The following is a 60,948-nucleotide window of genomic DNA, read 5'->3' on the forward strand; positions in this document are numbered from 1 at the left end:
CCGGATTCTACAGGCTTGTTACATATTATATTGTTTTGGAGTCTGTAACAAGTTTATCCTAGAGGATTTTGTGTGTATTTAGTAGGGGTATACTTTGGTATGCTCGACTGAATAAAGGGTTGGGCGTAGAGTAGGCCGAAAAAGAAAAATCTGTGTTTATCGTAGCGGTCTCAAAAGTAAAAGAAGGGTCGTGACACTAAGGTCAAATATAAGTTTGCAAAACATATATTCATCATATACTCGAAGACACTCCTTGTTTCGTTGTGGGGGTGCTAGGTATATCAGGTTGCCTTTTACACAGAAAAAATTCTTTAGCCTCGGTCTGATACTAAGAAGTGTATTAAAGGTATAAGTTTAACTCACTGCGCAGTTGTGTCGCAAATATGGTATGAGTTCTATATTCATATACATTGTTACTGCCTTTTCCTGGAAACAATCATTAAAAGGGATGTTAATTTAGAATTATGCAAAATGAAAGTAATCAATAAAAGTTCGTTATTGTATGAAGAAATGAAGTTTTTTAGTTTACAGATTACGGTACAGGGAGTATTGCAATATATAATTTATTGTACAAGTCTCGTGCATGCCTTTATATCTGCCCGTGCACATGCGCATGCGCGAGCTTCTAGATTTACGTAATGAAGCCAATTAATGACTAAATGGATAGTTACTAAAACTGATGAACAATTTCCTTTTTAAGAACTTTTGTAAATTAACATCTATGCTCCAAAAATAACGGTCTTGCTTCATATTTATTCATACAAGACGATCTAATCCCATATCTTAAGAGTAACCAGTAATTAGTATATATTGTTGTTTATGTAATTAGAATGCCTGGGAATTTTATACGTGTTGATTTGATCTTCATTTCCGGCTCAAAACAAACAAACAATAAAAGCATATCAAAACTTTGATAGAACCTGGTGCGAGTGTCAAAATATATCCGGTGCCCAAATTTCTATACAACTACTCAAGAAAGATAGAATCCGGATTCCGCTGAACCGACAAGCGAGGACTTTATTTCCACTTTTTTTTATCGCAAAGAGTATATACAGAAGCAAGAAATTAAACTATACCTACTTCGATACCTTCTTTAAAAAGATAAACGTAATTATCAGGATGTAAATAGCTGATAGTAAGAAAATATTAAGGTTTCGTTTGCATGTTATTTGCTGTCAGAATTATGATCGCTGTTTTATTTTCATTCGTTTACATGAATAAAAAGATATGGGGCTTTCATTTTTGTGTTTGTTTGTCGATAGTTGATGGAGGTATTCTTTAGGTATAAAATCGAAAACATAATTACAGCACTTGTTATTATTTTCACCTATTTACATTTCGGCATTCCACTTTTTAATGTAAACACGACGGATAGAATCCGCATCGGTGCCGGATAGAACCGGCAAATGAAAAATGTATACGGAAAGAATCCGCTTTGCATCATCACCGTGAGTATGCAAGTGTAGTGAATCCGCCTCGACCCAGCGGAGCTGAAGCAGTAAAGAAGTACCGTTAAAAAGATAGATCTGTAAAAAGCTTCCATGCAGCAATGTCTCTCCTATGGTTTTTTTTGGTGAGAGTAATGTAATGTCGAGGGTAACTGGCTTTCTTTGTGAGGTCTATGAGACGACTTAAAAACTTCGGCCAGGACGAACCACCTGACAACAAAAGTTGAGGTAACCGAGTAAAGACTGAAGCTGTTTCAGAGTTATGGTACGTTTTACCGAGAACAGAAGGTATCGACGTTTAATAAGCTTGTCCTGCGGAAGTCTAGCTTCCATGTTGATAGTATCTAATTCGAGTCCCATAAATGTGATAACTGTTCGAGCAGATTCAGTTTTTTCGGGTGTGGTAGGCACCCCGACGTATGCACAGAAACGTAAAAAATATCCAAGTTCGTTTGACATTGAGCGGAATTAGGTGGACCTAGAATGAGAAAATCATCAAGAATATGAGCCATACAATCGATGCCCAAGTGTTTTTCAGAAATTAACTGAAGTGCAGTGCTAAATCGCGGGAGCTGAAGAGCAGCCCTTGGGCAAGGAAGTATCAAAATTGAATTTGTCTTGAAACTTGAAACCGAGCATATCATGGTCTTCAGGGTGTACTGGAATGATGCAAAAAACAGAGTCAATGTCTGTTTTACTGAGCAAAGAATCCCGGCCTAACATAACTACTTTTTGTACAGCATCATCGAAGGTTACATAAGAGACTGAAGCCAGGTATTTGTCAATAAAGGAATTTACTGAGTTACCTTCGGAATAACTTAAGTGATGAATCAACCTAAACTGGTTTGGTTCTTTCTTTGGAACTAAGCCTATAGGACTAATATGCAATTGGGGAAAGGGTTTAATGGTAAAAGGACCTTTGATGCGACCAGCATTTATCTCCTTCTGAAGCTTACGAGCAACCATAGAATGCTGTATGTTGTCCTCTGCAAAACCCACACAGGTGGGGCTGGGAACATTTGGGATTATGGCATCCAGTGCGCTTGTTGGGATTCCAATATGTGTTCTCGAGGAATTTTCTGACTTTGAATGAAGTCGACTTTCCAGGACGAAAGGGGCGAAATGTCTGTGTTTGTGCAGATACTGTGTTGAAAGAGGTACACACCATTAACCTAAATTCTGTGTGTAACATGTCCCATAGCAAAGGTGCAGATGCTCGGGCCATACAAAACTGGTTGTCGTAAAAAGCAAATGAAAGACCTGGGCGCCGCAAAAATGCATGTAAATATTCAATTTAAGGTACTATGATAAACCCCGTTGTCCCTGTTCGAATATATTGCCCACATTCAATGTGATATTTCACAATTTTATAGCTTTTCCTAAAAACTCAAACAACATTAAAAATAAACACAAACATGTCTCTGACTTCTGTTTTTTGTGTTTATACACTACAATTCCTCTGTAAATTATTAATCTGAGGGAAAGCAGCATCCCCTATATCTCACGTGTATGGTTTCACTCTGGCGTGAATTCTTAAATGCCTTTGATAAGAACCAATTCTGTGAAAAATCAGCATTACATATCTCACAGTTGAATGGCTTGTCTCCTGTGTGTATTCGTATATGCCGCTGTAATGCATCTTTCCGAGTGAAAGCAGCATTACATATGTCACACTCGTATGGCTTCTCTCCTGTGTGTATTCGTATTTGCCGCTGTAATGCACCTTTCCGAGAGAAGGCAGCATTACATATGTCACACTTAAATGGCTTCTCTCCTGTGTGTATTCGTTTATGTCTCTGTAATTCACCTTTCCGAGAGAAAGCAGATCTATATTGACACACACGTATGGCTTCTCTCCTGTGTGTATTCTTATATGTTGCTGTAAAGGGCAATTCTGAGCGAAAGCAGCATCACATATCTCACACTTGTATGGCTTCTACCTTGTGTGTGTAGTTTTATGACTCTGTAAATAACTTTTCCGAGAGAAAGCAACATCACATATTTCACACTTGTATGGCTTAACTCCTGTGTGTATTCTTTGATGACTCTGTAAATGACCTTTCCGAGAGAAAGAAGCAACACATACCTCACACTTGTATGGCTTCTCTCCTGTGTGTCTTCTTTTATGATTATGTAAATGACCTTTCCGAGGGAAAGCAGCATTACATGTCTCATATTTGTATGGTCTGTCTCCTGTGAGTATTCTTATGTGAATTTTTAAATTAGATTTCCAAGAAAACGTAGCCCCACAAATCTTACATGTGTATGGCTTCTCTCCTGTGTGCATATCCATGTTAATCTGAAAGAAACAATAAATGTTTGAATCATTAATAACAATATCGTTCAAATAAGTCAATTCTTCGAGTCACAAGTAGTCTCATTCCCTTATTATTGATTATATTGTTTATAACTTTTTATAAACATCATAAACTCATTTGGTAGTTTGCTTTTTGGATGGAATTTCATTATGGACGGCAGTTCAATATTGCAACACATGATATGCTTTTCACAACTCCAATGGAACGGCTTGCTCAACAATATGGTAAAGACCTCGGGCACATAATGACTCATTCTGTATATTAATATGACTCTAAAGTTGATGTCAACTCTAAATTGAAATGGACCGAAACAAAAAACTCAGAGAATTATCCCCTGCAATAAACAAAGTATGCCAGCAGGGGATTATCATGGCAATTCTTCCTTCTAACTAGACCACTTTTCTTTAAAGAGAAAATATGCGTTAACATAAGTAAATAAAAGTCAGTTTATTGAATGATTTAGCCATACTTTATTCTTTTCTGTGTACAGGTTTGATTTAAAATGTATCAATGCTTAATCTATATGAAAATAGGAAAAATATCATTAATGATTTTATGACTTTTATGACAAAGAAACTATGGTTGTCTTAATGTCTTCTTTCAGGCTGAAGATGACATTGAGTCATTGCAGGAGGTAATTGCAAGTACTGAGGAATCCTCCACATCACATGAGTTCAAAGAGTTTAAGCAAACTATAACATAACGTATATCCAATATAACCGTCTATAAAAATGTTATATTTTCAATTCTTGAAGGTTGCTTCTGATTGCCTTTTCTGGTTTTTATAGCAGTGGTCATGCTAATGTCATAGCCCTAGTTGTTGATTTCTCTGGCATGTAAAACTTTGAACTCTGCTGTTTGTTTATTGACTTGAAACTGGGAACACATGAAGCATTCACAATATTGGGATATGTAGAGAAGTGGTCATTTTGACATCATTTAGTTAAATATATCTGTAAAAGGTTGTGTTTGCTTCCAGAAACCTAATGATGAGCTGAAGGAAGCATTTGGTCGATTCAAAGAGGAACACTAAATGAGAGAAGTAAGTTCTGATTACTTTCAGATCCTTTGAAATTGGTTAAGTAAATGTAATTGATTGTGATGAGATGAGTATACTGTAATCAATTTAAGTTCAGACAAATGAAATTAAGAGGTGTAGTACAGGTTATGTTAAGATACTTAAGTATATGCTATAACTAATTCTTGAAAGAAGCAAAAAATGTTCAGGACTATTTGCTGCAATATGGCTTGACCCCTACATGAGTCCCATACTGTCACAGCTTAAAGTGTGTTTAATGCGTAAAGGAACATAATTTTCCCAATCACATTGACATAACCCTAGGACGAATTTTAAAGTTTTATTAACTGGATTTCTTTTTAAAAGTTTCATTCCAACATGACAATAACATTATGCTCTACCTTAAATACACATTCTTGTCAAATGAATAAATGTTATGACATAATCCTGATAATGCACGCCCAATAATGAAGGTCCATTGTAAATTCATGTATCTCTTCATATTGAATTCAACAGATAATATACGGCGTTTTCGCTAAAACGATTTAAAAATTATAACTCTATTATACCTGACCAGAGAGTGATTGCCCTTTGTTACCTTTTTATAGTTTGTCATTACTGTATCTAGGGGTATTCGACGCTCATGTGACAGCTTTGTTTAAGTATGTAGACTTGTAAAGTGATTCTTCACGAAAACTGTTAAAAAAGGCCAGAAGAGCTTATGCGATGGTAATGTGTACGTAGTATGTGCGTCCGTGCGTCTGTAAACAATTTATGTTAACACGATACAGCCTTCGGTTTTGATTGTATCTTGATGAAACCTGTACAGTATCTACATATCCATTAGAGCTCGGTTCCTTTCGAAAACCAGCCAGATCCGCCGATGCATGCCTAGATTATTGGCATTGATAGTATAAAAATCCTGTAAAGAATTTCTCGTTAACACGATACAGCCTTCAGTTTTGATTGTATATCGATGAAACTTGTACATAATCTTCATATCCATAAGAGCTCGGTTCCTTTCGAAAACCAGCCAGATCCGCTCATGCATGCCTAAATTATGGGCATTGATAGTATAAAACAAGAGCTGTCACAGTATGTGACGAATGCCCCCGAATGTGACATTGACCTATGAACAAGGTCAGTACATGAAAAGTTAAAGATCAAACAAATACATATGGCAAGTTATTTTAAATTGCCCCTGAACATAAAAAATACCACCCATACTATACAACTTACATTCTTATGTCCTTATATTCAGCATGCCATTGTGAATAAACACATAGTGTATCTTTCACCTTAGATGTAGGGACATGGGTCTTGCACCCGACACGTCTTCTTGGTATGTCGAACACATGTGGAAAGTAATTTTAAAATATGTCCATACAAGAAAAAGTTACAGCCCGGACATAACAACCAATAATCTGTATCCTTATATGGAGCACTCCATTGTGAATAAACACCTAAGTGTGACCTTGACCTTAGAGGTAGGGACACGGTTCTTGCACGCGACACGTTGTCTTGGTATGTCGAACACATGTGGCAAGTTATTTTAAATTCTGTCCATACAATGGAAAGTGACAGCCTGAACACGACAACCTATACTCTATGTCCTTATATGCAGCATGCCATTGTGAATAAACACTAAGTGTGACTTTGACCTAAGAGGTAGGAACACGGGTCTTGCACGTGACACGTCGTCTTGGTATGCTATACAAGGAAAAGTTACAGCCCGGACACGACAACCTATAATATATGTCCTTATATGCAGCATGCCATTGTGAATAAACACCTAAGTGTGACCTTGACCTTAGAGGTAGGGACACGGGTCTTGCACGAGACACGTCTTCTTGGTATGCCGAACACATGTGGCAAGTTATTTTAAAATCTGTCTATACAAGGGAAAGTTACAGCCCGAACACAACAACCTATACTCCATGTCCTTATATGCAGCATTCCATTGTGAATAAACACTTAATTGTGACCTTGACCTTAGAGGTAGGGACACGGTTATTGCATGCGAAACATCGTCTTGGTATGCCGAACAGATGTGGCAAGTTATTTTCAAATCTGTCCATAATATTCTGAGTTATTGAGTCAGACGGACGGACGGACAGACGGACGGACGGACGGTGCGATTTTAATATGCCCACCTTCGAAGGGAAAAAAAAATCAGTTTGTCAGTAACCAATTGCTCGTGAACACGATACAGCCTTCAGTTTTGATTATATCTCGATGCAACTTAAACATTATCTTCATATCCATAAGAGCTCAGTTCCTTTCGAAAACCAGCCAGATCCGCTCATGCATGCCTAGATTATGGGCCTTGATAGTATAACAAACCATGTAAACAATTGCTCGTTAACACGATACAGCCTTCATTTTTGATTTTTCCGATTAAATTTGTACAGTATCTACATATCCATAAGAGCTCGGTTCCTTTCGAAAACCAGCCAGATCCGCCCATGCATGACAAGATTATTGGCCTTGATAGTATATAAAAATCAGTGTGTCAGTAAACAATTGCTCGTTAACACGATACAGCCTCCAGTTTTAATTGTATCTCGATGAAACTTGTACAGTATATACATATCCATAAGAGCTCGGTTCCTTTCGAAAACAAGCCAGATCCGCCCATGCATGCCTAGATTATGGGCCTTGATATTAAAAAGAAAATCAGTATGTTAGTTCAGTACAATTGCTCGTTAACACGATACAGCCTTCAGTTTTGATTCTGTGAGAGTGCAGCTATAAAAATGAACTTTAAATTGTTGGGAATCATAAGTTAAATCTCATAACATGAACCTTTTTTTTCTTCAGAGTATTACATTAGGTATTTGACGGACAAACACAAGTGTGGAGTGGGAAAGGCTTCACTGAAGAAGAATTGAGAGGCACAGACATACATCATTAGATTTGTATTATTGTATGGAGTATATACAATGTACATATATATATGGTTCTTTCTTCACATAGTGCCTATCTGTATAAAATGTTGTTTTTCTTTTGGTTGGCAAGTAAACAGAATATAGAAATTATATCTATTGATTTTATTTATTTATTTGCTCATCTGATTTTATTTTTTTAAATGACGAGCTATTGTCGTCGTTGGTTAAGTTTTGCGTTTTGGTCACTTACATGGAATCTATCAAAGCTATCAATCAGAAACTTTTGTGACTTGTTCATCTAATATCTTTCTTCACATTGTACCCTAAAGATGCTGAGTCTTACCTTTTTTGGAGAAAAAACATAAATGTTGATGGATTTCGGTTGATTTTGAGAATTGGACATAGCTTCTTTAATTTTTGTTTGATTAATTTCATTTTTTTCATAGAAAATAAATGGATAATGCTTTCAATATATCAAACAGGTTTTTGAGTCACATATTTGGAAGGGTATGGGGAGGATGGGAATATTTTAGTATTTTTGGATTTGTAATTATTAGCAAGTCTATTTTCTTAAGTTTTGTGCTTGGGTCACTAACATGCAAACTATCAAAGCTATCACTTTCAAACTTTGGAATACCTGTTCACTATCAAATGTACAATATGATATAAATAAATCGTAAAAGCATAAAATCAGATGAGCGTTCAGCACCCACAAGCGGTGCTCTTGTTTAATTCTGCAGGTAACTGTATAAAACTCGAATAAAACTGGTTAAGTCTTTGGTAAGGTTAAAATTGCCCAAAATGTTTATGGATTGGTCAATATTTTTCAGATAATTATTATTTACCAATGGAATTATTAGATTTGCACAGTAGCCTAAAGAAACCCAGTGGACAACTTATCCAAGTTTTATACAATTAGCTGCTGCAGTCTTAAAAGTAAAGATAATGAACTTGATATTTGTTTGAATGCAATGCTGCAGAATATAGATATTTTGCTTCAATAAGATCATCAACCTTTAGTTGCAAAAGTTTATTTTATTGATGCACTTATGACATATATACTGTAAATTAATGAAATAAGGCAAAGTTATAGTAATTGTTTAAATTGAGCTATTCTTAATTTATTGTTATGACATATGACTGAGCTGTTTTAAAACAAAACTATGTCATTAGATTTATGTGTTATTGAGAACATATGATGTTTTTGTGTAATACATATTTAGGTACCCTTGTATCTGTTTAGTTATAATCATGCTAAAGATAATTCTTTGCCCTTTGAATATGACCACTGTTGGAGCAGATCATGTTATAGTTTTACAAAAGACATATCGACTGTCCGGCGGGCGGCCTCCAGTTTATAGTCTCATCAATTATCAAGAGGCTATTGTCTAATCTTCACCAAATTTGGTCAGAATGTGTCAGCGCATAAACTGCTATTTCGCTTCAGTTGCTCAAGAGAAAACAACCTTTAGTTATAGAAATTACCTTATATTGGTCTTACATGACAATTTGTTTTAGAAACCTCTCATGTGTGTATTCGTATATGTTCCTGTAATACACTTAAAATTCTGGGAGAAAGCAGCATCACATATCCAACACTTATACGGCTTTTCGCCTGTGTGTATACTTATATGTCTTTGTAAGTGCCATTTCAGACCGAAAGCAGCATCACATATTTCGCACTTGTATGGCTTCTTTCCTGTGTGTATTCGTAACTCCTGTGTGTATTTGTATATGTTTCTGTAAGCGATTTTTGTGTGAAAAAGCAGCATCACATATATCGCGTAAGGCTTCTCTCCTGTGTGTATTCGTAACTCCTGTGTGCATTCGTATATGTTTCTGTAAGAGATTCTTGTGTGAAAAAGCAGCATCACATATATCGATCTTGTTAGGCTTCTCTCCTGTGTGTATTCGTAACTCCTGTGTGTATTCGTATATGTTTCTGTAAGCGATTTTTGTGTGAAAAAGCAGCATCACATATATCGCACTTGTAGGGCTTCTCTCCTGTGTGTATTCGTAACTCCTGTGTGTATTCGTATATGTTTCTGTAAGCGATTTTTGTGTGAAAAAGCAGCATCACATATATCGCAATTGTAAGGCTTCTCTCCTGTGTATATTCGTAACTCCTGTGTGTATTCGTATATGTTTCTGTAAGCGATTTTTGTGTGAAAAAAACAGCATCACATATATCTCACTTGTAGGGCTTCTCTCCTGTGTGTATTCGTAACTCCTGTGTGTATTCGTATATGTGTCTGTAAGCGATTTTTGTGTGAAAAAGCAGCATCACATATATCACACTTGTAGGGCTTCTCTCCTGTGTGTATTCGTTTATGACTCTGTAAACTACCTTTCTGAGAGAAAGCAGCATCACATATGTCACACTTGTATGGCTTCTCTCCTGTGTGTATTCGTTTATGAATCTGTAAATAACCTTTCCGAGCGAAATCAGCATCACATACATCGCACTTGTAGGGCTTCTCGCCTGTGTGTATTCGTTTATGACCCTGTAAACTACCTTTCTGAGAGAAAGCAGCATCACATATCTCACACTTGTATGGCTTCTCTCCTGTGTGTATTCTTATATGTTTCTGTAAAATACTCTTCTGAGGGAAAGCAGCACTGCATATATCACATTTGTATGGCATGTCTCCTTTGTGTATTCGTTTATGACTCTGAAAATGACTTTTCTGTGAAAAAGCAGTATCACATATCTCACACTTGTATGGCTTCTCGCCTGTGTGTATACGTATATGTCTTTGTAAGTGCCATTTCAGACCGAAAGCAGCATCACATATATCGCACTTGTAGAGCTTCTCTCTTGTGTGTATTCGTTTATGAATCTGTGAATTACCTTTCTCAGAAAAAGCAGCATCACATATTTCGCACTTGTATGGCTTCTCTCCTGTGTGTATTCGTATATGTCTCTGTAAGTTATTTTTGCATGAAAAAGCAGCATCACATATATCGCACTTGTAGGGCTTCTCTCCTGTGTGTATTCGTTTATGACTCTGTAAACTAAATTTCCGAGAGAAAGCAGCATCACATATTTCGCACTTGTATGGCTTCTCTCCTGTGTGTATTCGTATATGTCTCTGTAAGTAATTTTTGCATGAAAAAGCAGCATCACATATATCGCACTTGTAGGGCTTCTCTCCTGTGTGTATTCGTTTATGACTCTGTAAATAACGTTTCTGTGAAAAAGCAGCATCACATATCTTGCACATGTATGGCTTCTCTCCTGTGTGTATACGTATATGTATCAGTAAGTGACATTTCACACCGAAAGCAGCATCACATAGTTCACACTTGTATGGCTTCTCTCCTGTGTGTATTCGTTTATGACATTTTAAATGACCTTTCTGAGAAAAAGAAGCATCACATATTTCACACTTGTATGGCTTCTTCTCTCCTGTGTGTAATCGTATGTGCCCCTGTAAAACACTTTTCCGAGAGAAAACAGCATCATATATTTCACACTTGTATGGCTTCTCGTCTGTGTGTAATCGTATGTGCCCCTGTAAATCACCTTTCCGAGAGAAAGCGGAATCACATGTCTCACACTTGTATTGCTTCTCTCCTGTGTGTATTCGTATATGCCTTTGTAAATCACCATTATGAGAGAAAGCAGCACTACATATCTCACACGTGTATGGCATCTCTCCTGTGTGTATGTTTATGTGACGTTTTAAATTTTCTTTCAAAAACAACTAAGTACCACGAACCTTACATGTGTATGGTCTTCTCTTTATGTATATCCATGTGAATCTAAACGAAACAATAAATGTTTGTATCAAGAATGACAATATCGTTCAAATAGGTCAATTCTTCCAATCACAAGTATTAATATTCCCAATATTTTATGTTATTTTGTTAATAGCTGTTTAATACACATCATAAAATTCATATGCTAGGTTGCCCCTTGGACGGATTTTCCTTATTGACGGCAGTTTGTTATTGCAATACATGATATTCTTTCACAATTGCAATGGAACGGCTTGCTCGATAATATTGTATGCACCTCGGACATTACCAACTGTACTTTCTATTCATACTACATGAATAACATGAGCATAATATTATTCAGATATAATGTTCATATTTAAACTCAATGGCATTCTACTTCCGTTTATATACCTGGTCCTGTAAAACATTACACGAGAGTCCCGTTTATGTATTTTATATGGGGGAACCGGAGAACTCGGAGAAAAACTACTTGTCTGGCTTGGTGACAACACTCGAATAGAACATGCACCCAGTCCGAAAAGCAAGGAAGTGATAAAATCACTGTGCTAATGGGTAATCGATGTTAATAGTCAATAGAGTCTATTGATTTTCTTTCAGTCAAAGTTATATATGGCTTCACTAAGGCTAATTATGTCTGGTATTGTCTAAATTAAGAAGCCCTGGTCGTATGTATAGATATGAGCGAGTATTCGAAAAATGTTATCAACGTGGCTTTTTAGTCACGAAGAGTACAAAATGAAGGGTGCAAAGTCGCAGTCAATTATTTTAGTCCTGGAATAAAATTTATTCAAGATTTTCTGACAGATGAAATATTTTAAAATAAGATCAAATTGTCTTTGGTGCAAGAAGATATTTGGTATTGGAAGTCATAATAGCAACTATATATATATATATATATATATATATATATATATATATATATATATATATATATATATATATTGATTTATTGATTCATTTGGTGTTTGATGGTAAACAGAGATTGATTTAAGGATCTTTATTTAGGATATTTGTTGTAATACCAATACCTTGTTTATATATCGAAAAGGCACCCGGCGATATGAATACCATTTGGCAGGAGAATAGTTCGTAATATCCAATTAAAATTGTGTTGTATCGGGAAGGCAATATTTTACATAAGAAGGATATACAGTTAAAATTAGCATATTGGAAACAAATTATAATAATATGAACATCGAAATCATAAACGGAATATGATGTTTCACTTAATTGCAAAAAGGGGAGTCTTATAATATGGCAATCACAAATGGATATGACATGAATATCACAATCACTTAATTGCAAAAATAGGGGAGCCTAATAATATGGCCATCACAAATGGATATGACATGAATAGCAAAACGAATGCACACACAACTGATATTGCAAGAATCACTTACCGTGTAAAATAAATATATCCTTAATAAAAACACATCTTTCCTTTGTTGCAACAATCGTTATGACTAAATATATCATTATAAAATGGATTTTAAAACTACCGAGACAAGTCCGGTAGTAATTGTAAAACTCTGGATACGCTATATTTAAGGAAGTCATTATCTTTTCGCATCAATCACATGTTAGATTTTAATCTCAATTAACTAATTTCGATAATTATCAAATAAATGTCTCTATTTCGTGATAAATATGACATGTCCGTTATCTGATGGGGATTTCCGGACAGTTCTTATCTGTTCAATAATACTTTCATAATTATTTTTTGTTACACAGTTTTTCATTAACTAAGTAAGTAAATAGATTACTATAGTGATTTGAGTTTAGAATGGCACATAACGTAACAACAATGACAAAAACACTAGTCCCCTGTCCAGTGGATGCCCCTCATTTCTACCATTTTATAAACAAACATAATACCGAAAAGGTTTATGGAAAGTTAATGTTATAACTTAAAAGTCTGAAAATGACACTCTTATTCAAAATCAAAACATACATATGTGTAACAAATATATGTCTTGAGTGATAAACCTTTAACCTCTTCCAAAATAATTCATATATGTTTTAAAATATTTATTACTGCTAGCAAGATCGAATCAGTGTTTTTAATAGCTGAATATTTAAAAAAATATTTGTTAATTTAACAGGTTGACTCTGATCTACTATCGTTTCATAAGACATAAATACCATTTTTTCCTGCACATTTCTTCCAAATAAAACTTGGTAGCCTTTTTTAGATAAATAACTTCGAATAGCCTTTTAATATGAAGAAACGACCCACTCCGCCAGTGTACGGTAACAGAAAACGATTTTATGAATGCCTGAAACAGGCAACACATTTTAGCTGTGTGTTGGGTAATTACCGTAGCGATTACTTCCCCTGTATACCAGCATTTATGTCTCAAAGTTGTATTTGATTCTCAAATGTTTAGGCTTAATACCAGAGTTTGATGAGAGGAATTATATTCTGGTGTTAAACCTAAAAGAAATATGTATACAAATATTTAAGACAACTACACATGTAGAGTCTTTTGGAATGAAAATAGATATCGTGTCAGGTTAAAGGCTAATTATATGTCTTCTGGTCGTTTACTCACTTCTGACATCATTTATCATATCCTTTTATACTAAAATTGCAAATTCTGGTGTGTAACCTGCTAATAATGTCTTCTGGTATTTCAAGCAAAATAAAATACTTTTTTTTCGGCCTGAAAATATGCTGATATCTGCAAAATATATAACGCGACTTAACCATATTTGGTCTTCCTTATTTAGAGATATCATAGTAGACTTATGCATGTTGACACAAATATTAGAAATGTCTGATGCAATTTAATCAATTTTCACTTGAGACGGTCCTTGATTTTGCTGACATGGATTTAGTCAATTTTATGAATATTTTGTAAATTAAGATTGCTTATGAAGTCTCCGCCTTTTTACCTTCCCATAATTTTATGATTCGTACATCATTGGTTTGTGTACATTCCTTCTCGGACGAAATCATGATGGTTTATGTTACTGTTTAAGAATTTAAATAATCAACAACACTTGCGCCTTTCCATGTAAACTGTCGATTTTATCATAATTTGTTCCGCCGTTGAAACATGAAAGTTCATTTACTATCTTGGAAGAACTATCGACTACCATAGTTGTTTGCGTTTCATCGCAGCCAGAAAGTATACCGATATGACAAATCGGTCGGTTTCCATATAACACATTGTGTGAATATGTCGTTCTCATGTTCTTCGTACACTTGCCGTAGTTTTTGTAATTCTAGAAAGGATAAACATAATCTGGTGTATTTTAGTGCATGAGTTGAACTCATCGAATAAACAAACGAAATATTACTCGTAAAATATATATATTTAATCCGACAGGTACCTGTATATCAAAAAAGAGTCATCGCGTTTATATAAGTTGACAGTAAAATACACATAGTATCGCACTAACAACCGTTGTTGTTTGTAGAGTATTCGATGAGATAATGAGTGTTATTTTTACATTTTTATGTTTATTGTTTTATTATAACTACATATGTATCTATAGATTGTTCGAGAAAATAAATAATTTCAGACAAACACAGAAGTATTTAGTTGCATAAAAAGTAAGGAAAGTACAACTTGAAATAAACGCTAAAGAGTGCTTTGTTTGTTTAGCGACATTTATGCTGTTTTAAGTTATTATGATCAATCATTTCACCCCCCCTACATCTAACACTTGTTTTTAATCAAGTTGTTTTCTATAACAACCCTGACAAAACCTGCACAAAAAACCGCACATACCTGGAATAAACAATTGGTCAACCTCTAAGTGAGATGATGTCCGATATATGTATCGTATCACATACAGACTGGTGTATATCATGCCTATTTTGAATAGGCTGATAATTAAAGGGGAGGTGAGAACATCCCAAATTAGTTATAATTTAATAAATGCTCAGTGTCAAGTTTTCACACTTGTCATGTTTTCTTAATTAGATATCGACATATCTTTGTTTTATCATTTGATATGACAATACAACTAATATTGTGACGAAAATATGAGTGAAATGTGAAAACGAAATGCAAGTGACACCAAAAGTATTAGTCTTACATAAAACATAATCTTCCTCATCTTTATCATTGTCAAATGCATTCCTTATAACTGGGAATGAACGTATATTATATATCCTGGTAAAATCACCTAGCTAATTTAAGTCATGATACAGCTTTGTGGTAAAAACACAAACGATGAAGTGTCATGTTCTTTTTTGCCTGATTACATTTTTGTTCCTGACTGCATATATAAAATGGGAGCAGATGAATATATTCTTCTTTCCTTATTCACTTTACTATATGTTCATGCATAGAACTATTCACCAAATTGTTTATATCTATCCAAAAGACGAAAACCGCTTATTCGAAAAAAAGAATAATTAATTAAGCACTAACTTATCGTCAATGCTTTATGAGTGTTATCGAAGCAGTTTTACGACGAACGAGGTATACAATCGAATAGGTCCCATGTGACATTGACAAAAGAAGCAGATATAGAGGATATTTGTTTATTTAAGTGTTTGATCGTACTTAATTGCACATGTGGCGTAAGCAAACATATTTTCACGAAGTAAAATACACCTAACATAGATTCACATCATTGATTAATGTTTATAAATTTGTGCACTAAAAGACAAGCGAATGATAAACTATCCACTATTTCCCACCAGTGATAGAAAATTTACATCTACGTCATTAGCTATAATTAAAACCGAGGGGCGTCCCACGGGTAGCGGCGTAAATAACACTATTTTCAAAAAAGGAGGTAATTTTGAAAACTAAACAAAATAGAAATTAATATAGCATAACACACAACAGAAAAGTTCTTTATTTCAGTGTTAGATCGTATTAAATAATGCTCGTGATTATAAAAAATGTGTATATTCCCTCTTGAAAATATATTTATCTACGCCATACGTGCAGTAAAATACGATCGGAAACTTAAATAAACATATATCCTCTCTATCTGTTTGTTTTGTTAATGTCACATTTAGGACCTTTTCGATTGTATACCTTGTCATATACCTTTTCCATTTAACATACCAACCATAGCATACCGTGTAAGGCAATGATCCATCCGTACACTTCTAACAATGTTGCATTTCTACGATGTACAAAATCGCTCAATCTTGGGCAAAGGACAGACATTTAATTTAAAACAGCTCATAATTCAAATTCAGTCGAAAACGGCGATTTATTGTTAGCAAAGGTTCACCAAAAGCATTTCTGGCTAAATCAAAATGAAAATGTCGAAGATCTGCAAACGGAAAAAATAACACACTGCATAAATACAACATACCGAAACTATAAGCCTGAAGTTCTTTGTTGAAATTGGACTTGCTTTAACCATCATTAAATGTTTACAAGCTCTGGTTATCAATAATATATAAAAACATGATACCACCTTTAATGCTACATACAAAACTGTGTAAGGAATGGTGAATATATGATATAGACCTCTATGCAGTGCACAAAACTCACATGTGCTCAAATGAGAAGTGTCACTATGATACATCCGTAAATGCTGCCGACAAAACTCTGTGAGGAGCGGTAAAACTTGAATACAATCGTTTATGCTGTACAAAAATTCATTTGAGGAGCGGAAACCATCGACCAGTTTTGAGTTATTGTTGAGGTCAATAAAGACTGTTATGTCTTATAAATAATTGATCCTGTTTAAATTCCTTAAGAAAAATGGCAGTGTCGCACAGATTTTTTTATAAAGGTCGCAATGAGAAGATTGAGTGACAAAGAACCTAGTCATATTAAACGAGACAAAAATGTAAAATCTGAAACGCATGGACAAACTGTGAATTGCTATAAAGAAGACAAAAATCAAAATAGTAACGAATCAGATTTTTTAAGAACTTTAATTCCATATTCGGAACAGTTATCGATTTATCAGGTAGGAAAGTAATGGTAATATTTATTCTTTCAGAAATCCATCTAGCTGCCCAGCCACCGTCTAATCAGTTCATACCCGTGCGTACCGCCGTAGCTTCGTATGCTTTCGTTACAATGGTCCGTGAATAAAACGATCATTATTGCCTGAGGTATTTCAATGGAATCTATATTATATTTCATCACCTTGGCATTTATCTACACAAATGAGTGCAAATCAATCTTCGATGGCACCACTCGATCGATTTTATAAGATACACTATACAAACAATTAATGAATATTTTGCAAATGAGCGTATGCCAAACTGAATAATATTATATCGAGCCACACCGAACGGTGATGCTAGGTACAACATATATGTAATTGTAGGAGCAATAGTTTTTGAGACTAGATATTTAAACTGTAATGTAATTTAAACGTGCATGTGCATTTCGCAGAGCGTTCTTTATGAATTTAAACGAAACATATATACTTTGCTCAGCAAAGTTAACTTTTTTATTTCGTTCTGTTACAATTGAATTAGTTGATAACAGAGTTATTCCCCTTATTGTAAGAGTCTTACATCATTTACTTCAAAAACGACTGACCAAAGAATCAATGCAATTGATTTTTCAAGAATTATAACATAATTAAGACGAAAATATTTTTCATATTCATAAGAGAAGCAAGAAAAGTTCAACTCCATCAACTTTATGGATTAATTTTGGCAAGCATCGTTAAACAGAAATTGTCTCAATATCGATATTTGGCTCATTCCCTCAAACAAAATAATGTTCATAAATAGCTGATGTCCTGAAGAAACCGTAAAACAGTGTATTCAAACATTTATCATTAAACTAGCTATATGCAATATGCCCTACACTTTTCTGTTTTAAGAGGACCTTTAATAAAGACATTTCAGCAAATAGGCATGTAAATCTCCGATTTAAGTTACTATGATAAACACTATTTTTCTTTGTTTGAATATATGGCTCATCTTCTTCCTTAACAAGCAAACAACATTAAATATTCACACAAACATGTCTCTGACTTCTGCCTTTTGTGTTTTTACGTTCAAATTCCTCTGTAAATTATTAATCTGAGGGAGAGCAGCATGTCTCTCATTGTATGACATCCCTCTGGTGTGAATTCTTATATGCCTTTGAAAAAATCATTTTGCGAAAAAATCAGCATCATATATCACACAGTTTCATGTCTTCATGGCTCTCCTGTGTGCATTCGTATATGTTGCTGTAATACACTTTTCCAAGAGAAAGCAGCATTACATACCTCACACTTGTATGGCTTCTCTCCTGTGTGTATTCTTATATGTATCTTTAAATATCTATTCTTAGCGAAAGCAGCATCACATATCCCACACGTGTATGGCTTTTTTCCTGTGTGTATTCTTATATGACTCGTTAAATAACTATTCTTAGCGAAAGCAGCATCACATATCCCACACGTGTATTGCTTTTCTCCTGTTGTATTCTTGTATGACTCTTTACATCACCTCTCCGAGAGAAAGAAGCATCACATATCCCACACTTGTAAGCCTTAACTCCTTTGTGTATTCGTATATGTCTCTGTAAACCACTAGTCTGAGCAAAAGCAGAATCACATATCTCACACTTGCATGGCTTTTCTCCTGTGTGCATTCTTTTGTGCTTCTTTAAATGATATTTCTTAGAGAAAACAGCATTAAATGTCTTACACTTGTAAGGCATCTCTCCTGTGTGTAATTTTATGTGACGTTTAAAATAAAATCAAGACAATGTTGCCACATAGACCTTACATGTGCATGGCTTCTCTCCTGTGTGCATATCCGTGTGAATCTAAAAAAAAACAATAAACAATAAATGTTTGTATCATGAATGACAAAACCGTTAAAATAAGTCAATTCTTCGAATCACAAGTAGTCTTATTTTCTTATTATTGATTATACTGTTATTTATGAACATCAAATAACTACTTTGGTAGTTTGCTTTTTGAACGGACTTTCATTATGGACGGCAGTTCAATATTGCAATACATGATATGCTTTTCACAACTGCAATGAAACGGCTTGCCCAACAGTATGGTAAGGACCTCGGGCACATAATAACTGATTCTGTATATTACTATGACTCTAAAGTTGATGTCAACTCTAAATTGAAATGGACCGAAACAATAAACTCAGAAAATTAACCCCTGCAATAAACAAAGTATGCCAGCAGGGGATTATCATGACAATCCTTCCTTCTAACTAGACCACTCTTGTCTATTTTGATATTAAACTAGTATATGCTTTCAAATTCAAATACTAATAATTTAACATACTATTGCCATGCCTTGATAATATGCTGTGTTTAAAAATAACAATACCATATACACACCGAAGATCATCAGCTATTTTCCTCGTTGTAATCTGGTCGTTAATAATTCTGCGAAGTATAAAGTGCATTGAATGAAGGGTATAGAAGTGTTTTTATTAAAATCCCAACTTGCCCTTAAACTTTAACCTGCCCTTAAACTTTAACCTAAGTCAATCAGGGACCATAACTTGTATAAAGGATAATATGGAGTTATGGAACCTCATTTTGTGATGGTCCTGAACAACTGTGTGAAGCATTAAGTTAATTGGACGAATGGTATAGAAGTTATTAAAAAATATCCCAACCTGCCGTCAAATTTTAACCGAAGTTCCATAATCAATCAGGGGCCATACTTCGTATAAAGGCTATTAGGGAGTTATCTAACCTCATAATGTGATGGCCCTGAACAACTGGGTGAAGTATTAAGTCAATTGAATGAAGGGTATTGGACTAATAAGTGAAAATCCCAACTTGCCCTAAAATTTTAACCGGACGCCGACGCCGTAGAATAGCCCTTCCTATTCTTCGAATAGTCGAGCTAAAAATCTGCATGTCAAAAGAAATGAAGTTTTTTAAAAAAAAAGGTCAATCAAGGACCATAATTTATATTAGGGGTTAAAAAATGTCACCTTAATACATATGTTACTATAGATAGAAACGCATTTGTACCAGGAGATCGCGATTATATGAATGACTCAGCGATTATCTGTTTTGCGGTCCGGGCCGATTTTCGATTAATATTTTGCTGCCCGTAGAACGTTCGCACGTGAATTAAATTTTCGCCTTAAAATCATTTTTTGAACACATTTATTATTAAAATACGCCAACGCGAATGTATTTTAGGAAGATATATAGTGTTTGATGGCCAGTGTGAACCGTTAGTGCGGCGTTATTTTATTTTTCGTTAACATTTAAATACAAAACAAATGAAGCTGCAAAATGAATTTACTTGAAAAACAGCAAATGCTCATATATGTTGACATCCATAATACGAGGTATAGGTTTATTTAAGAACAAACAGTCGTTCTCCTTGCTAAGTGTTCATGTTTTATGTTTAATGAATTCAATTCAGTTATTCGGGACATGAACAGACAGCTGTCAGTGATTCGTACAGAAAAATTCCGAAAGACCTCTTTTTGAATTTTTCAATGTGACCAATTGAAACTAGAATGGGAACATAAAATGACAAAAACTGTTGTTTGCCTGTTTGGCCATCTCTCAAAAAATTATTAATAAAAGTAAATTCAATTTAAGAGTGAGTTAACCCCTCGTAGTCAAGCCAGGCCGAAATAGACAATGCACTACTGCATTGCAGGTAAACTTTAAACTAGCAAAAAATTAAACAAACATATAAATAAAAGAAAATTGGCCCACGTGCTCATTATGAGTCACTCGGACCAATTATCACTTTACGGCCCGGCGACGCCGTGCATTAACCTCTAATTATTGTATGGTGGTCGTCATTTATAATGCGAAGAGTTTAATTATTTGAATGAATGGTATAGATTTTCCTAATTATAATCCTAACTTGCCTTTAAACTTAGCCAAAGTCCTGAGTCAATCAGTGGCCATAGCTTGTATTAATGATACTTTCAAAGTATATAGCCTCATTGTGTGATGGTCCTGAATAAATGTGTGTTAAGTATTTTGTCAATTGAATTAAGGTTAAAGAAGATACTAATTAATAAATATCCTAACGGTAACCTGCCCTAAAACTTAATCCAAGTCCGTAAGTCAATCTGGGGCCATAAATTGTTTAAAGTACCTTAAGATAATATGGAGTAATATAACCTTATTATGTGATAATGACCCTGAACAACTGTGTAAAATATTGAGTTTACAATTGAATAAGGGGTATAAGGCTGAAATGAAAATCTCAAGTTAACCGAAAGCTTAACCGGCCGCCGGCGCCTACACCGATGCCGACACTGATGCGCTTGGGGCATGTAGTATAGGCCTCTTTATTCATTCATATTGTTACGTTTTCCCTTCATCAATACGGGTTCGACCCGGCCTGTCACTTAGTACCTTGACGTTGAACAATACATAAATAAAGTTAAGCTAAAAATGATTCATTTGAATAGATGTTAAGACATCACATAGTCTACAAATACTGAAATGGGTCACTCTTATGTTAACCTACATAAATACAGTATTACTGATATTTGTCTGACAAGATTTAAACATACATTCAACATCTACAATGTTCCGGGTGAAATAAAGAGTTAAAACCCCAACTAGAATAACACAAGATGGATATATATCAAAAATATTTTTTTACATAAAGTGTCAAATGCATGAATCTATATAATTCGCGCAATTTACAACGAAAGGTTTACAAGAAAAACTAAACATATTTATAAGAGAACAGTAGTTACAGTTTGAATTTCATTTGAAATACAATATTATATATAACACAAGTAAAACCAGAAAACACATATATTTCAATATACATGTAGATATCACTAGATGTAAATTTGTTTGGGCTAATTCAAACAGCAGCACATGTTGAGCAATGGTAAAGCATATAACGCTCAAGGGTCAATTAAAACTGCTAAAACATTATTATATATTTTCAGGATTCAGTGAATTGCCGCATCACATGTGTCTCTTATATACATAAATAAATGTGTTGGCGTTTCAGAGAGACCTCTGATATGACGTCGTAGTTTACTTAGGAGAAATGATCACAACATCTTTTACACTGAAATATAATATCTACTGTTTGTATTCTAAATGTTTCCGTAAACACACTTTCTCTGAGGAAGCAACATAACACAGGTCACAAATGTATGAGACATCTTTAATGTATATGTTTCTGTAAAATACCTTTTTAAGACGAACAGGCATCACAGATTCAAACATGCATGGCTTCCCTTCTGTATGCGTTATCGTGTGTAATTTTATCAGTTGCATGAGTGCTATCAGCAAGGCATGTATATCCAAACTTTCTTCGGACATGTATGCATTAGCATTAGCATTTCAGAGAACATTTAGTCCCTAAGACCTTACATGCTAAGCATCAAATAATCTGTATCGCATTTGTTCGTACTTGTACGGCTTCTTGTGTGTAATATCATATGTGTTTGTAACTGATTTTTTTGAGAAAATTCCTCATCACATATCCCACACGTATATGGCTTCTCTGTTGTGTGTGTAACCATGTGTTTTTGTAAATCACCTTTCTGTGTGAAAGTAGCATCACATAACTCACACTTGTATGGCTTTTCGCCCGTGTGTTTTCTTATATGTACCTGTAACCCACCGTTCTGGGAGAAAGCAGCATCACATAACACACACCTGTATGGCTTCTCTCCAGTGTGTATTCTTAAATGTGTCTGTAACCCACCTTTCTGTGAGAAAGCAGCCTCACAAAACTCACATTTGAATGGCTTCTCTCCAGTGTGTATTCTTAAATGTGACTGTAACCCATTTCTCTGGGTGAAAGCAGCATCACATATCTCACACTTGTATGGCTTCTCCCCTTTGTGTATTCTAATATGTTCAAGTAAAGTACTTCGATGAGAGAAAGCAGTTTCACATCTTCCACATTCGTATGGTTTCTCTCCTGTGTGTTTTCTTATATGTGTTTGTAATTCCCCTTTCTGACAGAAAGCAGCATCACATAACTCACACTTGTATGGCTTCTCTCCTGTGTGTTTTCTTAAATGTGACTGTAACCCACTCGTCTGGGTGAAAGCAGCATCACATATCTCACACTTGTATGGCTTCTCTCCTTTATGTATTCTTATATGCTGTTGTAAAGTACTTCGATGAGAGAAAGCAGCTTCACAAAACCCACATTGGTAAGGCTTCTCTCCTGTGTGTTCTCTTATATGTCTTTGTAATTCCCCTTTCTGACAAAAAGCAGCATCACAAAACACACACTTGAATGGCTTTTCTCCTGTGTGGATTCTGATATGTGCTTTTAAATTCCACTTCCGTGCAAAAGTAGCATCACATATCTTGCACTTGTAGGGTTTCTGTTTTGTGTGTGTTACCATATGGGTAAGTAAATTACTTTTTTGTGAAAAAACAGCATCACAAATCTCACACGTGTAAGTCTCCTCTTCTGTATGTCTTATCAGGTGATGCGTTATTTCTGATTTCGGAGACAAATCAACACCACAGTCTTCCCACGTGAATGTTTTTTATTTTGTGTATGAATCCATGTGTATCTGAAAATATAAGAAAGACATGTAAGTAGTACACTAAAAATGGTCTGGATAACAAATTGAAATGATAATGTGTTGGAAGAGAATGCTTGTATCTTAAGTAGCATGCATACGACAGGGGTTGACACTAACATTTTTGGACTACTGTCCACAATTTGGTGTTGCCTTATAGCTTGTTAGTCAGACACCTTAGTTAACATCAAATGTTTATATCAATTCAATTTGTTATTTAACTCTTTTAAACATTAAAGGACATGCCCGCCTCTTTTTTCCATTCCAAGGGCAATAGTCAGATTTTTTTTATCAATCCTAATGAACACAAATATATACAATAAACTCAATATGGCGGACATGCCAGAAATATAACACAATGCTCATAATATGTTGGATTATAAATTAAAGCAATGTGCAAACAAACAAGATTTCTAGGAATAATTGGATTTAACGCTGTTTTGGGGACTGGATAGAACCCACAAATTATGGTGGCATATTGCTGTCATTTATAAGTAAAATGTATAGTATTAAAGGGCGACCAATCCAAAAACATACGACTGGTCATTAAACTCGACCGCGATATTATTCCCATACAAATTATGCCCACATTTGTTGATTATTTGAAAGTGGATTCAGAATATTAGAGCGGACAAGACCAATTTTAGGTTAGTTCTATAATTAAAGGGCGGCAATTCTTAAACAAAACTTCACCAAAATGGCTGGTTATCGGTATTGTCAAAGCTCGTTTATCCACGCATACTAACTAAATTTGGTGATGACTGAACATAAACTTCAAAAGCTTTTGGTCAAGACCGATTAAAGGTAATTTCTTTAAATCAAGGGCGATAACGCTCGAAACAAGAGCTGTCACAGAGATAGCGTTCTCAACTATTCCGCCGCTTTTCAGTGTATCGATTGAAAAGTTTTGGCAAAACATGCATGGATCACTGTTAGATTAGAATTCAATGCAATACATGATGTGCTGAAATATTAACATGATAAAATGTGGTTACATGCAAAATTGTAACCAAAATTCTTAAGTGTAATAATAAAGGGCCATTATTTGCAAAATACAGTTATCTAACTTAGGTATTTAATTAGGTTGGGTGGTTGAATACCATTGTATAAAGTCTAAATGCAATACATCAAGTAGTTGCTGAGATATAATCCTATGTGTGCTAACATGCAAGACCTTAACCAGAATTTCTAAGTTGCATAATAAAGGGGCAAAAATATATAAGATGAAAGATTATAAGTATCTTCCATGGCCGAGAGTGTAAGATAGGTTCATTCCGACCCGAGTGTAGGGTGTTTTTCGGAAACGAGGTTTACCGAGTTTCCGCAAAACACCCTGCGCGAGGGTCGGGATGAACCTATCTTACACGAGCAGCTATGGTAGATACTTTTTCTCCCACCTTAGTTAAACAAAATTAAGTAAAAATGTATTTTTTTGCTGGAACTCTTTTGTGCTTAGTGAAAATAATTGCGTACGGATATGTGATAATTCGTGGTTGTCATGGATATTCGCACAGTGATTCAGAGTATGTAAATGGTCAGATCGGTCTTTAAATAGTCCTAAGGAAAGTGAAGCATTATTTCTGGAATGGTGCGTGAAAAAAGTTTTATGGTTACATTCGAAGCGAGAAATAATAAACTAACGTTCTAAATATTGCCACAAGACAAGGTCTCCAAGATGCTACAGACGACAGTCTTCAACAAGGGAGGTAATTACAATGTGGTGACCATAAACAAGGAGTTCCATACGGGCATTTTATCTTCGCCCGTGGGCAAGATAAGAATATCTAGCATGGTTAAATTATTGGATCTACTTATCTCAGGTGGGAGAAAGAGTTCTCTTACTTGATTAAATAAGAAGGTTAAATGGTTGGGAGCCTGTGTGTAAAGTTTCAATGCAATACATTATGTATTCGCTGAGGTAACCGTATTGACTTAAAAGTGGTTACATGCAAAACCTTAACCAAAATTTCGAAGTCGAATAATAAAGGACAATTATTTGCATTAAATGCAAACAAGAGTTATCTAACTTGGTTAATAAGGTAGGTTGGATGGTCGAGTACCATTGTATAAAGTTTCAATGCAATACCTCAAGTAGTTGCTGAGATATTAACCTATGTGTGCTTAGACGCAAAACCTTAACCAGAATTTTTAAGTCGAATAATAAAGGGCAATTATTTTGCATCAAAAGCAAACTAGAGTTATCTAACTTGATTAATTTAGTAGGATGGGTGGTTTAGTACCATTGTATCAAGTCTCAATGCAATACCTCAAGTAGTTGCCGAGATATTAACCTATGTGTGCTTGCAAGCAAAACCTTAACCAGAATTTCTATGTCAAATAATAAAGGCTTATTTTTTGCATTAAATGCAAACTAGAGTTATCTAACTTGGATAATTAAGTAGATTGGATGGTTGAGTACCATTGTATAAAGTCTCAATGCAATACCGCAAGTAGTTGCTGAGATATTTACCTTGCTTGCACGCAAAACCTTAACGAAGGGGTGACACCGACGCCGACTCCGACGCTTGGATGAGTAGTATAGCTCTTCTTATTCTTCAAATAGTCGAGCTAGAAATTTAATCTGGTATCGCCCATGTACGAGACATATGTTTAAGGGAACATTTAATAACTCTCCTGACTGAGAACATCGATATGAGCTGTTGAGCAGCGACATTGACCACTATATTATGCTTATACACATTCTGACCAAATCTGGTAAAGATTGAAAAAAAGCTCATTCAATTAGTGTAAGTGAGCGGACAAAATCCTTGCTGAGTAAACTATAATATGTACCCTTTTTAAACCAGCTCATAATTATTACTCACATTCCATTGCATGTTTAACAAATGAATATGAATGTCCAGTTTTCTCTTTGCTAAAATCTTAATGCATGTTAATTACTGACAATATGGGGTCATGAGACTTTTTCTGTCAATTTTAGAGAGAAGATCTTAGTCAAATTAGGGATATTTAGTATTATGAAAATAACCAATAAGGAATAAAATTTCAGAGAAACAATTGTTTTAAGATTTAAAGAATAAACTACTTGCGCATAATTGTTAAGAAAAACATGCTTATTTTTATATTTAAAGTTTTGGAATACAAGGAAAAGCTGATTTTTTCACTAAGAAGATATTTCAAATTAAATTTGTTAAAGCTGCACTCTCACAGAAGTCCCATTTTCGCAACATTTTTATATTTCGTCTTAGAGCAAATTTTGCATAACAAGAGCTATCAGAGAAGGTGATTAATACCCCCGAACGCCACCCAAATATGCGATTGCAGTCAACTATTTAGAAAGACAACCTATAAATGACAACTTTATTTTATAGACTATCATCATTGTAATTTGCTAAAATAGTCTAATGAGTCATGTACACTGAACTCCTTCTCATTGTGCTGTACCATTATATAAAGTTTAATTACATTCCATCCGGTAGTTTTCAAATTATGCTCCGGACAAGAAAAAAATAACAAAGGGCAATAACTCTGTAATTGGCTGAAATAGAATTGTGGTTCCTGTACACTGCACTTCCACTCATTATGATCTATCACTGTATGAAGATTTATTAAATTTCACCCAATAGTTTTCAAGTTATGCTCAGGACAAGAAAAAGTAACAAAGGGCAGTAACTCTGTAATTGGCTGGAATAGAATTGCGGTTCCTGTACACTGCACTTCCTCTCATTATGATATATCACTGTATGATATTTCACTCATGAAGATTTCAAACAGTTAAAAAAACTCAAAAGTTGAAATATTCACTGTTTTGAACACAATTTCAACAAAGTCATTTCTGAAAATAATGTTGTTAGATTTGCATGTCTTGTTTTCTGAAAAACAGTAATTTATTTTAATGTAATATCCTTTCTTGGAATATGTGTTCACTCGGTGAAAAATATTATCTTTTCTATAAACGTGAAAACAAGTTATATAATTTAAATGTAGTAATGTTTTGATAACATAATAGTAATATAAAAAATCATAGTTTACTAGGCAATAAAAAGGTTTGCCATTTAAGGTACTCTGCATTCATGATTGATGCTCTTATTCATACATTTAGCATTTTTCTGTGTCTAAAGGAACTTATCTATTGTGTTTCCTTAGACAAATTATTTAAGTATTTGATAATGACATCTAGAATTTTATCATTAGGCATGCTTTTAGGTGATTTAGTAGTGAAACGTTTTTTTCACTGTTTCGTAAACACAGAAATTAATTAGTTTCGTATCAAAACAATGGGTAATTAAGGTTAATTGGATAAATTATTTAAGTCTATCTTGAACTATAGCTAATGGTGCTCACTCAATAAATATATTGTGATCTTACACTGCAACACAAACATTTGTCCTTGATGTCATTGGCTAAATTTGCCTTCTAATTCTAGTTAATGACCGTGATCTGGAATAATCCACAGAACAGACAGAAGGGAGTGGAGGTAAGTTTTAAAAGTTTTAAATAACTTTCAGTTAAGTTTTGAAGTGTTTTTAGCTTGACTATTCGAAGAACAAGGAGAGCTATACCACTTGCACTGGGGTCGGTGTCGGCGTCAGTGTCTGCGACCGGTTACAGTTTTAGGGCAAGATGGGAGTTATACTTATAAGTCCAATACCCATCGTTTAATTCATTTAATACTTCACACAGATGTTCGGGGCCATCACATAATGAGGTCAGATAACTCAGCATTATCCTTTATACAAATTATGGCCCCTGATTGACTAAGGAATTTAGGTTAAAGTTTTAGGGCAGGTTGGGATATTTATTAATAAATTTTATACTCTTTATTTAATTCACTAAATACTTCACACAGTTGTTCAGGGCTATCACACTGAGGTTAGATAACTCAGTATTATCCTTTATACAAAGCATGTCCTTTGATTGACTAAGGAACAACGGTTAAAGTTTTAGGTCAGGTTGTGATATCTATTAATTACTTCTATACTCTTCATTTAAATCACTTAATACTTCACACAGTTGTTCAGGGCCGTCACACAATGAGGTTAGATAACTCAGTTTTATCCTTCATACAAATAATGGCCCCTGATTGACTAAGGAACTAAGTTTAAGGTTTCGGGCAGGTTGGGATAGTTATTAATAACTTCTATACTCTTCATTTAATTCACTTAATACTTTAAACAGTTGTTCAGGGCCATCACCCAATGAGGTTAGATAACTCCATATAATCATTAATACAAGTTATGGCCTCTGATTGACTGAGAAACATAGGTGAAAGATTAATGGTTTAAGTTTTAGGGCAAATTGGGATTTTAATAAAGAAACAAGTTTAATACCCTTCATTCATTGACTAAATAATTTGCACAGATTATTGGTGACCATATTAAAACAAGGTAACACAACTCCATTTTGACACTTAGTACAAATAATGGACCTTGATTTATTTTTCAATCTTTCTTTTCATTTCTTTGGACAGGCACAATTTTATATTCTTTAACCAAACCTAGTTATTAAAATGACTTGCGTCATTTTTCTGACTTGCGTCAGTGTTCAGGTGGGCTGGTGCAGGGAGGGCAGCATCAAAGTCACCTTATGTTTTGAATAATTTTAGCTAGGTTTTACATTCAGTGACCAAAGTTGGTATATAGTAAAAGATTAGGGAGACCTTTCATGGGATTGCGTTTGAGGCCCCTTGGCCCCCAAGGTCAAAGTTACTATTGAATGAAAAATGGTTGCTGTAGAATGACTTGGTATATATGAAACGTGTATTGAGACCTTTCATGATATTTTTGTATTGAGCGCAAGAGTTATGGTCAAGGTCACGGTTGCTAAAAACAAATAGACAGATGGTTAGTACTGAATAACGTTAGTAAGGTTGACATAGTGTGACTAAACTTGGTATATAGGAAAGGTTTATGAAGGCCTTTCATGGGATTGCCATTTTTAGCTCCCTAGGGTCAAGGTAACTGATACTAAAATATATTATGGCTTGTTACTGAATAACTTTAGTTATGGTTGACATACTGTGAGCAAGCTTGATATGTAGGAAGAGTTTATGGAGGAAAATTAATCCATGGAATTGTGTTACGGGCCTCTAGGATCATGGTGACTCATAGAATTAGAATTAGTTGAAATTTAAACTGAATCCCTTCTGCCAATCATTAAAAACCAGTTTTGTCACATGGCGGTTCTTGTTTACTTTTTGTTTTATTGCTTTTTGACAGGAACATACAACATCAGTATATGTTTTAAAATGAGATTTGTACTTAAATATTTAATGCACCAGTAAATTGTAACCATGCCCCCCTCCAGGTCCGGGCAATAGCGGGGCCTTTGACTTTCGCTCCAGCCAACCCCGGGTAAAATCACCGCCCTGCGGGGACGAACTGATGGTTAAATCCCCGCCAAATCTCCCCGCACCCCAGGCAGCCTAAGTAAGGCTTATTTCCAGCTATGTTTTACGCAAAGACAAAACCACCGCATTCACCCGGCACTGCGGAGCCACCTAAAAGGTAAAAACACGGCCCATTTCTGTGGCTATCCACGGTATACCCTCGGATCTGGGGAGGGCAGTGGTTACAATTGACTGGTGCATAAAGTCTTGATTATTTTTTCATAAATTTACATTCGTTGTGACTTCGAACTTAAGATTCTTACTTCTTTTTTGTGTAGACTTTAAAGAGAAAATATGCTTTAACATAAGTAAATAAAAGTCAGTTTATTGAATGATTTAGCCATAATTTATTCTTTTCTGTGTACAGGTTTGATTTAAAATGTATCAATGCTTAATCTATAGGAAAATAGGAAAACATATCATTAATGATTTTATGACTTTTATGACAAAGAAACTATGGTTGTCTTAATGTCTTCTTTCAGGCTGAAGATGACATTGAGTCATTGCAGGAGGTTATTGCAAGTACTGAGGAATCCTCCACATCCCATGAGTTAAAAGAGTTTAAGCAAACTATAACATAACGTATATCCAATATAACCGTCTATAAAAATGTTATAATTTCAATTCTTGAAGGTTGCTTCTGATTGCCTTTTCTGGTTTTTATAGCAGAGGTCATGCTAACGTCATAGCCCTAGTTGTTGATTTCTCTAGCATGTCAAACTTTGAACTCTGCTGTTTGTTTATTGACTTGAAACTGGGAACACATGAAGCATTCACAATATTGGGATATGTAGAGAAGTGGTCATTTTGACATCATTTAGTTAAATATATCTGTAAAAGGTTGTGTTTGCTTCCAGAAACCTAATGATGAGCTGAAGGAAGCCTTTGGTCGATTCAAAGAGGAACACTAAATGAGAAAAGTAAATTCTAATTACTTTCAGATCCTTTGAAATTGGTTAAGTAAATGTATTTGATTGTGATGAGATGAGTATGCTGTAATCAACTTAAGTTCAGACAAATGAAATTAAGAGGTGTAGTACAGGTTATGTTAAGATACTTAAGTATATGCTATAACTAATTCTTGAAAGAAGCAAAAAAGGTTCAGGACTTTGATGATGATAGTTTAAAAAGTAATGTATTTTAATATGTAACTTGTTTGTTATCATATTGCAGGACTTCAGTGATGGGGTGGAGGTGTCGGTAAAATGGGAGGAAGACAGGCAGACCATTTGGTATGATGCTGTCATCATAAAGAAAGGTATTGTGTTGTGCTTTTTCATTTAGTTCAAAAACACTATCAGATCTAAATAGAAAATAATTTTCACACAAGAACTTGGGGCTAAGTAGAAATATCCCAAACACAGTACACATGTTGTTGGGTTTAGAGTTCATAAAGATCTTCTGGCATAAATTTGCTGCAATATGGCTTGACCCCTACATGAGTCCCATACCGTCACAGCTTAAAGTGTGTTTAATGCGAAAAGGAACATAATTTTCCGAATCAAATTGACATAACCCTAGGACGAATTTTAAAATTTTATTAAATGTATTTCTTTTTAAAAGTTTCATTCCAACATGCCAATAACATTATGCTCTACCTTAAATACACATTCATATGGTTGTCAAGAAACATGTCAAATGAATAAATGTTATGACATAATCCTAATAATGCACGCCCAAAGATGAAGGTCCATTGTAAATCCATGTATCTCTTCATATTGAATTCAACAGATAATATACGGCGTTTTTGCTAACATGATTAAAAAAAATATAACTCTATTTTAGCTGACTACAGAGTGATTAACCTTTGTTTCCTTTTATAGTTTGTCATTACTGTATCCAGGGGTATTCGGCACTCATGTGACAGCTTTGTTTAAGTATATAAACTTGTAAAGTGATTCTTCACCAAAATTGTTAAAAATAATGACAATTGGGTCAAAGCTGGCAGCACCCCTGGGACTCCTGATTTTCAGCTCTAGTGGCCAAAGGCCAGAAGAGCTTATGCGATGGTAATGTGTACGTAGTATGTGCGTCCGTGCGTCTTTAAACAATTCATGTTAACACGAAACAGCCTTCAGTTTTGATTGTATCTTGATGAAACCTGTACATTATATTCATATCCATAAGAGCTCCTTTCGAAAACCAGCCAGATCCGCTCATGCATGCCTAAATTATGGGCATTGATAGTATAAAACAAGAGCTGTCACAGTATGTGACGAATGCTCCCGAATGTGACATTGACCTATGAACAAGGTCAGTACTTGAAAAGTTAAAGATCAAACAAATACATATGGCAAGTTATTTTGAATTGCCTCTGAACATAAAAAATACCACCCATACTATACAACCTACATTCTTATGTCCTTATATTCAGCATTCCATTGTGAATAAACACAAAGTGTACCTTTCACCTTACAGGTAGGGACATGGGTCTTGCATGTGACACATCTTCTTAGTATTTCGAACACATGTGGCAAGCATTTTAAAATCTGTCCATACAAGAAAAGGTTACAGCCCGGACATAACAACCAATACTCTGTATCCTTATATGCAGCACTCCATTGTGAATAAACACCTAAGTGTGACCTTGACCTTAGAGATAGGGACACGGTTCTTGCACGCGACACGTTGACATGGTATGTCGAACACATGTGGCAAGTTATTTTAAATTCTGTCAATACAAGGGAAAGTTACAGCCTGGACACGAAAACCTATACTCTATGTCCTTATATGCAGCATTCCATTGTGAATAAACACTAAGTGTGAGCTTGACCTTAGAGGTAGGGACACGGGTCATGCACCCGACACATTGCTTGGTAATTCAAACACATGTGGCAAGTTATTTTAAAATATGTCCATACAAGGGAAAGTTACTGCCCGGACACGATAATCTATACTCTATGTCATTATATGCAGCATTCCATTGTGAATAAACACCTAAATGTGACCTTGACCCTAGAGGTAGGGACACGGGTCATGCACGCGACACGTCGTCTTGGTATGCTGAACACATGTGGCAAGTTATTTTAAAATCTGTCCATACCAGGAAAAGTTACAGCCCGGACACGACAACCTATACTCTATGTCCTTATATGCTGCATGCCATTGTGAATACACACCTAAGAGTGACCTTGACCTTAGAGGTAGGGACAGGGTTCTTGCACGCGACACGTTTTCTTGGTATGCCGAACACATGTGACAAGTTATTTTAAAATCTGTCCATAATATTCTGAGTTATTGAGTCGGACGGACGGACGGACAGACGCACGGACGTTGCGATTTTAATATGCCCACCTCCGGGGGCATAAAAATCAGTTTGTCAGTAAACAATTGCTCGTTAACACGATACAGCCTTCAGTTTTGATTGTATCTCGATGCAACTTGTACAGTATCTACATTTCCATAAGAGCTCGGTTCCTTTTGAAATCCAGCCAGATCCGCCCATGCATACCTAGATAATAAGCCTTGATAGTATAAAAAAAAGTTTGTCGGTAAACAATTGCTCGTTAACACGATACAGCCTTCAGTTTTGATTTTTCCGATTAAATTTGTACAGTATCTACATATCCATAAGAGCTCGGTTCCTTTCGAAAACCAGCCAGATCCGCCCATGCATGACAAGATTATTGGCCTTGATAGTATAAATAAATCAGTGTGTCAGTAAACAATTGCTCATTAACACGATACAGCCTTCAGTTTTGATTGTATCTCGATGCAACTTGTACAGTATCTACATATCCATAAGAGCTCGGTTCCTTTTGAAATCCAGCCAGATCCGCCCATGCATGCCTAGATTATGGGCCTTGATATTAAAAAGAAAATCAGTATGTTAGTAAACAATTGCTCGTTAACACGATACAGCCTTCAGTTTTGATTCTGTGAGAGTGCAGCTATTAAAATAAACTTTAAATTGTGGGGAATCATAAGTTAAAGCTCATAACATGAACCTTTTTTTCTTCAGAATTTACATTAGGTAATTGACGGACAAACACAAGTGTGGAGTGGGAAAGGCTTCACTGAAGAAGAATTGAGAGGCACAGACAGACATCATTAGATTTGTATTATTGTATGGAGTATATACAATGTACAAATATATGGTTCTTTCTTCACATAGTGCCTATCTGTATAAAATGTTTTTCATTTGGTTGGCAAGTAAACAGAATATAGAAATTATATCTGTTGATATTATATATTTATTTGCTCATCTGATTTAAAAAAAATTACGAGCTATTGTCGTCGTTGGTTAAGTTTTGTGTTTTGGTCACTTACATGAAATCTATCAAAGCTATCAATTCGAAACTTTTGCGACTTGTTCACCTAATATCTTTCTTCACAATATACCCTAAAGATGCTGAGTTTTACCTTTTTTGGAGAAAAATACATAAATTTTGATGGATTTCGGTAGATTTTGAGAATTGGACATAGCTTCTTTATTTTTTGTTTGATTAATTTCATTTTTTCCCTAGATAATAAATGGATAATGCTTTCAATATATCAAACAGGTTTTTGAGTCATATATTTGGAAGGGTATGGGGAGGATGGGGATATTTTAGTATTTTTGCATTTGTAATTATTAGCAAGTCTATTTTCTTAAGTTTTGTGCTTGGGTCACTAACATGCAAACTATCAAAGCTATCACTTTCAAACTTTGGAATACCTGTTCACTATCAAATGTACAATATGATATAAATAAATCGTAAAAGCATAAAATCAGATGAGCGTTCAGCACCCACAGGCGGTGCTCTTGTTTTATTCTGCAGCTAAATGTATAAAACTGGAATAAAACTGGTTAAGTCTTTGGTATGGTTAAAATTGCCCAAAATGTTTATGGATTGGTCAATACTTTTCAGATAATTATTATTTACCAATGGAATTATTAGATTTGCACAGTAGCCTAAAGAAACCCAGTGGACAACTTATCCAAGTTTTATACTATTAGCTGCTGCAGTCTTATAAATAAAGATAATGAATTTGATATTTGTTTTAATGTAATGCTGCACAATTTATAAGATATTTTGCTTCAATAAGATCATCAACCTTTAGTTGCAAAACGCAAACTAATGTTTTTGTATAAAATTTTAAGTTTGCCTCAACATTGTATAACGAAAGAGATTTTCATCAGGAAATATTGTATGTATTTGGAAGACAATTACTCTGTTAAACTTGGTTTTATCCCGGACATATGCAGAATACTCACAAAGCACAATTTGCAATTTTTACTTAATGAGTACCTTACCTTGTCATTTCAATTACCACTCAAAACAACATGGAAAAGGATTGTTAATAACTCAGTCAAATTACTAGAACTCAACCGCTGGGAAAATCGCACCGCAAATGACTGTGACTTTATATTGTTTCGAATCCTCCACCCTGTAGTCTCGCCTTCTATAATATACTCTGTTTCAAGAAAAAGTTTATTCAGGGAGACTCTTAGATTAATAGCAAAACTATGGTGCAGATCAGCTGTGCTTGCGACAAGAACCTGCATTAAATGTGACAGGATATACCAGGAAGAACTGACACATGTTCTGTGTGAATGTAATGCTACACTATTCGAAAAAGCAAACTTTACAAACCAACTAAAAGAAGCTTTCAACCACGGCTTTTGTGACACTCTTTCTTCTCTTGACAGCCTTACCTGGTGCTTAAAGGTTTTAGGGGCCCCAATCGAGCCACTACTGGAAATCGATCAACACGTCGATTTTTTGAAATTATGTTTTATATTTATTACACGCTGTTTAAACAGATACTTTTATTAACCTTTCGTTAGTAAAATCCAAGCTCTACAATGTGCTGTTTCGTCTAGGCGGGAACGACCATGCAACATAGTGACATTTTTCATATAAAACTGTTAGGCAATTTATGGATTATTCTTATCAATTAATCTATGCTCATGTTATATTTCTATTGTAAACAAAATTATGTATGCTATAACTCGCTGCTGCAAATATCTTGTATTTCGTTTTGACAAGATTTTTGCATCCAAGTGGCGAATCATATACAACTATACTATCATGGAAGTCAAATAGACTAAGCTTATTTGCATGTAGAATATAAGCTTTTTATTTATACTTAGATATAAAGCTATATCCTGCAATGTTTGTATAAATATTTTGACACCAATATGCAATAATTTTGAACTGTACTATTATTATACATATATTAAATACGTTCTATGTCTATAAATGTTTGTATATACCATGAATATCTCCAACCATGGGGGAAATAAAGATGTTGAGTTGAGTTGAGTTGAGCTGTTAAAAAACAAAACTATGTCATGAAATTTATGTTTTATTGATAACACATGATGTTTTTGTATAATACATATTTTGGTAACCTTGTATCTGTTAAGTTATAATCATGCTTAAGATAATTCTTTGCCCTTTAAATATGACCACTGTTGGAGCAGATCATGTTATAGTTTTACAAAAGACATATCGACTGTCCGGCGGGCGGCCTCCAGTTTATAGTCTTATTAATTATCAAGAGGCTATTGTCCAATCTTCACCAAAATTGGTGAGAATCTGTCAGCGCATAATATCTCGATAAACTGCTATTTCTCTTCAGTTGCTCAAGAGAAAACAACCTATAGCTATAGAAATTACCTTATATTACTTATTATCTTACATGACAATTTGTTTTACAAACCTCTCATGTGTGTATTCGTACATGTTCCTGTAATACACTTTTCTGGGAGAAAGCAGCATCACATATCCAACACTTATACGGCTTCTCGCCTGTGTGTATACTTATATGTCTTTGTAAGTGCCATTTCAGACCGAAAGCAGCATCACATATATCGCACTTGTAGAGCTTCTCTCTTGTGTGTATTCGTTTATGAATCTGTGAATTACCTTTCTCAGAAAAAGCAGCATCACATATTTCGCACTTGTATGGCTTCTCTCCTGTGTGTATTCGTATATGTCTCTGTAAGTTATTTTTGCGTGAAAAAGCAGCATCACATATATCGCACTTGTAGGGCTTCTCTCCTGTGTGTATCCGTTTATGACTCTGTAAACTAACTTTCTGGGAGAAAGCAGCATCACATATCTCACACTTGTATGGCTTCTCTCCTGTGTGTATTCTTATATGATTCTGTAAATAACCTTTCTGAGCGAAAGCAGCATCACATATCTCGCACTTGTATGGCTTCTCTCCTGTGTGTATTCTTATATGTTTCTGCAAATTACTCTTCTGAGAGAAAGCAGCACTGCATATATCACATTTGTGTGGCATTTCTCCTTTGTGTATTCGTTTATGACTCTGAAAATAACTTTTCTGTGAAAAAGCAGCATCACATATCTTGCACTTGTATGGCTTCTCTCCTGTGTGTATACGTATATGTATCAGTAAGTGACATTTCACACCGAAAGCAGCATCACATATTTCACACGTTTATGGCTTCTCTCCTGTGTGTATTCGTTTATGACATTTTAAATGACCTTTCTGAGAAAATGAAGCATCACATATCTCACACATGTATGGCTTCTCTCCTGTGTGTATTCGTTTATGACTCTGTAAACTACCTTTCTGAGAGAAATAAGCATCACATATCTCACACTTGTATGGCTTCTCTCCTGTGTGTATTCTTATATGACTCTGTAAATAACCTTTCTGAGAGAAAGCAGCATCACATATCTCACACTTGTATGGCTTCTCTCCTGTGTGTATTCTTATATGATTCTGTAAATTAACTTTCCGAACGAAAGCAGCATCACATATCTCGCACTTGTATGGCTTCTCTCCTGTGTGTATTCCTATATGTTTCTGTAAATTACTCTTCTGAGAGAAAGCAGCACTGCATATATCACATTTGTATGGCATGTCTCCTTTGTGTATTCGTTTATGACTCTGAAAATTACTTTTCTGTGAAAAAGCAGCATCACATATCTTGCACTTGTATGGCTTCTCTCCTGTGTGTATTCTTATATGCTTCTTTAATACGCCTTTCTGAGAGAAAGCAGCATCACATATCTCACACTTGTATGGCTTCTCGCCTGTGTGTATACGTATATGTCTCAGTAAGTGACATTTCACGCCGAAAGCAGCATCACATATTTCACACTTGTATGGCTTCTCTCCTGTGTGGATTCGATTATGGCTATGTAAATTACCTTTCTTAGAAAAAGCAACTTCACATATCTCACACTTGTATGGATACTCTCCTGTGTGTATTCGTATATGCCTCTGTAATACGGCTTTCAAAGAGAAAGCAGCATCACATATCTCTCACATGTATGGCTTCTCTCCTGTGTGTAATCGTATGTGCCCCTGTAAATCACCTATCCGAGAGAAAGCGGAATCACATATCTCACACTTGTATTGCTTCTCTCCTGTGTGTATTCGTATATGCCTCTGTAAATCACCTTTCAGAGAGAAAGCAGCACTACATATCTCACACGTGTATGGCATCTCTCCTGTGTGTATATTTATGTGACGTTTTAAATTTTCTTTCAAAAACAACTAAGTACCACGAACCTTACATGTGTATGGTCTTCTCTTTGTGTAAATCCATGTGAATCTAAACGAAACAATAAATGTTTGTATCAGGAATGACAATATCGTTCAAATAGGTCACTTCTTCCAATCACAAGTATTATTATTCCCAATATTTTATGTTATTTTGTTAATAGCTGTTTAATAAACATCATAAAACTCATATGCTAGGTTGCCTCTTGGACGGATTTTCCTTATTGACGCCAGTTTGTTATTGCAATACATGATATTCTTTCACAATTGCAATGGAACGGCTTGCTCGATAATATTGTTAGCACCTCGGACATTACCATCTGTACTTTCTATTCGTACCACATGAATAACATGAGCATAATATTATTCAGATATCATGTTCATATTTAAACTCAATGGCATTCTACTTCCGTTTATATACCTGGTCCTGTAAAACATTACACGAGAGTCCCGTTTATGTATTTTATATGGGGGAACTGGAGAACTCGGAGAAAAACTACTTGTCTGGCTTGGTGACAACACTCGAATAGCACATGCACACAGTCCGAAAAGCAAGGAAGTGATATATTCACTGTGCTAATGGGTAATCGATGTTAATAGTCAATAGAGTCTATTGATTTTCTTTCAGTCAAAGTTATATATGGCTTCACTAAGGCTAATTATGTCTGGTATTGTCTAAATTAAGAAGCCCTGGTCGTATGTATAGATATGAGCGAGTATTCGTAAAATGTTATCAACGTGGCTTTTTAGTCACGAAGAGTACAAAATGAAGGGTGCAAAGTCGCAGTCAATTATTTTAGTATTGGAATAAAATTTATTCAAGATTTTCTGACAGATTAAATATTTTAAAATAAGATCAAATTGTCCTTGGTGCAAGAAGATATTTTGTATTGGAAGTCATAATAGCAACTATATATATTGATTGATTTATTGATTCAGTTGTTGTTTGATCGTAAACAGAGATTGATTTAAGGATCTTTATTTAGGATATTTGTTGTAATACCAATACCATGTGTATATTTCGGAAAAGTCACCCGGCGATATGAATACCATTTGGCAGGAGAATAGTTCGTAATATCCAATTAAATTGTGCTGTATCGGGAATGCAACATTTTACATAAGACGGATATGCAGTTAAAATTAGCATATTGAAAACAAATTATAATAATATGAACATCGAAATCATAAACGGAATATGATGTTTCACTTAATTGCAAAAAGGGGAGTCTTATAATATGGCAATCACAAATGGATATGACATGAATATCACAATCACTTAATTGCAAAAATAGGGGAGCCTAATAATATGGCCATCACAAATGGATATGACATGAATAGCAAAACGAATGCACACACAACTGATATTGCAAGAATCACTTACCGTGTAAAATATAATATATCCTTAATAAAAACACATCTTTCTTTTGCTGCAACAATCGTTATGACTAAATATATCATTATAAAATGGATTTTAAAACTACCGAGACAAGTCCGGTAGTAATTGTAAAACTCTGGATACGCTATATTTAAGGAAGTCATTATCTTTTCGCATCAATCACATGTTAGATTTTAATCTCAATTAACTAATTTCGATAATTATCAAATAAATGTCTCTATTTCGTGATATATATGACATGTCCGTTATCTGATGGGGATTTCCGGACAGTTCTAATCTGTTCAATTATACTTTCATAATTATTTTTGTTACACAGTTTTTCATTAACTAAGTAAGTAAATAGATTACTATAGTGATTTGAGTTTAGAATGGCACATAACGTGACAACAATGACAAAAACACCAGTCCCCTGTCCAGTGGATGCCCCTCATTTCTACCATTTTATAAACAAACATGATACCGAAAAGGTTTATGGAAAGTTATAACTTAAAAGTCTGAAAATGACACTCTTATTCAAAATTAAATCATACATATGTGTAACAAATACATGTCTTGAGTGATAAACCTTTAACTTCTTCCAAAATAATTCATATATGTTTTAAAATATTTATTACTGCTAGCAAGATCGAATCAGTGTTTTTAATAGCTGAATACTTAAACAAATATTTGTTAGTGTTAATTTAAAAGGTTGACTGTGATCTGCTATCGTTTCATAAGACATAAATACCATTTTTCCTGCACATTTCTTTCAAATAAAACTTGGTAGCCTTTTTTAGATAAATAACTTCGAATAGCCTTTTTATATGAAGAAACGACCCACTCCGTCATTGTACGGTAACAGAAAACGATTTTATGAATGCCTGAAACAGGCAACACATTTTAGCTGTGTGTTGGGTAATTACCGTAGCGATTACTTCCCCTGTATACCAGCATTTATGTCTCAAAGTTGTATTTGATTCTCAAATGTTAAGGCGTAATACCAGAGTTTTATGGGAGGAATTTTATTCTGGTGTTAAACCTAAAAGAAATATGTATACAAATATTTAAGACAACTACACATGTAGAGTCTTTTGAAATGAAAATAGATATCGTTTCAGGTTAAAGGCTAATTATATGTCTTCTGGTCGTTTACTCACTATTGACATCATTTATCATATCCTTTTATACTAAAAAAACAAATTCTGGTGTGTAATCTGCTAAAAATGTCTTCTGGTATTTAAGCAAAATAAAATATTATTTTTTTCGGCCGGAAAATATGCAGATATCTGCAAAAATATATAACGCGACTTAACCATATTTGGTCTTTCGTTATTTAGAGATATCATAGTAGACTTATGCATGTCGACAAAAATATAAGAAATGTCTGATGCAATTTAATCAATTTTCACTTGAGACGGTCCTTGATTTTGCTGACATGGATTTAGTCAATTTTATGAATATTTTGTAAATTAAGATTGCTTATGAAGTCTCCGCCTTTTTACTTTCCCATAATTTTATGATTGGTACATCATTGGTTTGTGTACATTCCTTCTCGGACGAAAACATGATGATTAATACTATTGTTTAAGAATTTAAATAATCAACAACACTTGCGCCTTTCCATGTCAACTGTCGATTTTATCATAATTTGTCGCGCCGTTGAAACATGAAAGTTAATTTACTATCCTGCAAGAACTATCGACTACCATAGTTATTTGCGTTTCATCGCAGCCAGAAAGTATACCGATATGACAATTCGGTCGGTTTCCATATAACACATCGTGTGAATATGTCGTTCTCATGTTCTTCGTACACTTGCCGTAGTTTTTGTAATTCCAGAAAGGATAAACATAATCTGGTGTATTTTAATACATGAGTTGAACTCATCGAATAAACAAACGAAATATTACTCGTAAAAATATATATTTAATCCGACAGGTGACTGAAAAAAAAGAGTTATCGCGTTTATATAAGTTGAAAGTAAAATACACATATTATCGCACTAACAACCGTTGTTGTTTGTAGAGTATTCGATGAGATAATGAGTGTTATTTTTACATTTTTATGTTTATTGTATTATTATAACTACATATGTATCTATAGATTGTTCGAGAAAATAAATAATTTCAGACAAACAAATAATTGTTAATAACATGCACAGCAGTATTTAGTTGCATAAAAAGTAAGGAAAGTACAACTTGAAATAAAAGAGTTCTTTGTTTGTTTAGCGACATTTATGCTGTTTTAAGTTATTATTATCATTCATTTCACCCCCCTACATCTAACACATGTTTTTAATCAAGTTGTTTTCTATAACAACCCTGACAAAACCTGCACAAAAAACCGCACATACCTGGAATAAACAATTGGTCAACCTCTAAGTGAGATGATGTCCGTTATATGTATCGTATAACATACAGACTATTGCATATCATGCCTATTTTGAATAGGCTGATAATTTAAGGGGAGGTGAGAACATCCCAAATTAGTTATAATTTAATAATTGCACAGTGTCAAGTTTTCACACTTGTCATGTTTTCTTAATTAGATATCGACATATCTTTGTTTTATCATTTATTATGACAATACAACTAATATTGTGACGAAAATATGAGTGAAATGTGAAAACGAAATGCAAGTGACACCAAAAGTATTAGTCTTACATAAAACATAATCTTCCTCATCTTTATCATTGTCAAATGCATTCCTTATAACTGGGAATGAACGTATATTATATATCCTGGTAAAATCACCTAGCTAATTTAAGTCATGATACAGCTTTGTGGTAAAAACACAAACGATGAAGTGTCATGTTCTTTTTTGCCTGATTACATTTTTGTTCCTGACTGCATATATAAAATGGGAGCAGATGAATATATTCCTCTTTCCTTATTCACTTTACTATATGTTCATGCATAGAACTATTCACCAAATTGTTTATATCTATCCAAAAGACGAAAACCGCTTATTCGAAAAAAAAGAATAATTAATTAAGCACTAACTTATCGTCAATGCTTTATGAGTGTTATCGAAGCAGTTTAACGACGAACGAGGTATACAATCGAATAGGTCCCATGTGACATTGACAAAAGAAGCAGATATAGAGGATATTTGTTTATTTAAGTGTTTGATCGTACTTAATTGCACATGTGGCGTAAGCAAACATATTTTCACGAAGTAAAATACACCTAACATAGATTCACATCATTGATTAATGTTCATAAATTTGTGCACTAAAAGACAAGCGAATGATAAACTATCCACTATTTCCCACCAGTGATAGAAAATTTACATCTACGTCATTAGCTATAATTAAGACCGAGGGGCGTCCCACGGGTAGCGGCGTAAATAACTCTATTTTCAAAAAAGGAGGTAATTTTGAAAACTAAACAAAATAGAAATTAATATAGCATAACACACAACAGAAAAGTTCTTTATTTCAGTGTTAGATCGTATTAAATAATGCTCGTGATTATAAAAAATGTGTATATTCCCTCTTGAAAATATATTTATCTACGCCATACGTGCAGTAAAATACGATCGGAAACTTAAATAAACATATATCCTCTCTATCTGTTTGTTTTGTTAATGTCACATTTAGGACCTTTTCGATTGTATACCTTGTCATATACCTTTTCCATTTAACATACCAACCATAGCATACCGTGTAAGGCAATGATCCATCCGTACACTTCTAACAATGTTGCATTTCTACGATGTACAAAATATTTCATCACCTTGGCATTTATCTACACAAATGAGTGCAAATCAATCTTCGATGGCACCACTCGATCGATTTTATAAGATACACTATACAAACAATTAAAGAATATTTTGCAAATGAGCGTATGCCAAACTGAATAATATTATATCGAGCCACACCGAACGGTGATGCTAGGTACAACATATATGTAATTGTAGGAGCAATAGTTTTTAAGACTAGATATTTAAACTGTAATGTAATTTAAACGTGCATGTGCATTTCGCAGAGCGTTCTTTATGAATTTAAACGAAACATATATACTTTGCTCAGCGAAGTTAACTTTTTTATTTCGTTCTGTTACAATTGAATTAGTTGATAACAGAGTTATTCCCCTTATTGTAAGAGTCTTACATTATTAACTTTAAAAACGACTGACCAAAGAATCAATGCAATTCATTTTTCAATAATTATAACATAATTAAGACGAAAATATTTTTTTTTTATTTTTCATATTCATATAAAGAGAAGCAAGAAAAGTTCAACTCCATCAACTTTATGGATTAATTTTGGAAAGCATCGTTAAACAGAAATTGTCTCAATATCGATATTTGGCTCATTCCCTCAAACAAAATAATGTTCATAAATAGCTGATGTCCTGAAGAAACCGTAAAACAGTGTATTCAAACATTTATCATTAAACTAGCTATATGCAATATGCCCTACACTTTTCTGTTTTAAGAGGACCTTTAATAAAGACATTTAAGCAAATATGCATGTAAATCTCCGATTTAAGTTACTATGATAAACACTATTTTTCTTTGTTTGAATAGATTGCTCATCTTCTTCCTTAACAAGCAAACAACATTAAATATTCACACAACATGTCTCTGACTTCTGTCTTTTGTGTTTTTTACGTTCCAATTCCTCTGTAAATTATTAATCTGAGGAAAAGCAGCATGTCTCTCATTGTATGACATCCCTCTGGTGTGAATTCTTATATGCCTTTGAAAAAAATCATTTTGCGAAAAAATCAGCATCACATATCACACAGTTTCATGTCTTCATGGCTCTCCTGTGCATTCGTATATGTTGCTGTTATACACTTTTCCAAGAGAAAGCAGCATTACATACCTCACACTTGTATGGCTTCTCTCTTGTGTGTATTCTTATATGTATCTTTAAATATCTATTCTTAGCGAAAGCAGCATCACATATCCCACACGTGTATGGCTTTTTTCCTGTGTGTATTCTTATATGACTCGTTAAATAACTATTCTTAGCGAAAGTAGCATCACATATCCCACACGTGTATTGCTTTTCTCCTGTGTGTATTCTTGTATGACTCTTTACATCACCTCTCCGTGAGAAAGAAGCATCACATATCCCACACTTGTAAGCCTTAACTCCTTTGTGTATTCGTATATGTCTCTGTAAACCACTAGTCTGAGCAAAAGCAGAATCACATATCTCACACTTGCATGGCTTCTCTCCTGTGTGCATTCTTTTGTGCTTCTTTAAATGATATTTCTTAGAGAAAACAGCATTAAATGTCTTACACTTGTATGGCATCTCTCCTGTGTGTAATTTTATATGACGTTTAAAATAAAATCAGGACAATGTTGCCACATAGACCTTACATGTGCATGGCTTCTCTCCTGTGTGCATATCCATGTGAATCTAAAAAAAACAATAAACAATAAATGTTTGTATCATGAATGACAAAACCGTTAAAATAAGTCAATTCTTCGAATCACAAGTAGTCTTATTTTCTTATTATTGATTATACTGTTATTTATGAACATCTAATAACTACTTTGGTAGTTTGCTTTTTGAACGGACTTTCATTATGGACGGCAGTTCAATATTGCAATACATGATATGCTTTTCACAACTGCAATGAAACGGCTTGCCCAACAATATGGTAAGGACCTCGGGCACATAATAACTGATTCTGTATATTACTATGACTCTAAAGTTGATGTCAACTCTAAATTGAAATGGACCGAAACAATAAACTCAGAAAATTAACCCCTGCAATAAACAAAGTATGCCAGCAGGCGATTATCATGACAATCCTTCCTTCTAACTAGACCACTCTTGTCTATTTTGATATTAAACTAGTTTATGTTTTCAAATTCAAAATACTCTTTACAGAGTTTTTACTAATAATTTAACATACTATTGCCATACCTTGATAATATGCTGTGTATAAAAATAACAATACCATTTACACACCGAAGATCATCAGCTATGTTCCTCGTGACTCTATGTCACTATGACTCTATGATCTGGTCGTCAATAATTCTGCGAAGTATTAAGTGCATTGAATGAAGGGTATAGAAGTGTTTTTATTAAAATCCCAACTTGCCCTTAAACTTTAACCTGCACTTAAACTTTAACCTAAGTCAATCAGGGACCATAACTTGTATAAAGGATAATATGGAGTTATGGAACCTCATTTTCTGATGGTCCTGAGCAACTTTGTGAAGTATTAAGTAAATTGGACGAATATAATAGTTATTAAAAAATATCCCAACCTGCCGTCAAATTTTAACCGAAGTTCCATAATCAATCAGGGGCCATACTTCGTATAAAGGCTAATATGGAGTTATTTAACCTCATTATGTGATGGCCCAGAACAACTGGGTGAAGCATTAAGTCATTTGAATGAAGGGTATTGGACTAATAAGTGAAAATCCCAACTTGCCCTAAAATTTTAACCGGACGCTGACGCCGTAAAATAGCCCTTCCTATTCTTCGAATAGTCGAGCTAAAAATCTGCATGTCAAAAGAAATAAAGTTGTTTTTTTAAAAAAAGGTCAATCAAGGACCATAATTTGTATTTAGGGTTAAAAAGAAATTATGTTACCTTAATACATATGTTACTATAGATAGTAACGCATTTGTACCAGGATTTCGCGATTATATAAATGGCTCAGCGATTATCAGTTTTGCGGTCCGGGCCGATTTTCGATTAATATTTAACGTTCGCACGTGAATTAAATTTTCGCCTTAAAATCATTTTTTGAACACATTTATTATTAAAATACGCCAACACGAATGTATTTTAGGAAGATATGTAGTGTTTGATAGCCAGTGTGAACCGTTAGGGCGGCGTTATTTTATTTTTCGTTAACATTTAAATACAAAACAAATGAAGCGGCAAAATTGAATTTACTTGAAAAACAGCAAATGCTCATATATGTTGACATCCATAATACGAGGTATAGGTTTATTTAAGTACAAACAGTCGTTCTCCTTGCTAAGTGTTCATGTTTTATGTTTAATGAATTGAATTCAGTTATTCGGGACATGAATAGACAGCTGTCAGTGATTCGTACAGAAAAATTCCGAAAGACGTGTTTTTGAATTTTCAATCTGATCAATTGAAACTAGAATGGGAACATAAAATGACAAAAGATGTTGTTTGCCTGTTTAGCCCACTCTCAAAAAATTAAATAATAAAAGTAAATTCAATTTAAGAGTGAGTTAACCCCTCGTAGTCAAGCCAGGCCGAAATAGACAATGCACTACTGGATTGCAGGTAAACTTTAAGGTATTAGCCATGTAATACAACTCGGGAAACATCGGGTAACATCGACATATATCGCAACTCGCCGTAACAGATCGCGACGAACATCGGGTGTATTCGGCCTGTACCGGATGTTGCTATTTTTAGAAGCAGATGGTATTTCCCGGCTATTCATAGGTCAATAATAGAATTTCTACATCGTAGGATTTGGAAACATTGTGATGTTTTTCTCATGAATATACGTTTAAAATAAATAAACACTAAAAGTACACGCTGACAGTTGATTACGATACATCCAACAATTTGAGTCATTACAGTTAAACATGGATTATAAGTGAAATATACGCGTAAGAGAAGATTTTCAACAATCGGCATGGAATTGGGATATTCGTATCAAAGGGCTCTGAATGTAAGTTTCCCTTAGCAGTTTTGTACGTTGTTGTGTTCAAAAACGTTTGTTTTTTTAATTTATCTTTGGAATTCTTAAATCATTTTTATTAGCTAAATGTTTAGACAGCATGTTCATATTTTACATGTACTTATGTACATGTTACATATTTTTATATGCACTTATGTACATAACTTATGTTTAAGATATAATATGAGTATGTAATCTTTAAATTGATTGTTTTATCTTAGAAAAATATTAGACTTAAAATTTTGTTTAAAAATGATGTGTTTTGGTACGTGACCTATTTCTAACATACCACAATACAAGTACATACCCGTTATTTGTTTACAAAATGCATATTTTCAAAATTAACCTGTGAAAAAAAGTTGTATGTGATTTGGGGCTTGAAGCCGCATCTGCTAGGACACTATTGGCATTCATTGGCTTGGTGTAGGTCTCGTTAAAACCCCATACTGCTGTGAATCATTATCAACCATATGCACAACAACTACACATTTGTACCTACCAACCCTTACTCTTGGCTAAAACAGATATTAGTGTAGAATGTATAATACTTGTGCATTTGTATTTTACGGTGGTAGTTTCTGCTGGTTGATAATCAGAAGTCTAATTTCTTCCAGGCAGGAAAATGACTGAATATTACTTAGTCAACAACACTGGGTTATGAAGAATTCCAGTCTGCATTAAATACTATGTTGGATCCTTGAGAGCGGATTTGACAGCCATGTCCATCCACAAGGCAGTCGCATCTGATCGAGATGATGTGAGTATTTCATATAAAACATATTTGACTTGGTTTTTGTTTTTATAAACCTACTGTATTCAATAATCAAGTGGTGGTGGTGGTGATGGTGGTCAAGTGGTGGTGGTGGTGGTGGTGGTGGTGGTGGTGATGATGATTATGACGATGATGATGATGATGATGATGATGATGATGATGAATTTTCTTGATAAATTTAATAATTTTCTTTATATATATATACATGTATGTATCAGCTTGTTGTTGTTTTTTCAAAATAATGTCGAAAAATATTAAACTGTTTATATTTTATTTTGTATATGTATGGCAGTTTAATTATCTATACTAATTAGTTAGAAAGGCTTTAAAGTACAACTTTTTTCCTTTACAGCACTAAATATTCTTGATGAGTAAAGTACCTGAAGGTGCATGAAAACCAAATCAGCATTGACTCAGCATTGAGTAGTTATCATATGTGCACACACTACAAGTACAAAGCATGGGAACAGACCAAACTTCAAATGCTGAAGAGTGAAGAATTATTGTGAAAAAAACTAATTGTTAGAATACCAATGACAAAATAAAACAGATACACATCAAATTACCCACAGAGATTGTTTACATGTTATAATATTAAAAAAACATAAGTTGAGAACTTTCACTCTGATATTTTTGGAGGGGCGAGCCCACTTAGTGTTCTTGTTTCTTCACATATTTTAGTTTAAAAGTACACTCATTTGTTTTAAACTCTGTATTCTGAGTTAGTATCATAAGTAAAATTCATTTATTTGAAAGAGTACATTTTATGAATAATTCCAATTAAGCTTTATAATTTTTTACAAGAAAAAGGTTGATTTTTAAGCATTTTATTAGCTATAAAAATGTATGGTAACATGACATTATGTATATTTTCTTCAAAACTGGACGGTAAACTATCATAAATTGTCTTTTAAATTGTTCAATAGACATCATAGATAATATCTAAAATGATTTCAGCAGCTTACCTTATAGTTAACTATTTTTTATGAATTTTATAAAACTGCAATATATTTTCAAACATCGAAAAACTGCTCTTTTCCGAAGAATCATAACATCATTCAAAATGATATTTTTCCATGTGTATCAATAATGTGTTCGTTTGAACTTTAGTTTTCTGTTAACTAAAGTTTATTTTACCAGAAACTGTTGTGTTTATTTCATAATCTCTGATAATGCGAAAAAAATTCAAATATAGACAAAATATTTACTTGTCGCTCTTTGTAGCCCTTGGAGTTTGGGGGTGGGTGTAATGAAACATAAATACCTTTTTTTATTCACGGTAAAAAATCTTCAAAATTTGGATAAAAGTCCCATAGTGTACCGTGATTATAACTACATTGTCGGTTAAAGCTTTTAAAAAAGTGTGTATTACGCGGCTAATACCTTAAACTAGCAAAAAATCAAACAAACATATGAATAAAAGAAAATTGGCCCTCGTGCTCATTATGAGTCACTCGGACCAATTATCACTTTACGGCCCGGCGACGCCGTGCATTAACCTCTAATTATTGTATGGTGGTCGTCATTTATAATGCGAAGAGTTTAATTATTTGAATGAATGTTGTATAGGTTTTCCTAATTATAATCCAAACTTGCCTTTAAACTTTAGCAAAAGTCTTGAGTCAATCAGTGGCCATAGCTTGTATTAATGATACTATCGAGGTATATAGCCTCATTATGTGATGGTCCTGAATAAATGTGTGTTAAGTATTTTGTCAATTGAATTAAGGTTACAGAAGATCCTAATTAATAAATATCCTAACGGTAATCTGCCCTAAAACTTAATCAAAGTTCCTAAGTCAATATGGGGCCATAAATTGTTTAAAGTACTTTAGGATAATATGGAGTAATATCACCTTATTATGTGATAATGACCCTGAACAACTGTGTAAAATAGTGGGTTTAAAATTGAATAAAGTGTATTAGGCTGAAATGAAAATCTCAAGTTAACCGAAAGCTTAACCGGCCGCCGGCGCCTACACCGATGCCGACACTGACACCGACGCTTGGGCATATAGTATAGGCCTCTTTATTCATTCATATTGTTACGTTTTCCCTTCATCCATACGAGTTCGACCCGGCCTGTCACGTAGTACCTTGACGTTGAACAATACATAAATAAATTTAAGTTAAAAAATGATTCATTTAAATAAATGTTAAGATATCACATAGTCTACAAATACTGAAATGGGTCACTCATATGTTAACCTACATAAATACGGTATTACTGATATTTGTCTGACAAGATTAAAACATACATTCAACATCTACAATGTTCCGGGTGAAATAAAAAGTTAAAACCCCAACTTGAATAACACAAAATGGATATATCAAAAATATTTTATTACATAAAGTGTCAAATGCATGAATCTATATGTACATGTAGTTCGCGCAATTTACAACGAAAGGTTTAAAATGCAATTTACACGAAACTACTAAATACGATTTATTATTAGAAACGATAAAACATATAAAAGAACCGTAGTTACAGTTTGGATTTCATTTGGAATACAATATTATATATAACACAAGTAAAACCAGCAAACACATATATTTCAATATACATGTAGATACATTGTATCACTAGATGTAAAATTGTTTGGGCAAATTCAATAATCAGCGCATTGTTTAGCAATGGTAACGCATGTAATGCTTGGGTCAATTAAAACTGCTTAAACATTGTAATATATCTAAGTATTTTAAGACGCATATATATGTAAGTAAGAAAGGATAAAACATATAAAATAACCACAGTTACAGTTAGGAATAAACATGAATAACAATATTATGAATCACACAAATATATCAGATCTCTGATATATTTATCTCTGAGAGACCTCTTATATGACGCATATGCCCTGGGTAGGATTGAGTAAATTGCCGCTTCACATGTGTCTCTTATATACATATATAAATGTGTTAGCGTTTCAGAGAGACGTTCGATATGACGTCGTAGTTTACTTAGGAGAAATCATCACAACATCTTTTACACTGAAATATAATATCTACTGTGTGTATTCTCAATGTTTCCGTAAACAAATTTTCTCTGAAGAAGCAACATCACATAGGTCACACATGTATGAGGCATCTTAAATGTATATGTTCCTGTAAAACAGATTCAAACATGCATGGCTTCCCCTCTGTATGCATTATCGTGTGTAATTTTCATCAGTTGCATGAGTGGTATCATCAAGACATGTATATCCAAATCTTCTTCGGACATGTATGCATTTAGTCCCTAAGACCTTACATGCTTAGCATAAAATCATCTGTATCGCATTTGGTAGTACTTGTATGGCTTCTTGTGTGTAATACCATATGTGTTTGTAACTGATTTTTCCGAGAAAAGTCAGCATCACATACCTCACACTTGTATGGCTTCTCTCCTGTGTGTTTTCTTATATGTACCTGTAACCCACTCTTATGGATGAAAGCAGCATCACATTTCTCACATTTGTATGGCTTCTCTCCTGTGTGTTTTCTTATATGTACCTGTAACCCACTTTTATGTGGGAAAGCAGCATCACATATCCCACACTTATATGGCTTCTCTCCTATGTGTTTTTTTATATGTACCTGTAACCCATTGTTCTGGGAAAAAGCAGCATTACATATCTCACACTTGTATGGCTTCTCGCCTGTGTGCTTTCTTACATGTGGCTGTAACCCACTCTTATTGGTGAAAGCAGCATCACAAAACTCACATTTGTATGGCTTCTCTCCAGTGTGTATTCTTAAATGTGAATGTAACCCATTTTTCTGTGAGAAAGCAGCATCACATATCTCACACTTGTATGGCTTCTCTCCTTTGTGTATTCTAATATGTTCAAGTAAAGTAGTTCGATGAGAGAAAGCAGCTTCACATATACCACATTCATATGGCTTTTCTCCAGTGTGTATTCTTATATGTCTTTGTAAACTATTCTTCATAGAGAAAGCAGCATCACATATCTCACACTTGTATGGCTTCTCTCCTGTATGTTTTCTTAAATGTGAATGTAACCCACTCTTCTGGGTGAAAGCAGCATCACATATCGCACACTTGTATGGCTTCTCTCCTTTATGTATTCTTATATGTTGAAGTAAAGTAGTTCGATGAGAGAAAGCAGCTTCACAAAACCCACATTCGTAAGGTTTCTCTCCTGTGTGTTTTCTTATATGTATTTGTAAATCCTTTTTCTGACAAAAAGCAGCATCACAAATCACACACTTGTATGGCTTTTCTCCTGTGTGGATTTTTATATGTACTTTTAAACTCCACTTCCGTGCAAAAGTAGCATCACATATCTCACACTTGTAGGGCTTCTGTATTGTGTGTGTTACCATATGGGTAAGTAAATTACTTTTTTGTGAAAAAACAGCATCACAAATCTCACACGTGTAAGTCTCCTCTTCTGTATGTCTTATCGGGTGATGCTTTATTTCTGATTTCGGAGACAAATCAACACCACAGACTTCCAACGTGAATGTTTTTTCTGTTGTGTATGAATCCATGTGTATCTGAAAATATAAGAAAGACAAGTATGTAGTACACTCAAAATCGTGTTGATAACAAATTAAAATGATAATGTGTTGTATGAGAATGCTTGTATCTAAGTAGTATGCATACGACAGGGGTTGACACTAACTTTTTGGACCACTGTCCACAATTTGGTGTTGCCTTATAGCTTGTAAGTAAGACACATTAGATAAAATCAAATGTTTATATCAATTCAATTTGTTATTAAACTCTTTTAAACATTAAAGGACATGCCCCGCCTCTTTTTCCATTCTAAGGGGAAAACTACATGTTTAACAAATGAATATGAATGTCCAGTTTTCTCTTTGCTAAAATCTTAATGAATGTTAAATGCTGACAATACGGGGTCATGAGACTTTTTCTGTCAATTTTAGAGAGAAGATCTTAGTCAAATTAGGGAAATTTAGTATCATAAAAATAACCAATAAGGAATGAAATTTCAGAGATACAGTTGTTTTAAGATTTAAAGAACAAACTACTTGTGCCCTGCATAATTGTTAAGAAAAACATGCTTCTTTTTATATCTAAAGTTTTGGAACACAAGGAAATGCTGATTTTTCACTAAGGAGATATTTCAAATTAAATTTGTTAAAGCTGCACTCTCACAGAAGTCCCATTTTCGCAACATTTTTATATTTCGTCTTAGAGCAAATTTTGCGTAACAAGAGCTATCACAGAAGGTGATTAATACCCCCGAACGCCACCCAAATATGCGATTGCAGTCAACTATCTAGAAAGACAACCTATAAATGACAACTTTATTTTATGGACTATCATCATTGTAATTTGCTAAAATAGTGTAATGATTCATGTACACTGAACTCCTTTTCATTGTGCTGTACCATTGTATAAAGTTTTATTACATTCCATCCGGTAGTTTTCAAATTATGCTCCCGACAAGAAAAAAATAACAAAGGGCAATAACTCTGTAATTGGCTGAAATATAATTGCGTTTCCTGTACACTGCACTTCCTCTCATTATGATCTATCACTGTATGAAGATTTATTAAATTTCACCCAATAGTTTTCAAGTTATGATCAGGACAAGAAAAAGTAACAAAGGGCAGTAACTCTGTAATTGGCTGGAATAGAATTGTGGTTCCTGTACACTACACTTCCTCTCATTATGATCTATCACTGTATGAAGTTTTATTAAATTCCATCCAATAGTTTTTAAGTTCTGGTCGGGACAAGAAAAACGGATTTAAGGCCATAACTCTGTAATTAGCTAAAATAGAGTTATGGTTCTTGCGCACTGCACTTCCTCTCATTGTGCTTTACCATTGAATGAAGTTTCATTAAATTCCATCAAGCAGTTTGCAAGTTAATATCTTGAAAAAAATAGACAGCAAAAAAACAAATAAAGGGCAATAACTAAGTAATTAGCAAAAGTAGAGTTATGGTTCTTGAACACAGCACTTCCTCTCATTGTGCTGTACCATTGTATGAAGTTCCAATGAATTCCATCCATTACTTTTCAAGTCATACTCCGGACAAAAAAAGTAACAAAGGACAATAACTTAGTAATAAGCAAGAATAGAGTTATGGTTATTGTACACTGCACTTCCTTTCATTATGCTCTACCATAATCCAATTACATCCAGTAGTTTTTAAGTTATGCTCCGGACAAGGTAAAATGCAACAGACCGACCGACAAACCGACCGACCGACCACAGGGTGACTCCAATATACCCCCTTCAAACTTTGTTTGTCGGCTGTATTAATATCTGCAGACCAATGAAAAAAGATTGCTAACAAAAGATAAGATCACATATTTTCATATTTCTGTTAAAAAATAAATGTTGTATGGCTTAAACCGTTACTAGCAGTTTAAGAAAAATATATTACATATTTTTAACTCACATTTAAAAATCAGATTATCTGCGATCTAATTTTTGTCAGCAGTAACTGGTTTTCATGGATTTTCGCGAAAATTGTTTCGTTCCAAGACAAAAACTTAAAGTTGTAAAAAGGGTATGTCTGTGATAATGCAACTTAAAAGCTGCACTCTCACAGATTGAACATTTTGACATCTTTTTTATTTTTATCTGTCTTTGAAATAGCAAATTTTTGCGGTTTAAAAGACGATTTATTATTATAAGATATTAAAATGCATAAAACATCAATTTTTGAACTTAAATATAAAAATCTGCTTTCTAAATTTTTGTCAGCAGTCTAATATAACTAGTTTCCATGGATTTTCGCAAACAATGGCTCGTTCCAAGACAAAAAAAAATAAAAAAAAATATCTAAAATATCTTAAAATGTTCAATCTTTGGGTGTGCAGCTGATATACCATTTTTACAACTTTTTATTTTTTGTCTTGGAAAGAGCAAATTTTTGCATAATATCTGCAAACCAATGATAAAAGATTGCTGGCAAAAAATCAGATTGTAGATTTTCATATATATATTCCCGTTCGAAACTGAATGTTTAATGGTTTAAACGATTACTTACGTTTTAAGAAAAATGCATAAAACATTCATTTTTGGACTTAAATATAAAATCTGCATATGAATCTAATTTTTGTCAGCAGTCTTATTTAAATGGTTTCCATAGATTTTTCCAAAAATTGGCTTGTTCCAAGACTGACAAAAAATAAAAAAAGTTTTCAAATCATTCAATCTGTGAGAGTGCAGCTTTAAGACCAAAACATGAATGGAAAAATTTATGCTTTAATATTTTATTAGCAGGCGTCGATTAAATCCACTTATATCTGATCCAGTTAAATTGGTTATACAGTATGTTAAAATGAAGAAATCAAGCCGTTAATTATTGTGAATTAAATAATAAAAATAATCAAATTTATTATATTAATAAATAATACTGGTTGTCGTTATCTGATTAAATTGATCCAGTCTTTTGAACCTGCCTATTAGATTTTCATTTTTTGTTAAAATAATGTTACTTTTCATTGATCATTCACAGTGTGTGTATACCATGTGATAAATTGCGTCATAAATGCTACGTCGGAAGGCAATATTTTGATTTGAAAAAATACGTTGAACAAAGATAACTTCACTATTTCTTCACCATTTTAAATGAAACATAGCGCAGTCTACGCTGCTCATGGAGCCTCACCTTCGGTCTTTTACCAGAATTTTATCGAGAGTTTAGTTTCTTAAGACACTTCGACAAACCTTTTCACAATACGTCTAACGGAGCACTGTCAAAACATTATTTTGGAAACAGGTTTGTCGAAGTGTTTGATGAAACTAATCACCTCATCAAATTTTGGTAATAAAACAAATGCTGGGCTCTTAAAGCGGCATAGACTGCTCTTTGTTTCATTTAAAATGGTGTTGTAAATGAAAAGTTATCTTTGATTTAAGTCTTCATTTTAAGCAAATTTTTGCCTTCCGACGTAGCATGTATGACGTCATTTATCACGTGGTATACACACACTGATTCATAAGATTTCAATGCTGACAATTATCTTTCATATTTGTAAGATAATCATAAAAAAGCCAACACCAGCTGTAATCCAACAGAGACTGGCACCATTCCAGAGACATGATTTCAGTGACTTTTGGTAAATGATGGTCTGGATGATCAACATATTTTTAGATGACTTTCAAATAACCAAAAAGGTTAGGTATCTATAATGTAATGTCTGTAAATACTCATCCGAATTAGCAGTTGGTCCAACATTGATATTTGACGTCACACAACCAAAAGTCAGCCATTTCCGACATGTAATCACGATGTTCATTCCCAGAGATAAACGAGTTAAAACGATAGATCTATATCAATATGTTACAACATTTTATTTTGTTTCTTCTTGGTTTGCAACAAGGCAGTCAATATCATTAAAACTAAATATATATAATTCTTCTTCAGACCTTTGGTATTAAAAGGCAATGATGTTGATTGTTTTGTGAGATTAAGTTTGTTTATTTTAACTAAATGACATGCCTCTGCAGTGTTATATATTAGTATTTCTGAATACTATTTAGGTGTACCTCGTAGAACATTACATATATTAAAGCTTAAAAATACCCCAAACAACATTTACGTATAGTTTAATTAGATTTTGGTACCAAAAACATTTCAGTAAAGTTTAATTATTATTTCTCAGGGGATTCCGGTAATCATTTTAATCGGCAATCCGACCAGCAAAGTACCGGAATCCTTGTCATTTTCTGTATATGGAAATATGATTATAAAGGTATACCTCTCAGTACATAACATATATTAAAGCTTAAAAACACCCCAAACAACATTTAAGTATAGTTTAATTATTATTTCTCAGGAGATTCCGGTAGCTTGGTCAAATCGTTATAATCAGCAATCCGACCTGCAAACTACCGGAATCCTTGTCACTTTCTGTATATGGAAATATGATTATAAAGGTATACCTCTTAGTACATTACATATATTAAAGCTAAAAAACATCCACAAACAACATTTAAGTATAATTTAATTAGATTATGGTAGATTCTGGTGGATTCCGGTAATTCTATGGACCGGTTTTCGGACACTGAGGCTTAAACTTCGGTGGACAGGCGGATTGTTTACAATTTAGCGAAGACAAGCACAAAACAACCGATCAAACAAACACCACAAATTGCTCAAAATATTATACATACCCAAACGTTATCAGCTTACTGATAAAAAACTTCGAATAACCTTTTAAAATGATGAAATGACACACTCCACCATTGCATGGTAACAGACAACGATTTTATGAATACATGAAACAGTCAACACTTTTTAGCTGTGTGTTGGATAATAACCGCAGCGATTACTTCCCCTGGATACATATCATGTATTTCAACCATGAGTGGGAAACCTTAACAGCATTTTTGTCTTAAAATTGTATTTGTATTCCAGAAAGAATAAACATAATATGTTGTATACCAGTGCATTAGTTGAAATCACCGAATAAACAAACGAAATATATAACTCTTGAAAAAGTTATCTAATCCGACATGTATATTTAAAAAAAGTCATCGAGCGCGTAAGTTGAAAGTAAATAGTACCGCCCTTATTATCGTTGTTGTTTGTTGAGTATTCGATGTGATTATGAGTGTTATTTTTATATATTGGGTATTATTATTACTCCATGTTTGTCTATAGATTGTTCGAGAATACAAATAGTTTCTGACAAACATATATGTATAATATGATAACAATTTGCACAACAATATTTAGTTGCATAAAACTTAAGGTAAGTAAAACTATCTAACCCTTTTTTAAATTTAGCTGTTGCATAAAACAACCCTGACAAAACCTGTACAAAATAGCACATACCAGGAATAAATATTCGGTCAACCTCTAAGGGGGGGGGGGAGCTTATTTACCCTCGCCATCGGGTTATACCCATTCGGCGAGCACGCTACGTTTTACAGTATGTCTACACATTTTAATAACGTTAATAAAATATATTCTTTAATCATAGCGTGGGTGCTTTGGACTGTATATTTATATAAGTAATCCTACACAATATGTAAAAATCTCTGGTTAAAATTTCAATATTTAAATAATGCCTTAAGAATCTATCACATATGGATTAAAATCGAACACTTCAAAAACTCAAAAACATAAATAGAAATTCTACTATATTTTTTTTCCTATACAAACACTTTAGGCTCAGCCTACATTTTAAAAAGATGTCTAAATTTTAAAAATCTTTACAATAGTAACAGTTAGTTTCCTAAACCACCACATCAGGGATGGGGACAGTATATGCTGCTTTGCACTGAGGACTACGCCTCAGTGCGTTTGCTGGATTTTATTATATCATTATTATTTTTTACTTTATTTTTGAGTGATTTCTTTTTTTTCTTGTTTATAATACAACAGCGATATTCAATAAAAAATAAAATAGAGAAAAGTATGTATTACATGTATATATAAGTGTCCAACAGTTTTTTTTTAGTTTTTTTATTATTGGACTTTATCGCTGTGTATCCAGGCAAACCAGGATGGAAAATATAACCAGTCCCAGCTTAAAACTCCATCCTAAGGTTTTTACAATGTGTGAAGGCGTTGCCAAGGATTTATTAAACTAAGAACCTCTAAGTAAGATGTTGATAACACTCATTATCACATCGAATACTCTACATTACAAGAATGATTGTAAGGGCGATATTTTACTTTCAAATTATATACACGCGATGACCCATTTTTAAATATACATGTCGGCTTCCTAAACCACCCCATCAGGGATGGGGACAGTATATGCTGCTTTGCACTGAGGACTACGCCTCAGTGCGTTTGCTGGATTTTATTATATTATTATTATTTTTTACTTTATTTTTTTTTATTTTTGAGTGATTTCTTTTTTTTCTAGTTTATAATACAACAGCGATATTCAATAAAAAATAAAATAGAGAAAAGTATGTAATACATGTATATATAAGTGTCCAACAGTTTTTTTTTATTATTGGACTTTATCGCTGTGTATCCAGGCAAACCAGGATGGAAAATATAACCAGTCCCAGCTTAAAACTCCATCCTAAGGTTTTTACAATGTGTGAAGGCGTTGCCAAGGATTTATTAAACTAAGAACCTCTAAGTGAGATGTTGTCCATTATGTGTATCGTGGGGGGGGGGTCATAATATATAAATAACACTCATTATCACATCGAATACTCTACATTACAAGAATGATTGTAAGAGCGATATTTTACTTTCAAATTATATACACGCGATGACCCGTTTTTAAATATACATGTCGGCTTTATTATCTTTTTCACGGGTTATATTTATTATAAATTTATTATATAAATTATTTATCATTTCAAAGTGTTTAATTATTAGAATTTTGTATTTTGATATAACAATGTTTTGAAAAAAAGAAAGAAAAATGAACAACAAAATAACTTTTTACTTAATCCTTATATTGAATATATTATCACTACACCCTACTCTGTTAAATTTTATTTCATATATCAATGTTAAAAAAAAAATCAAATCAAATTTGTTATTTACACCTCAATCATGTCCCAAAAACAAATAAATCTGGGTGTAATTAATTGATAATTGTACTTTAATTTTAATTGGCCTTATTAATTGGTAATTACTAATTAAACAGCTCACTTACAGAAGCTGTGAACAAACATAGTGACATATAACTCAAACATCCTTTAATTTGTATAAAAACCTGTATATAATTTTAAGTTGACCATTTTATTAGTACATCAGTCAATATAGACAAACACCAGCCATGTCAGCTGAATACACATGCATCGCATGCAAAATCAATGTTACAGGCAGAAATCACGCTATACAGTGTGATGTTTGCGAAAGATGGCAACATCGCAAGTGCAATACTGGTGTCTCACATGCGCTTTATAATTAACATCAATTATTTGCACTGTGACATGTGTTGTTAATTTATTGATATGTAATAAATATCATAATATTTCTGCATCTCTTGTATTTATGTTACTATCATAAAGTGAAAATAGCTACTATTTTAATTGTCATAAAGCTTAAAAGTCTTCATGCCTTTTCAATTTCTAACAGCTAGATAAACATCTTTAACAGTGTAGCAAATGTATGAAGTCTTGCATTCAAATGGCGATAATTACTAGTTATTATCACCTTTCAGGCAGAGTGCCATCACACAATAGCCACTATATAATACATATGTGGTTCACTTGGTCCTGAAATGGTACACTTAGGAACTGGTTCACTTGTGAAAAGGTTCACTTCGTCCTGCACAGCCTTGCACAGCCTAGCAAAGCCTAGCATAGCAAAGCATTGCAAAGCATTGCAAAGCATTGCAAAGCAAAGCAAAGCCAAGCAAAGTCAGTTTTATTCTTATTTATTTTTATGAGTTTTATATATTTAGTTGGAAAAAACAATAAATTATTGCAAATATTGTGTCAAATTTGTAAAATTACATTAGTTCAAGATTTCAAAGTCCAGCAAAGCCTAGTGTAACCGAACCTCAACGAGTGGTAGTAAGCCGCACGGGCGGTTACAAAAACCCTCACGTTCGACACAGGGCAAAGGCAGGGAGGTTGGGTGTGA

At 34.0% G+C, this 60,948-nt stretch overlaps 1 protein-coding gene and 2 pseudogenes across 1 annotated transcript; all 3 read right to left on the reverse strand.

The window, feature by feature from the left end:
- Positions 1 to 9,560: 9,560 nt before the first annotated feature.
- LOC128221429 (zinc finger protein 208-like) lies at positions 9,561 to 23,645 on the reverse strand (annotated as a pseudogene).
- A 13,183-nt stretch (positions 23,646 to 36,828) lies between these two features.
- On the reverse strand, positions 36,829 to 38,589 carry LOC128221430 (zinc finger protein 600-like; annotated as a pseudogene).
- A 12,179-nt stretch (positions 38,590 to 50,768) lies between these two features.
- LOC128221977 (zinc finger protein 845-like) lies at positions 50,769 to 57,639 on the reverse strand. The gene is made up of 2 exons (XM_052930706.1): positions 57,555 to 57,639; positions 50,769 to 52,946 (listed from the first exon to the last, which is right to left on the reverse strand). The coding sequence occupies exon 2, from the start codon at positions 52,938 to 52,940 to the stop codon at positions 51,693 to 51,695; it is 1,248 nt and encodes a 415-aa protein (XP_052786666.1). The 5' UTR covers positions 52,941 to 52,946; positions 57,555 to 57,639; the 3' UTR covers positions 50,769 to 51,692.
- Positions 57,640 to 60,948: the final 3,309 nt, after the last annotated feature.

This window comes from Mya arenaria, chromosome 16 (genome assembly GCF_026914265.1).
Source record: "Mya arenaria isolate MELC-2E11 chromosome 16, ASM2691426v1".
Taxonomy (NCBI): Eukaryota; Metazoa; Mollusca; class Bivalvia; order Myida; family Myidae; genus Mya; species Mya arenaria.

Coding starts and splice junctions, on each gene's coding strand:
- LOC128221977 (XM_052930706.1), bottom strand. CDS start 52,940: ATGGATTCATACACAACAGAAAAAACATTCACGTTGGAAGTCTGTGGT.